At 41.8% G+C, this 72,089-nt stretch overlaps 2 protein-coding genes across 5 annotated transcripts; both read right to left on the bottom strand.

The window, feature by feature from the left end:
• Positions 1-23,419: 23,419 nt before the first annotated feature.
• On the bottom strand, positions 23,420-33,993 carry LOC133905661 (uncharacterized). The gene is made up of 19 exons (XM_062347430.1): positions 33,706-33,993; positions 32,634-32,737; positions 31,844-31,930; positions 31,681-31,756; positions 31,472-31,546; positions 31,259-31,312; positions 30,905-30,964; positions 30,708-30,824; positions 28,699-28,793; positions 28,281-28,483; positions 28,016-28,113; positions 26,192-26,295; positions 25,946-26,111; positions 25,733-25,855; positions 25,556-25,638; positions 25,323-25,464; positions 25,018-25,047; positions 24,646-24,716; positions 23,420-24,558 (listed from the first exon to the last, which is right to left on the bottom strand). The coding sequence occupies exons 1-19, from the start codon at positions 33,742-33,744 to the stop codon at positions 23,907-23,909; spliced, it is 2,379 nt and encodes a 792-aa protein (XP_062203414.1). The 5' UTR covers positions 33,745-33,993; the 3' UTR covers positions 23,420-23,906.
• A 7,823-nt stretch (positions 33,994-41,816) lies between these two features.
• LOC133905607 (protein ALTERED PHOSPHATE STARVATION RESPONSE 1-like) lies at positions 41,817-47,103 on the bottom strand. Of its 4 annotated transcripts, none has more exons than XM_062347421.1 (6): positions 46,647-47,103; positions 45,205-46,544; positions 44,168-44,349; positions 43,663-43,886; positions 42,865-43,195; positions 41,817-42,560 (listed from the first exon to the last, which is right to left on the bottom strand). In XM_062347421.1, exons 2-6 carry the CDS (start codon positions 46,145-46,147, stop codon positions 42,174-42,176), a joined length of 2,067 nt encoding a protein of 688 aa, XP_062203405.1. In that variant the 5' UTR covers positions 46,148-46,544; positions 46,647-47,103; the 3' UTR covers positions 41,817-42,173. The 4 variants fall into 4 exon arrangements, with proteins under 4 accessions (XP_062203405.1, XP_062203402.1, XP_062203403.1 ...); XM_062347418.1 differs by having other exon boundaries at positions 44,168-44,355; positions 46,647-47,102; XM_062347419.1 differs by having other exon boundaries at positions 44,168-44,355; positions 45,205-46,539; positions 46,647-47,102.
• Between the last annotated feature and the right edge of the window lie 24,986 nt (positions 47,104-72,089).

Here is a 72,089-nt window from a genome sequence, read left to right as displayed (position 1 = left end):
TGGATTATAAAAAACTTTTAGATGGTAGATTCTAAAAGATTTTGATAGACAGTTTAGTAAAATGGACTTTCACAATCTATCAAAAGCTGAGAAAAACTAGCTTCTCATATTCCCACAATCCAACAAACAGATTTTAAAAAGTTATAACAAAAAATTATCTATTTATTTTAATTTTAAATTGTAAAACCTAAGAGTCACGATCCAAAACTGAAACAAAGACCTCAAACACGTCCATCCGATTAGGCTTCGGCGTCCTTGCGCAGTCGGCCTGCCTCCACCTGGCCGACGCAATTTGACTGCAGAACCAACTGAGCACACCCACCGGCCCAACAGGCTAACGTGTCACATGGGCCAAACCATCGAGCCTGCCCAAGGGCCGTACACAAGCACGTGCACACAGCATGCAAAGTTTTAAATGCACACGCATTTTTTAATGATACCAACATCAAGTGCATGCATGCAAATGATTTGATCTTTTTTTTTTTACTCATTTATTCCATAGCACACAACTTGCGGCTCTACGGATTCATTCTTTCGCGTCATATGTCACGTGACGCTGCGCATCACAGATCATACAACTTCTATATAAGTCTTTTGGTGTAATCCATTTTTACCATATAATAGCTTGTATAACTCTTGTTTAAGTCTTATGGTGTGATTATATTCATGTATACAGTTTTTCTAGCTTGAACATCCTCATGACCTCCTCATCGCATTGACTTTAGTTTCTTCCTGAATCTAGTCTCGATCTATCATCAATCACACCCACACTCAGGACAACACATGCATATGAATAAAATCAACAACCAATTCTAAACACAAATTCTCATAAGCTTGATTCAACATCAATCCGCACAACACCTTTTATATAAGTGTATTGCACGTATCAAAACTATAAATATCATTATGCTACTTGGAGCATCATCATTATATGAATATCATCTAAATGACTCTGTTAAATCACTTTGCACTTGTACCAATTTCACAATAAAATTAATTTTACCAATTTTTTAGTACACAAGATCTCACCCTTCTCTTTCCCCACCATTCTCACCCTAGGGTTGGCACTTGGCAATTGAAATTTATAAAATTCTATCACAAAATAGGGCTCCACATGTAAGTGGGCATATTCCTCCTCTTCTCTCTCTCCCCCTCCCTCCCTCCCTGTTCCAGTTCAGTCCTCTCTCTGGTACACCGCATACAAGGCAGCTAATCTTTTTCACAACTATTTTCAACAGCAAACACGACAGCAACTGTATATATACTAACAAATTTATATATATATATAAATATTCAATATTTGCAAAATTATATGGCTATTCCAAAAACTTGCAACAATAGGTTATCGTCACCTGTTTATCAGGTGAGAGCAAGATCTCATCCCATGAACGGGCGACACCTTGTGGGCCCTGCTGATTAGAAAATAAAAAATACGGTGAGGTGAGGTCTCGCACATTCAATAGGCGAGACCTTGCTCTCGCCTGCTGAATGAGCAAGACCTTCCTCGCAGCGACGCCAGACGGGTCCACCAAAAAGGTGTCACCTACTGTTCGGGCAAGACCTTTTGGGTATAAAAACCGGTCGCGCCGGCCCTGCCAACATCAGCGGTCATTTCTTCCCAACCCAGCTGAGAGAGAGGGAAGAGGGGAGGGAGGAGAAATTAAAGGCGAAGCTCTGCCGGAGGAAGTAGGTACGTTTTTTTATCTTTTTTTTACAAACCTGGAAGGATAGCCACTAGTGCTAGGTTTTGATATAGGTTAGAGGTTAGATATAAGATTTGTTTACAAACCCGATACGATAGCCACTGAAAATATGTTAGAATGTAGATCTACATTTAGAATTAGGGTTAGATATAGTTTAGTAATTAAATCCTATTTTTATGTATATTTTAGTAATTAGATGTAGTATTTAGACATATGTTAGGTATTAGATGTAGGATTTAGATATAGTGTAGACATAACCGAGGTAGTAGATGTAGAATTTAGATGTGTTTGATGTAGCGACCCGGGGATATTTTATTGCAAGATAGATTAACTGTTGGGCCATGTTTTTAATGAATGTTGTATTATTGTAGATGTAGTTTTACGTAATTTTTTATGTTCTGTCGCAATAATGTTAGGGTTTTTTGCCGATGGTTGGCAAGTATATCGGATAAGTGGTGGTTTAGGATTTTTTTTAATGGGGACAGTGAAATATTATATGGTTCGAAAGGGGTAGTACTGTTCATATTTGAGTCAATGGATAAGGGTATCTCCAAACCTATGCAGAAGAGTGTCGGACGCTTGTACGCCTGGTTGATGTGGGGTTTCAAAATAGGCCCTGAGATTCAAGAGATGACCATTAGTATTATAGGCAACCGTATGAGAGATGGTTTATACCGGGAGGTGTACCCATTCAGAAAAAATCAAGTATGGAGGATGTACCTACATGATGTAGTGGAAAGAGGTTGGCCACCTATATTGCTTGTCCAATGGAAGAATAAGGAGAAAGTTAGGGAGATGCAGGATGGGTGGTACGTGGAGGAGGAGGGTGATGAGGAAGAGTATGATGAGGAGGAGGGTAATGAGGATGGCGATCCGGATGCTGTACGTTCATCGGATGATCCGGCTGAGCCTACTGGTGAGGCAGATAAGGAGGAACGAATCCCTTCTCTAGTTGAACAGATGGAGCGGGATGATCTTGAGGATGACGAAGGTCCTGAGTGTGACATGTCCGATGATGAGGACGATGCTCTTGTTCATGTGGATTAGAACAATTGCAACTTACCTGGGAGTATACGTAGAATGAGGTAACCGAGGGTGTTAGGTATCCTACCAGTCGGTCATGAAGGATGTTGTGACTCAATCAGTGACATCGCTTTGATGACAGTTTTATATTGTCAAGTCAAGCAAGAAGAAATATGATATCAAGTGTGTGAAGGAGGGTTGCTTGTAGTGGGTGCACGACTGCAAGAGGAAGTGGGTTGAGTATTGGGAGGTGTCATTTATGGTGGACCACACTTGTATGATGGACAAATTTTAGCCCAACCACATGAACATCGCCTTAGCCTTTGTTGCCAATGTGATATACGCACAGATTATGAACAACCTGAACTACAAACCAGGGTCCAGAATCAGGGCAATTGAGGAGGAATACAAGTACACTATCAACTATAACAAGGCATGTAGGGTAAAGAAGAAGGCAATGGAGATGAGGTTCAAGACCTACAAAGCTTCATATGACAATTTTCTACACTTGTTGCAGACCATTGCTCGAAGGAACCCAGGGACGTATTACGACATTGATAAATACCCATTGTTGTCCAAACCTGGTAAGTATGTCCTGAAGTGATGCTTCTTCACATTAGGACCATGTATTAAAGCTTTCAAGCATTGTCGGCATATCCTATGCATCGAAGACACTTTCCTTACCAGTATGTACAAGGGACAGATCCTAACTGCTATTGGGGTTGATGGGAACAACCAAGTGCTACCGTTGGCCTTTGCATTTATAGAGAGTGAGAACATCAGCAGTTGGTATTGGTTTCTGTACCGTGTCAGGATGATAATTGTGGGTGGTCAGCTGAACGTGTACCGTATACATGACCAGCATGCAGGGATGCTCAAGGATATTCAGGATCTGCAAAATGGAACGAACGATGGCATGATGGGATATGTGTGGCCAGATCTGTAGAGTAGGTGGTTCATGAGGCATTTGGGTGAAAAATTCTTCCGCCAATTCAAGAACAATAACCTCATGAACATATTCAAAAGGTTGTACAGTCAGAACCAACAGTGGAAGTTTGATGCTCTTTGGATGATACTGGATGAGCTAATGAAGAAGCAAATACAGGAGCGTGCACAGAGGCCAATGAGGGGACCGGAGGATGAACTAGTATCTCTTAAGTCCCTACCAACGGACAATGAAGCTGGCATAACGCGGAGGACCGGGTCATCTACCAGGTTATTTAGCGAGTGGATTGAGAATGAGCCGAAGGAGAAGTGAGCTCTGCTCTACGACGCAAACGAGGCTAGGTACGACATTATGACTACAAATTAGCAGAGGTTTACAATGGAATGATGAAAGGTGTGAGGGGGTTACCTCTAGTGGGGACTGTAGAGTTTATACTTCAAGGTACATGCAAGTATTTCAGGGAGCGCTATGCAATAGCACACCGGGTGAAGGACATGGGAACTGTACAGCACAGATACAAAGTTCTATGCATGGACAAAAGAAGGAGGGGGGCAAGCGTTAGAGAGTTATCCAAGTGTGCACCCTCTTCGGTAACAGGTGCGTTTACAGCTGCTACAAGCCAATACAACTGCGCAAGCCATGCTCCCATGTGACTGTCGCGTGTGCTGTGACGAGGATGGGGACTCAGAGGTACGTCTCCAGCTACTTCAAGAAGGAAACTCTATTCAACACCTTGAACCATAAGGTCTATGGTTTCGGGATTTATGGTTCCTTCACAAAGGAACCTGGGTCCGATTGTGTGTTCATCCCTGATCTCGAGAATATGAAGCAGAAGAAGGGACGACACAGGACTACGAGCCTCCGTAATGACATGGACAAAGTAGAAGCTGAACGTCGTGTGAAATCGTGCAACAAGTGCAACAAAATAGGGCACATTTACAAGAAATGCATCGTTGGTGTTATAAGTGTCAACCCCGCTGAAGCAGGTCCTTCTGGCTTAGCTGCAAATGGGAGACGTCCTCGTGCTCGTCGATTGTCAGCTTCATCAGCTCGTTGAGTTTGATTAATGCTGTAATTCGTGCTATGATGGATATTCATGTGCACAACATTGTAGTTTGTTGTTGTAGTAGTGAGACTGTCACTATGTTTGATGCTGCAACGTGTTAAGTTGTGATTTGTTAACATATTTGTGTACACTTTGAACAATCTATCATCTCATATTATATGTTGCGTGCTTACTTGTTACTCTATGTTTATTTTTCTTATCAAACTGTAAATAACTTGTGAACATGCAGGTATGGCGCAACTGGAGCTGCTTGACCTTCAGCTCAATGTTAGGCACCATTCGTACTACATCACCGTGCAGGCTAAGGAGCTCCTGATACTAAGACCCTATGTGCTGGATGAGCTCATGAGGGTTGACGTGCGCTGGATCCTGAGGTTTGTACTATCTGAATATAACATTTTATATGGCTTGCTATCAGTATTGCTCGCTAACTGTATTATGTTTGGAGGATGCGTGCTATTGAGCTACTTCCGCTGTGTCAGCTAGTGCAGGTGGACACATTGGTGGGGGCCTCGAAGGTGCCCACGCAGTTCAACTATGATAGGGCCCTGCTTGTGGCCCTTGTTGACAGGTGGCGTCCCGAGACGCACACGTTCCACCTCCCGTGCGGCGAGATGGCTCCCATGCTTGAGGACATCTCCCTACTGATGGGCCTACCTTGCGCGGGTGCCGCTGTTGGAGCGAGGTACATGGGCGTGGCGCGACGTGATGAGTTGCAAGGATGCTTCTTCGTCGTTCAATGGAGGGACGGCCTAGCCATGTTCAGGGCTTTTCCAGGTTTCGAGAAGCACAGCCCGTCGAAGGCCTTTCTCATTCAGTTTGTGGTCTGTCCGTCTTGTACTGTTTTGTCATATCCTTTGCCTTACTAACCGATGAATATATTTCTAATTATTTCTTCTTTGATAGGCGGACAACATCCACCCACTGGCAAGTGACGAGGACGTCTCCCACCACTTGGAGGCGTACCTCCTGTGGTTGTTCGAGTGGATCATGTTCATCGAGACCCATGGCAACATGGTCTCAATGAGCATGATCCCCTACGCCAAAGAGGTTGCAGACATCGACCCGGTGGAGGTCCTGCAGTACAGTTGGGCTTCTGTTATGCTGGTTGTGACGTACCGTGGCCTGTGTGATGCATGTACGAAGACTAATAGCAACACGATTCTCACCGAGTGTCCCCTACTGCTTCAGATGTGGTTGTACGAGTACTTCGCCATCATCAGGCCCCTGGTCGACCATAGCGCGTGTGACATCCCAAAGTCCATAAATATGTCATTAAGCATCATGAGCATCATTAGCATCATGTTCAACAGTTTTGAGCAAGTAATCAATGCAATTAGACATTAAACAGAAATTGTTGAAATTAAATTTTAATGGTGCATTGTGAAGGAGCTCACAAAATTGCTATGAAACCTAGGGATGCAAATAATTTTAGAAATTAGCTCATGCTATTTAAAGAATATTAGTGATTTTTCCAAATTTTTGGGAATTATTGTGAAGTCATAAAAATTACAGGAATTTAGAAAAGGTTACATTTTTAATAATTTTAATTAAAATCTTGCTCAGGCTTTTTGGAAGAAACCACTTCAAATGGGTTGCACATGAATTATAGTTTCACACAAATTTTGCCCCACAATTTTTGGACACGAGGAAGACCAGTTTTTGAATTAGAAAAGGGGAGAGATATTTTTCTCATGTCGGTTATTGTCATCGGTCCCACTCGTCATCCCCTCTGCCTCACCCTCTTTGCTCTACCGAGCCACATTGCCGGTGGCCGCCGACTTTGTTGACAAAGGAGGCCGGCCGTTGAGTCATGCCACTAAGTAGCTTTCAGGAGAGATCGACCGCTGCCCTTATCACATCCTCCTCGGTCTCTCTTGCTCCCTCCCTCACTTGCTCTCTCTCTCACTCAGCTGAGCTCAGTGCAGTAGCACAGCACCACTGCTGACCTAAATTCATTGGGCCCAAGCTCAAATCAGCCGAGCCCATGCCTCAATAGGTGAAGAGGGGTGTCAATGAGGCTTCACCGAGCTTTCCCTCCTCGCTGTCGTTGTGCACCATGGCCTCGGGTCAATTTTGACCCAAGTCAAATAAGCTCGGGCCCATGGTCAGTGACTCTGGCTAACAAGCCCCCGGTGAAAAAGGTTTTGGGCCTTTAATATTCGGGTTAAATTGGAAAAGGCGAAATTGATTTATTGTTGTACTATTAAATCAACTGAAACTTGTAAAATGCATAGAAAGATGAATATTGCTCCAAAAATAGTAAAACTAATTTTGTTAGCTTTGTATGGTCACGCTCTGCATATTAAAAATACTAAGAGCCATGAGATATGTACTGAAATTCCTTTAATTATTTAAATGTGTTTAAGCTTGATAATTCACAATTAATTATTGATAAGTCCAAAATTAGTGAAACCAATTTTGTTAATCTCATTTTTATGCTCTGTTCATTAAAAATACTTACCCTCATTTTAGGCATGATTAATTTTCTAATTGCAACTCAACTATTGTCATGCATTGTGGATCATCTTTCATAGCATATCATCCATATTCATTGCGATATATCATTCTTTTATTTAGAAGCTGATGCTTTGGAGTGTCGCGTGATCCAACCTGAGAGAGAACCCACTGATTTTTGTGAGTGCTGGCGCAGGAAGCGTTAGGCAGGCACCAGGCAAGCATCTATCATATTTCTCCTATATTTTTGTGAGTTGTTGGTCAATTTGTTAGATTTTGCTATATGTTGTATATGTATGTGATAATGAGTCAATGTCGGGAATCTGGTAGATACTATTTGTTGCATCGCACCTACCTTGACAAAGTTGTTTGCCTTGATCCTTGTTGCCTGGGTATGATGTGCTAGGGTCCAACTTAAAAGTGATACGAGAATTGCTTAACCTTTGCATAGGTCATCGATGTCACTGTCGTTCGCGAGCTACAGGAGTTTCAACTACGGTTACAAAGGAATGATAGCTATGGTGATGAGTTGGAAAAATTGAGACGAGATGTGAGCGGGTGTCAGGGGCAGTTCGGGAGAGGTGACCTGGGTGCCATAGACTGCTTGCATCATTTAAGCACCGTCCCTGGTGTTTGTCAGCTTAAGCACTTTTCGTACTTCCACATGTTGATCTAATGGTAAGATAAGCCAATTATCGTATGTTTTGCTAACACTTGCCTTGCGTCCCTATGACGTGTAGAAAAAGTGCGAGGAGTTGCAAGGTGGCGGGGAGCTGGAGGTGTCCAGTATACGCTTGCGGTAACCCCGGTGCCATAGGGGCAAGTGCAAATGGGTAGTTCTGGGTATGAAAAAGGTTGTCTCGGGGGACAAGGGGATGGACCCAAGTCGTGTGGGTAAAGATGTACTCTCCTGCAGGGTGTAAGAACTATTCAAATTGTCGCGCTCTCGGTCATGGAGCATGCTTATGTTCACCGGGCAACATCGTAGAGTTCTGTTCAGTTTGGGAAATGGAAGTATGTGGGCTTCTGGGAGAAGTTTGTGCTGATACGTATTCAAGATGAGCAAGTATCTGGGGCAAAACGACCTAAAGCATTCAGTAATCGATCATTGGCTTAAGGTCCAGCCTAAACCCCTAAAATTACAAGTATCTGGAGCATAACCCAAGGGTGAATTGCTTTTAAAGCCTAAGGTGATAATGCCAGAAGTGGGGAAGGCTTGACTTCATGTCCTTGTTGCTCTGGATAGAGATTAGTGCCGATGGATCTCCTTGAAGTTGGTGTTCTTGCATTTGCCTCTTCTGTGAGGTTGTCCCACGCGTTTGGGTAAGTTCATTTTGGAATCCCGTAGAGTGCCATCTTCTCGGGTCTTCAAGACGTTCGTACTTCCCAAAAGCATCAGTAGCATAGTTCCAGCTTCCAGAGTGTAAGAAGTGGCAAGGGAAGAGACAGAAGGATATGGATGAGGAGTTTTAAAGCATATCTTTTAAGATCAAGTTTTTCTTGTTTTAAGGCCATCCAAACTATTTATGGTTGCGTTCTAGGTCGATAAGGCTCTGATACAACCTCTATCGAGACCGATCTAAGGAGACTGACCAATCTCATCTATGTGCTGAGTCCAGGATTTAATCCCAACACATAGCGACTTCATTGATGATAATCATTACGATATCCATACACTAATCAACAAATCATCTTACAAAAGACCTTCAAAGGTCAAAGTACCAAATAACTGCATCGGATCATAAGCGTAGTCTTCATCTTCACCGATAACTCCACAGGAAAATTAGATGGAGAACACCTCCCTAGAATGCATCCTTCACGAGGTCTTCGATTTCTTTCTCAACTGACTATTTGGTTATAGCGAGTGTGAGCACATGTCGTACTCAACAAGTTGTGAAGGAATAATATGCATATGAAGGCTGAGGGGGAGTGGGAGGCTAACCTTATCGGTGGTGGTTCGGGCTAAAACTGGAGCGGGCTGTGACGGTTTCAGCACGGCTCGAGGATGGCAGTGTGGAGGCAGGCGGCAATGGGGACTGGGCGGCGGACTCGGGGATGGTGACGTGGAGGCAGGAGGCGATGGGGACAAGGCGGCGGACTCGAGGACGGCAGCGTGGAGGTAGGAGGTGACGAGGATGGGGCGGCGAACTCGGTGATGGCGGCATGGAGGCAAGCAGCGATGGCGCGTTGGGAGGCGATTCAGCAGAGGGCACAGGAAAGGGAATGGAGAAGAGAAAATTTTCTAAGTGTTGGCAGGAGGCATAGGGCTTTTATAGGGGGATGGATTCACTACCGGCTCAACGAATGAACCGGCAGTGAAATGGGATTTCACTGCTAGCTCAACTAGTGAACCGGCAGTGAAATTGGGTTTCACTGCTAGTTTATTAAGTACACCAGCAGTGATAGTATTTTCACTGCCGACTAAGGGGGGAGAAAAAAAAATTTGCTGCATGAACAAGCGTCGAACACACAACCTCTATGACTGAGTCCGAACCAACAATCTGATGCGCTACACAAGTTTATTCGACTGAGTTGTACTGAACTACTTTATTAACATTCAGTTGACCTTCAATTAATCACCAAGCCCCAATTTATTTTAATTTGAACTTGCTATTAGTTCATTTCATTAAGTAAAACAAATTGAACCAATCCTTAATTAATTTAAAATCAAAAAATATGGAAAATCAATATGGTCATACCTTAATTGATATATTGGAGCCTACTAATTAATTAAAAAAATATAGTTGGTGCTTGCCATATACCTAAATTTTATGGTTAAATTTTCTAATTCATTAAAAATCAAAAAAATATGTCCATACCTATAGCTAATGTAAATCAATAATAAATTCACCTTCATTAATACATAGTAACTCAGATCCTTCATTAATATGTAAATAAAGCTACTTAATCTAGCTTAACGATTCGCCCTTCATTATGATCACGACGTACATAGGGAGGTTCGTCGGCATCTTCCATAAGACCTAGATCAACATCCTCTCCAAAAGGAGGTAGCGCGTCGAATTGATTGTAGTCTTCCTTATCGACGACATTCTCCACTCTGACAATCTTTCTTTTTCCTTGAAGAAGCACATGGTGCTCCTCCTTGTTAGCCGGTTCCGGGTCCTTTACATAGAACACTTGCATAACATCTTTCACAATTACGAATAGTTCTTCTCTGTATCCAACAAGTTTTTGGTCCATTGTAGTCATACCGTACTTGTCGATCTTCACACCCCCTAGTAGTCTGACCCATTAGCACTAGAAAAGAGGAATCTTTAACACTCCATAATCGAGCTCCCAAATCTCCTCTATGAATCCATAGTAGGTCTCCATACTGATATTGCAGTCGTAGGCATCTATATGAACACCGCTATTTTGGTTGATGCTCTTATTATCTTGTGCTCTCATACAAAATGTATAGCCATTTATGTCACATCCTCGTAATGTGAGGATTGTTGTTGACGATCCGTGAACCAATACATTCAACTGAGCACACTCTATCTGCTTATCCATCACCTATCTACGTAACCAGGAGCCAAAATGTCACATCCTAAAATGTTAATTATGAAATTAAGCATTCATAATCATCATAACATTAGGTTTATGTGTGTTCGTTTGATAATTTGAGTTTTAAATGTGTTCAAATTACTTGGAGTTGGCCTAGAGCTCTTTAGGAAGACCCTAAATACTTTGGAGAGAAGGAGAAAAGAAAGAAGAATGCAAAGAGGGGAAAGTTAGAAAAATTTCAGCAAAAGAACCCTTCTCACGGTCTGACCGGGTCTCACCGCAGTCTAACTGCCAGGGAGTAGCCACGTGGGCTTGCCACGTGGATATCCTATGGTCTGACAGACGCCCCTCGCGGTCTGATCGCCAGAGCACAGCAGAGGCACCCCTTAAGTGGTCGACCGGTCTCTCTCTCCTTCCCTCTCTCATTTCACTCTCACACTCTCTCCCTTCCTAAACCCTAGAGAGAGAAGGTGAGATCTGCTCGACGCGTTCGACGACCGGAGATCAGAGGAGGGGACTCCCACGAGATTCCCGGAGGACTTCCCCAAGTTCTTCCCCCTCTTTTCCTCGTCGAAAATCATCCCCTCGGGTGTTCTCCCACCGCGAGCTCCAACATCGCTCCGGGAGTCCAATCGGTGGATTGAAGCTTCCCCGGAGGATTCTGATCCAATACAAAGTTCCTCTACGCCGAGGTAAACATCCCCTTACCATTTTCCCATCGATTCCTAGCTCTAGCCGGCCACTATTTTGATTTGGACCGGAAAGCCCTAGGAAAGCTAGGTGTAGATCGCATTTTGGGGGTATTACGTGTTCGAGCCATGCATGTCTTCCAAACAATCATAGAATACATTCCCTTAGTCCTATGGAGTAATTTTATGCCCTTCGTCATCAAAGGTTTCACCGGAGTCCTTGCCGGTGACCCCGCAAAGGTGCTGCCAGCAGGTTCCGGTGGTCTGACCGTCGACATACCGTTGGTCTAACCGCCAGAGGCCAAAACCTTCTACAAGCCGACGGTCTGACCACCACTTCAACACTGGTCTGACCGCTAGCCACTTAAAGCTATATGCACTTAGGTAGTCTTATTCGGGGTTTCAAACTTCGATGCCCTCATCTTTTGGCGGTCTTTTGTGAGTGTTTTCAAAATATGGCACTCCATGAATATTCATGCATGCATCATATGCAAACTTTTCCATCGTTCGATTATTTATGCAATGCATTCTTGTTTCGTTTAGAGAGCGTTACGCCGAAGGGCCAAGCGAATGAAGGTGATGCCGAGCTCCCTGAGTTCTGTGAGTGTTGTGCGGGCAGTATCAGGCAACCGCTAGAGCAGCAAGGCAAGCATTTAAGCATATTGCACCCTTTAGTTGAATTGAAGGGAGTCTAAATTGATAAGTGGTCGCTTATGTATGTTTGCATGTTTAGTGATGTCGATGTCGGGTTATTTGGGTAGAACCTATATTGATTTGCATTACCTCTACCTTGAGATGATGATTATCCATATCCTTGTAGCCTTGATAACTTTGTTGATGTCTAACTTAAGAGTTATTCGAAATGCTTAGCAATGCATAGGTCCTCGGTAGAAGACGAGCAATGGTTCAAATGTTGTTCGCGAGCTTAGGGCTTACTTATTGTTTACAAGCACAATGACAGTGTTGTCGGTTGTATGAGATGTGAGGATGAGACGAGATGTGAAGTGCTAGGGGTATCTTCTTCACAGAGGAGTTCCTCAGTGTAGTTCGGGAGATGAACCCGGATGCCAGAGACCACTTGCATTGTTTAAGCACCATTCATCAGTGTCGTTGGCTTTTGCACTTTCTGTACTTACTATTTGTCGCATATGGGAACGATAAGCTGAATACCTTTGTAGCTGTGGCCTTTTGGCATGCGAGTCAATTGTGTCGTGGGCATAATATGCTTGTAGAGGTATCCAATTTGCTCCGAGAGTAGTTCTGGATGACCCCTGTACCTATCGGCGTATGATCAAATGGTTGGGGCTTATTAGGAAAGGTTGACATGAGTACCCCTCATGTGGGCCTGTGTGGACACGTGAGCCAAATGGTTCTCAAGTCGTGTAGGTAAAGGAGTACCCCCTACAGGGTGTAAAAATAATTTGAATTGCCGTGCTCTCGGTTATGAGCATGCTTTTGTCCATATGCATCGGTCGTAAAGTTTTTGAATTTGGAGATGTATGATATGGTATGGTATGGTATGCTGGGATGATTTTTTATGGTTTTTGGTTACATGAGATTGTTCCAGTTACATTTATGTTTTAAGATGTTGGTTACAAGGTAGAAATGTACTTTTGGTTAAGTATATATGCTCACACATAGGTGTCTAGGTTGCTTACGCATATGAATTTACTTAACCTTGTGGCATACTCCTTGTTAATGACTTAACTGCATAATCCATGGAGTTGGATTATTATATGTACCCATTATAGATTAAGTCTTCTGAGTACCTTCGTACTCACACTGCTCTTTCAGGTTCTACCGTTGAGGAGGAACTCGTGTTTGGCTACTTCACGCCCGCCGATGTAGGTGGCGAGAATGAGTACTCATGTGGCGAGGCTTTTGGGTGGATCCTAAGGGCATATGGCTTCATCTAGCTTTTGTTGGTTCATAGATGTTAATCTTTCACTATGTAGTTTCTAGTTTTGGGTAGGAGATGAACTATTCTTTACCCTCCTAGATTCCTTTTGTTGTAAATTGTTATAAATGGTTAAATGCTTAAGAACTTGTAATATAATTTAATTACTCATTCTTTCTTAAGCTTCGTTGTAATGTTATATGTTGGAAAGGTATGTGTTCTGATTCTGTGCACAAAACACGTGCCGAGACTACTGGGATGGTATTCCGGTTAATCATCATGAACGTGATTCAGCAAATGATCATCCTGATGATTAATTGGAATGCTATTTGGACAGTTCCTTCCATAAATTGATCTTGGTGCTCTCACGCGATCCAAATATCGGACTTCCCTGGGTTTTTGGTGCGTAGCATCTTCTGGGGTTCTTCGATATATGGGTCCACTACAACTGATTGTTGCAGAATTGTGAAATGTGCTTGCATGAATGAAACGGGACCGTTAGTGTAGAATGAGTTTGTACCTATCGTCCCTTTCCTCTGTAGCCTCCCCTCATGGCGAGATACAGGCACACCAATCGATTTGAGGTTCATGTAGTTGACGCAGAAATCAATAACCTCCTCGATTCCCCAGCCCGCGGCCATGCAACCTTCCAATAGATTTTGGTTATGAACATATTTCTTCAGAACTCCCATGAACCTCTTGAAAGGGTACATCAAATGCAGAAACACAAGGCCAAGAATCTATATCTCTTTCATAATGTGAACAATGAGATGCACCATGATATCAAAAAATGATGGAGGAAAATATGCCTCAAGCTAGGATAGAGTCTTGACCACATCTTCATGTAGCTTATCTAGATTGGTCAGATCGATGGTCTTCTGTGATATCACGTTGAAGAATGAACACAGCTTTATGATTGGGTTTCGGACCTTCAGTGGCAGAATACCTTTAATTACAATTGGAAGCATCTGTGTCATCATCACATGATAATCATGAGACTTCATGCTAGTTAATTTAAAAAATTTCATATTTACTAGTATCTTTATGTTGGCAGAGTAATCGTATGAACTTTGATTCCATGCAATCACTTGCACATTGCAATTTTCTCTGCCTTGCTCAGATTGTAGCTAGCGGGACCAAAATATTTGTCGCCTTCTTCCATATCTTCGAGATGTAGATCATGTCAGAGTTTCAAACATTTCAGATCCTTCCGTGCTTGGAGTGTATCTTTTGTTTTATCAGGTATGTCTAGTAACATACCAATCAAGCTATCACACACATTCTTCTCGATGTTCATGACTTCGATTGCGTGATGAACCACCAAATCTGACCAATAAGCTAAGTCATAAAAAACAAATTTCTTTTTGAACATAGGAGCTCTAAGATTATATTTCGGAACCGGTGTACTCTCATGTCCCTTTCCAAGTATAACCCTAAGTCCCTTTACCATCTCATATATTTATCTCCCAGTGCGATGCTTAGGAGGTGACTAAGTCTCAACTTTCCCATCAAAAGCTCTCATGTTGTTGTAGTATGGGTGATCCTTGTGAAGAAATTTATGATGACGTAGCTACACCATTTTTCGGCTGTTCTTCAGCCACAAGATCTCTATTTCATCAAAGAATTGCACGCATGCAAAGTAGCCTTTGACAGTCTACCCCAATAGGTTGTCAAGGGCTGGCCAATCTTGGATTGTTACGGACAGTATTGCGCATAGGGTGAAGTTCTCTCTTTTGTATTCATCCCATACCGCACACCATCATTCCACAGTGTTACAAGATCTGAAAGTACTTGATGTCGACTAGAGGGGGAGTGAATAGTCATTTCTGAAAAATAAAACTTTGCAGTGGATCAGACAGTGTCCGGAAACTCCAGCTCAATCTGGATACTCCGGGTTATGGAGTATCCGAGTTCACCCGGATTATCCGGACTATACAGGAACTCGAAATCAAATTGAATCTAAGCAAGTCTAATTTGGTCTACAAGTTACCACAGGCTCTATAAGATGTATATGGTCCTTTTCAACAACAACCTGCACTCAAATACTCACAAGCAACAATATTGGGGCAAATCCCCAAATATCAATTTGAACTAGTAAAGTGCAAGAAAGTAAATGAAGACAAGATTTGTTCCCGAAGTTCGGCCACCTCACAAAGAAGTGCCTGCGTCTCCGATGAGGAGATCACAAAGAGCTAGGCCTTTTTCAACACTATCCTCACCCAAGCGACCACAAAGATCGAGCTAGAGTTCTTACTCAAATCACGGGTGATACAAACTTCTCGTGGCACTCCATAAAGATTAGGTGCTCTACGGGTGACTTCTTGTTGTCTAGAAGCACGAAGCTTCAAGAGTAAAGAATGCAAATCACAGCTTGGCAAAGAACTCAAATGCTCAAAGATTGGATTTTTGCTCTCTTGCTCTAGATTTCACTCCCCAAACGTGAACTCTCAAATCTTGCAAAGATCAAAGCACTAGAGGGGTTTGGGAGGGCTATTGAATGCTTTTTAAGGAGGTTTGTTCGCAGGTAGCTCAGCAGCATTGAATGGAGGGGGTGAAGAGGTATTTATACCCTTCCCCCAAAAACTAGCTATTACAGTGCTTTTTGAACAGACCCGGAGTATCCGGGTTTACCCGGAGACTCCGGGTAGCACTGAAACACACACACCAACCCTGTCAGAAACTAGCCGTTACAGGACTTTACACTGACCTGAAGTATCCGGGTTCACCCGGAGACTCTAGGTAACACTTGTGAAATGGCCAAGAACTCAGTCTGGAGGATGTCCGAAGGGTCTGGAAGTATCAGGACCCGGAGACTCCAAACCAACTCGGAGACTCCGGCTTTAGCACCTTCGACAGATAGAGACTCTTTCTCAGAGTCTCACTTGGAGACTCCAGGATACTGGCAGTATCCGGAGTATCCGAGCTAACCCGGAAACTCCAGGCTCACGCTTTTATCCCAGACAGAGACTCTCTCTCGGAGACTCCGGGACACCACCAGAATTCGGAGTATCCGAGCTAAGCCGAAGACTCTGGGCTTAGACTTTAAGCCAGACAGAGACCTTCTCTCGGAGTCTTACTCGGAGATTCCGGGACACTAACAGAATCCAGAGTATCCGGGCTAACTCGGAGACTCTGGGCTCAGACAACTCTGCCTTTTTTTCCGGTATCCGTGAGTTATTGTGTCTCTCAATTTTTTGTTCTAAAAAGATACTTTGAGCACTGAGACATCAGCAAGACTATCAAAATGCATCCCTCTTAATAGTACAACATTCCTAAACTCAAGTTCAAAAGTAAAATTAATTAAACCCTATTGAGTTTCTTCATGCCGCTTCTCTTTTCTTTTTGAGGGACGCCAACTTCTTTTAACCTTTTCAATGGGACTAAAACCTGTTCATAATCTCGATAAACTCATTAGTCCCTTAATTGTTTGTCTATGTATTTTCAATGGGACTAATTTTCTATGCATTTTAAAAAGGTTCAGCCTATTTAATAGTTGAACAATAAACTGATTTCGCAATTTCTGATTTAACCAAATTTAAAAAACTAAAAGCACTAAAATTCTTTGTGCAGCCGGGGCTACCTAGCCACAGTCATGCTCGTGGGACTGGCTTGTTGACTTGAGTCAACAAGACCAGATCCACGGCCGGCCATGCTAGTGTGCTCATGCGCGCAGCGACACGACATCATCGCTAGCGAACGGCAGCATGGATCGGTCCGACAAGGGCACCCAGGGCATCAGCGCACCGCATGGGACTCATCTAGGGAGCTTTTAGCCGGCAGGCCCGGTCAGACAGTGGTTGACGGTGACGCACAGGGCAGTGACGGTGGGTGGCTCATGCAGAGACCCACGCCGACTTCAAGCCGAGGCTAAAACAGCGCGCGCACAAGACTTAGTAGGGTATGGGGGAGCTCACCATGCGGTCGGTCAACCCGAAGAGGCAACGGTGAGGCAGCTCAACGAAGAGGGGCGAAAAAAGTTGGTTGTGCTCTGCTCTCTCCGTGCTTCCATTCGACTAAGAAGAAGCAATTGTTTTGTACTGTAAACATCACTGCCGGCTCATACCACCAGTCAACAGTGATGTCCATATATCAGTGTCGGTCGGTGGCTTTAGCCAGCAATGATAATAGAGTTGGGCATCACTACCGGCTCAATCCATCGTTCGGCAATGATGACCCTTATCACTACCGATTCATAAGCCATGATGTTTGATTCTTTCTGCGTGGCTTATGAACCGAATGTGATGCCCCATCACTATTGGCCTATTAGGAACCGGCAATGATGGACTGGCATATAAGCCCAGTTCTATAGTAGTGTAACTCTCTAACCCTTAATGGACTGCCTTCGTACGTGCTGAAGCTCAAGATTATATGCCCTATCATGTTGCTCAGAAACATGGACCCCCCAACAGACTTTGCAACGAGACAAGGCTTGTGGTCTGTGGGCTCCAAAAAATGCTATTGATGGAGAGATCATGCTGAGGCAGCATGCTAGGAAGAGGATTTTCCTGCCTCGGATGCCCTATGACCCTATGATGATGAGATGTTCCCTTTCTGATTTAAGAGGAAGCGGTTTCCTGTCAGCCTCAACTTCGCATGAAAATCAATAAGGCACAGGGATAGACCATCCCGAACGTCGGTGTGTACTTGCCGATCTAGTATTCTCTCACGGTCAACTCTACATTGTGCTGTCTAGAGCCACCACTAGAGGGAACATCAAGATCCTCGCCACCCCGGATGTTGATAAGAAAAAGATGCGTTCAAAGCAAAATGGGACGTGCACTAGGAACATCATCTATAGAGGGGTCCTCATGCTATAAGTGAGGTATTGGTTTCTTATTTGTCAATTACTATCTACTAACTATGATTTGCTTATCTCTGATGTTATCCATATAATTATTATTATGCAGGCTTGTACTTTGTTCAGCTATTGGGCCTGCCGGTTAATTATTCTAAATGTTCAAACATTTCCTATGTGAACAAAATTAGTTATTTTCATCACATTTTCTGCAGTCATGTTAACTATTTCATCATCAAAAAATCTAGAGTGAGATTATGCCGGCAGATTTTATCTGTTTTTCATATTGGTTGCAGCATATTAATGAACGTGGGCATTAACATGGGGTCTAGCTAGGTGTGTTGCTTGCTTTTCTTACTTTTCCTTTTCAGTAATATGTGGCAATGCTTTCCCTACTCCCTTGGACTTATGGATGGAATTAGTTTCCCTGATTTGGCAAAGGGAAACCTAACTTTGATGCCATGCATGGAACAAGCCTGCTTACGGTACTACACCTTATGAAGCTGCAAATACAGAACACTTGCCTGATAGTAACATAATCCTTGGGTTCCTCTTCCCAATATATATGAATAATGCAATATCATGTAGGAGACATCAATTTTGCTTTGGTTTTAAAATCTTCCGGTTCATGTTTACTTTTGTTTTAAAATCTTTTGGTTCATATCTTACGCGTGTTTCTCATGCATAATTCCAGCTCCCGTTGCAACACACGGGTATTTAACTAGTATTAGATGGAATGAGAGTATGAGAAAGAGGTGAAGCAGGAACCAACTCATGTTTTATATAATAGAGGTTGGATGTTTTCTAAAAAAAAGTGTACAAAAATGTCCTCTTGTAATATCATGCGCAAAAACGAAAATGGGACTACCAAAGTGGATGGTAATAAGATGAGCCCATAGGGACATCTTGGTCAAATCTATTTCACGATCAGGAAATTACAGATAATTTTGCAACCTGAAACATATGCTCAATTGATGTATTTGTGCTAATAGGGTTCTGATCTTCCTTGATGCAGATGGTGGTCGCCATTGGCAAGGAGATCCATGACGACATATCGGACCATTGGTACGCACATTACTACAGGACCCAAGGCTACAAGATCTCTTATGTAAGACCTCGTTCAGGGATCTTCTATGCCTCCTGTATTAGTCCCTGGATCAAGTAGTTGATACGCATATTACAATATTTGTGGAATCACAGTCATACATCGTATATAATGAGATTAAGGTTACATGAGTACAAAAGGTCTTTAAACCATATGGTGCATTACAAATCTGGCCAACTGGCCAACAAAAACACAGCAGAATAACAACCCAAAACCACACGTAGCTCGGGTGGGAACATGACCGCTAAATCTACTCCTCATCCGCGCCTTCGTCTCCCGCGAAGTTGGCATCCATCTCCTCATCTGAATAACAGCAAGAATGAGTACGGAAGGTACTCAGCAAGTCCTATACTACTTCAAAGGGTTGATAGATGCATAAAGGATATCTTAAGGATAATGCTTTACCGTTTAGTTTTAAGCGTTTTTGCAGATATCCAATTATATTCTCCACTGTTAGCTTTGAAATAGTTTAAACAAGGTAACAATATATATCTAGGGTTTTCAGTCCTGGGAGGGGCTATACCTCACTCTGCAGTCCCTATCAATGTGTCTGGTGTACCTTTAGTATCACTCAGCTCGTAGCAGATCAAGTCAGCAACCTTATCATACGAACATCTAGTCCACACACTCACTGATCAATGACAAACATGCCCGAGTCTAGCCAAGTGAGGTCATTGCTTTGCATGTACATGACCGTGAACACGGTTATATACACTATACCCACATGATATGCATGCTCGACCTCCAACCATTGCAAGCGGAGAAGCGAATCATACCGAGACGCTTCAATCACCCTTCTTTGCCGGACTATACTACGAGATACCCCAAGTGCTCTAGGCCTACGAAAGGGATGTCAGGGTACCACCTTGACCTTCGTAAAGAGTCTGGTTCAATAAACACCCCCGCGGAGCACCTGACAGATGCTTGGGTTCTCATTGCTCCCTGGCCTCCTAGTAAGATGTGTAGCCTGATCGGGAGATAGAAAAGTCAAGTCCTGCCCATACAGGACGCATGATCGCACTAGGGTGGCTTAGCATGACGACACAATGATTCGGTCATTTATATAGCCGGGGCAGGCATCTTCAACATTGGCAATGAGTACCACGCAAGTAACTCAAGCCCACAAGAGCATCCTCACCGGAGGACTACTCTACCTGCCCCCCCCCCCAACAGTTTTCACCCTTTTTACACACCACCCTCCATATCCCACATGTTATCAAGGATTCCACAACTATCAAAGATTCATGGCATATGAGATGAATTGGTATTCAATGGAGCGACATCTTCAAAGAGATGTATTCCATAGGCGACATCTTCGAAGAAATGTATTCAATCCTAAGCATACTAGATATCAAGGTGTCTTCCGACGTTAATATAGATAACTATATGTAATCCTAGGGTGACATGGATTTAGGATAGTGACATTTAAGACATGGCAATTGTTTGATAGGATTTAACTACTGTAAACAGTTAAAATAGTACAATATATAGCACATACGATAATAAGTCAAGTTTTAAGTTGATCAATTAGATTATTGAAACTTGGGTTCAAAATGATTAAGGAGATGGGACTTGCCTTCTCCGAAATATTCCTCTGGTCCTTGGTCGAAGTTAGGATTCTCCGGTTCCTCGGCGAAATCCTCCGGTTTCTGCAGAGCGCGATTATGATTAACGACGGCCTATGCTATTAACACTAAATAGAAAACCAAATGAGTCCTAATAGATATCACATTATGATAGAAAGATAGATCTCAAATTTAGATGAATTTAGACGAAAGAATCGCCAGAACCGAAGTCAGAACGGATAAGTTATGACTCCCGAAAGATTAATCTAAAATTAAATCGAGAAATTACAAAATGTTACTATTCCTAGGTGGTTCCACTGAACAGTGTCATGTGGGTCCAACTGAATAGTGATATGTGGGTCCTATTGGTTCGGGCTGGGCTATACAGGGTTTGGGCCTGGGCTGGTTCTAGGCTTAGGCTGGAGTGCACAGTGGTGGCCCACTAAAAAGAGCCTTCAGGCCTTGGCTCGGTTTTTGGATTAGGCCAATGGAGGAAAGATGGGCCAGCCTATCAGTGGCTCGGCCTAGCTGACACGTTCGGGTGGCCCAAGTGGTGTGCGCACATGGTTACCGGACGGAGCAGACCAGAGAAGGGACCGGAGATGAGGGTTCACGACGGTTCCTCATCAAAATCGGCTTAGAAGCGGTGGGTCTAGTCGAGACTAGGTGGCCAGGGGTCTACAAAGGGTCGCGATCCCGTTTTGGTGGTTAACGATGGCAGCCGACCATCGTAGAGGTCCCAGACCGGTGTCGGAGATAGGGACGGCGGCGGAAGAAAATTGGGCAGCACCTCCCTTGGATTAGGCATGATCCTCTTGCAAGAAAAAGGAGCCTAACGCTCCTAGGGCTCCTCGGCACGAAGGCCGGCTCACACAGAGAGAGGGAGGAGCAGTTGGCAGTGACAAATTCACCGGTGCGGCAACTCAAAGCTCCCTAGCGCAAAACAAGACACGGGGCACGCTACTGCTACCGCTAACGTGACAACAAGGTCGAAGGGAGGTTTGGCGCTCACCGGCATTGTCGGGATAGAAGGGGCGCGGTCGGTGACGGGGAAGATGCGGCTCGGTGGAGTCGGGATTTAGGTAGCGGCAGGCTCGGCTTCACGTCCTCGTGCTCCTCATGACTCCAGACGTCACCCACGGCTCCTTCGCGCTCCCAGTGACGAGCTCTACGGTGGTGGCTAGCAGATCGAAAGCGGCGACGCGACTTGAGACGGCGGCTCGCGGTGGTGGCGGATTTAGGGAACAACGGAAAAGGGGGCAACGCTTCCCATTTTATAGAGAGGGGGAGAGAGAGAGGCGACGGTGAGATGGTGCGGCTCGGCCTCTCGATGAACATGGCGGCGGTCCTACGTTGGATTGCGGCGCTACCCGGGAAAGGCGCAGCGCATGGCAGCGCGGTCGCCAGCCATCCGCGTACGGCGTGCCGTGAAGTCACGCGTTGTCAGACCTTTCGGTGCGCGCGTGCTGAGAGCAGAGAGAGCAAGAGATGGCTGGAGAGAGAGGGCACGAAAGTCGCCATGCTTTGAATGCATCGGAAAGCGGCTCGACTAGGAGTAGTGCAGGCGGAGCTGGAGGTGGGAGGAGGGTTTGGGTCTGTGGGTCCCACGCATTGGTGGGAGAGGAGAGGGGCAGCGCGGCTGCTGGTGCTCGTGCGCATGTGTCGCGGCCCATGTGCGGAGGCGGGATACCGGGCCGCCTGCTGGGCCAGCGCATAGGGGAAGGAGGGGGTCGGCTAGGCTGCTGAGGTTGGGCCGACGCAGAGGGAAGGAGGCTGGGCCCAGGGGAGAAAGAGAGAGGGTGAGCTCGGTTGGGCCAGGAAGAAAAGGAAATTTGGTCCACGAAAAAAGAAAAATGATTTGATCAAAGAATGGGTTTGGTATTAATTCAAATAGAATTATTTGGATTTGGACTTGGACTAGAAGCCCTGATTTTTTAGAGGGATTTGAGCTCAAAGTATTTGAATTGATTTGGATTTTAGCTGAATTTGAATCTAAGGATTAGATTTGAATTTAAGAGACATTCAAATTCAAATCTCTACTCAAAGAACCATAAAAACAAATAAACCAAGAATGCAAAGATCAACTTATTTCAAGGATTAAATTTAGAAATTATTTCGGTGCACTTTAAAATACTTAGCCACAATAATATATTTGAATATATACGTATACATATATATTCAAATATACACTTCATCGATTTTATGTTGGTTTAAATAATTAAAAAAAATTAAAAAGAGTGGATTTTGCTATAATTTAAATGTTAAAAACTCAAAATGTTACGCATTACCCGGTGTGCAAGGAGCGCAAGAACGAGAACACGACGAGCTGCATGGCGAAGACGACGAACACGGTCCTGAAGCACCTCTCCAAGCTCAAGCCCGCGCCAAGCGTGGAGTTCAAGGACCCAACCGGCGGGAGCATTGACGCCAAGGAGCTCTTCTACAACTCCCCTCCGGGAGAAGACGACGACCCCATGGAGAGCCTGCAGCGGCGGTGCGGCAAGAGGGACGAACACCGCTTCTTCAGAGAGTTGGGGAAGCGACAGCGTATCTGAAGACATGGGTGTGGTCCTGTGGTCGTCAGCTGAATGATTTTGTAACTTCTGTCAAATGCCAGTGTCAAAGAAGGTATAAACGATTGTTGTGATCAAGATGAATTATAGGAATTGAATACAAAACAGGGATCTTTATCAAATGAACATGTTCAAGTTGAACTGACGCATGTCGAGTCCACAAAAAAATTACAATTGCTAAACTAGAAATACTATCGCATCTCATATTACAGTTCCAAAGTTAACCTAAAGAAAGAGAAGACTGCATAGCCAAAACCAGTTGCCACCCAAAGAATGCTCTCAGGTATCATATACCATTCCATGAAGAATTGAAGACTGCCACCAAAGCACATGAACTGGGGTGTAAATCTCAAAGAAAATTGACAGTTTCAGACGAGAGCGTGCGTAAGGCCAATGGTGCTCATTTGTACAGTGATAGGCCACAGTGGATGGCAGAATAATACACTTGCTTATTGCACAGCAGTTTGCTTCAGAGTGTTCCGTGGCTGCTGACCACATGAAGCAAGATGATTGCTTGTCTACAGTGGGATCTGACAAATAATTGCTCTGGTCAGCTCAGTCCATCAGACATGTTACTACTTCACTCGTTTGCTTTAACTGCATCAGTTTTCGTTGCATCAACATCCTCAGCAGGAACTTCCTTTAATGGTTGCTGGGCATCAGTGTCAAGGGTGACTTGCTCAGAAGACACTTCCGAGTTAGTGGGCGTACTGCCATTAACACCAGGGTCTGGCGAGGCTTCAGAGACCGAGTTGTCCAAATCAGATGAGGCTGTCGGTTCCTCTATTGTTCTCTCTGCCTCTGTCTCAACTGATGGGACTGAAGACTCTGCTGCTGCGAAGGCAGCGCTCTCTGCCTCTGTCTCAACTGATGGGGCTGAAGATTCTGCTGCTGCAAAGGCAGCTTCATCTGTACCTACTTCAGTATCACCACTCAAAACATCTGGACGCCGTTCCAACCCCTCTGTATCTTCTGATTGCTCATCCTCAGTACTACAATTTGTCTGTTCAGTACATTCCGCTACATCTTTTGCCTCCTCAATAGGGCCATTTCCAAGACACACTGTTTCCATTTGATCCTCAGCGCCAATGGTTTTACCATCATCAGTTTCCTCAGTTTCTAGAGAAGTCTCCTCAGAATTAGGTGATGATGAAGGAACAGAGGCAGCTAAACGGTCATTGATGCTTCTCTCTCCATCAAATGTGAACCAATTTGAATTTGTAAAGAGGGATCTGCTTATAACCACATAGATACATAATTTATCAGCCATCACATAAAGAAAAGAAGGGTTATAGAGTCGTTTTAAGATAACAAATTACCCTTCCTGGTCATCTCCCAGACGTAGGGAAGATATTACCACCTCAGCTGACTCGTCATCGAAATACACATCCTGAAAGGGGATAATGAAGAAAAAAACAGTCCACTAAGATGGCAGAAACTCAGCCTTTCTCTCCCTGGTGAAAATCAATATGCGTGTCTATTTTCTCATTTATTGTGTACTATAGACTCAAAAATGTCAAATTTCCAAAAATACATATATTATTTGCCTCTTCTTTCTACATAAAGTTGATTGCATTGAACAAATTTATGTTTGGAAAACTGCAGCAAACATCTAATCACATGCATGCTACAACCAACTGATAATAATAGAAAAGAAATAAATGAGATTAAATACCGCCCTTAAGTATTACCTCATCGTCCCGTTCAAGTGATCCTTGTGCCTGCATTAGCAAAACAAACATGTAAAAGCAATATGTAAAGTACCCTAGAATGTCTACATATACAAGAAAATTCAAAAGCAAAACATGAAATGGTTAAATCACCATACAGCCAATCAGCCATGCTAATGTAGCAGAGACAATACAAGATGCAAAGAAACTGATATTTCCCACTTGGTGATAATGAGACTCTCACATGTTAAAAACAACAGCACTGGGATATAAATATGTTGACAGTGACAAACTATCAGATCTAAGAACTTAGCACATTCACACACCTCTTCAATGTCATCATTGCTGTATATCCCATATCGGAATGCCTGGCTCAAGTTATTAGCAAGAGCTGCCACATCGTAATCCCTGTCTCTGAAGTCGTCGTCGTCACTATCCCTACCACGGTCATGCAGTGATGTTGGGCGCCTGTCAGAAACAAAGCACATGCAGCAATATTTAGATAAAATGAAAGCAATCCATACTCCATAGAATTCAAAACAAAGAAAAAGGAACGTACCCACAAGCCCAATGGTAAACATTCTCCACCTCATTGCGCTTGACCAGCACATTCGATTGCCATTCAACCCACTCGCTATTTTCCTAATAAAAAAATAACACAAGATGGTGAGTAGAACACCATTGATATCTTGATTCTTGCAAACCAAAGATTGTTGGGTACAAAAGGAAAAATAACCTGCAAGTGAGTCTGGATTGTGTTGTTACTGTTTCCTAGCTGAATAAGCTTATTAGCTATTCTTGTCATGTGACCAACATTGCCAATTCTTGGAGGAGTTTTTTCTTCCGAGGGCACAGTAGGCTGAGCATAGAAGACACGGAAAAAAATGAAAAAGGGAATACTATCTCTTGTATCATGTAAAAAAAAGGTCACAATCTATTAATAGCTTACCCCATTAGACTCTGTTGACAAAGAAGAAGCTCTTTCCGCAGCAAGAATCTTACCAACAATGTCACATTCATTAAGAACATGCTCAATTAGTTCAATTCTTTTACCCTCCAGGCAAGAAACAATGATATTCTCAACATGATGATGCAAAAAATTGTTATATGGGTACCTGTATTTCACCAATTTATCGGAAAGGGCATTCAACCAGAGAAACAAAACAAATTAAAACAAAAGATCTCCCGCACTTACTTGAAGAACAAATCAATGGAGCATTTTATTGCTGATTGCCTTACTAGCTCTTTTTCAGAAGTTTCACTACCAATTGTCAACAACACAGAAATGAACTCTACAATCTGGAAAGTAAAAGGTACATCCAACTTAGCACAAAAATTAGCGAGAAAAATGGCTAAGACACAAAAATATTGCCAAACTATAAACAAATAAAATGTCATCAGGCGAAAAGCAGACTGTATGTGATGCAATCAGGACTCAATATTTATGGGCCTGTTTGGTTGGTGTCCTGGCACCAATCTCACCGGTCGGGACACTGCTGGGATTTGTGCCGGAGGTATGTTTGGTTGGCGGTCTGGAGACGCCGATGCTAGCCTAACCTGGATCTTCCCAGCAGCATTATTAGCCTGAGCCAAGCGACCAAAATTGTCCACCTGAGCTCCAGGCAGCACCACACCAGTAATCTTGCTTACCGCATTAATACATTGCCTGCCAACGCAATCTGCTGTCCAGTGCAGTCCAGAGTATCTGTTGCATGGAGCAACACCAGCAATGGCTGTCACTGGACAAAGCTACGCCACCCCACAGAGATTACTTCGCCTCCATGAGGTTGCTTCTGTGGCACGCTTGCTGCTGCCCATGGCAGTAAAGCTGCTGGGAAGATCCAGGTACCCCGATACAGATACGGATATGGATACACGATACAACGACATGCCATTTTTACAAAAACACTGATACGGGGGATGCGTGTATATATATATAATAAAAATAAAATAAAACAGAAATAAACATTTCTTAAAAGGTTATAGGACTACCTAATTAGCTGTCCATTGGCATAAAAAGGAAGGGAGAGAGGCAACTGGCGATTCCAGGGGCAACGGCGATGGCTGGCGACAGTGGTGTAGGGCAATGCCAGCTAGCACTTGCAAGAAGGCGCTACGCCTCTATTCTGTGAGGAAGGATAGGAGCGGCATGGAGGGGTTTTATGCGAAGAGAGTGGGGTTTTCTTAGCATAACGAGAGGTTAGGGTTTGGAGGTGTTAGGAAAGAATTGGAGAGGTATCAACAAAGTATCAGAATCATTTTATTTATTTAAAAATCATGAAAATTACAGATACTTGTCCGACAAGTATCGAAGGAGTATCGGTGTCCGACAAGTATCAGAGTATCGGTATCCGATATGTGAGTGTTCGTAAGTATCCACGCATCATAGGTGCCTCTTGCTCGATAATTTCTAGTTTCTACAGATTGGGGGATCCTGTTCCTCCTTTCTTCCTTTGTATGTTCAACTATTCAAGGCTCAGGAAAGAGGCGTAATAGAGGAGAAAAGGATGGATTGGATGGTAGTATGGATAGGGACGGATAGCTCTGTAATTTGATAAAATATTTAAAGAAGTTAGTATCATTAATTCTTTTGTTTTGTGAGAAGTACTGTTCTTGAACATACCCATAAAAGAGTAGTTAAAAAGCGTAAAGAACTATCCATCAAAGAGTAATTTATATTTAAGCTTCCTCAGGCACAGGGCAGCAACCAGAGAAGTTGGTCTTAGGCATGCCTGGTCAGGTAGAAATCATCAAAATCTCTGTTAGCTCTCAAGCACACTTTATTCTTAGGCATGCTTCTCAGGTCACCAACCAAACATACCAAACACTCACCCACAGTAATCTCTAGACAACCATAGCAAAAGTATGGTAACTAAGCCTAGATAAGTCTATCATAACCAAGAACATTTAATAAATAAATCCATCCATACAAGAATTGAAGAGCTCAAGCAACAAAAAGTAGTCACCAAGAAGTACAGATGGTTAATTGTAAAAGGCATTGCATTGCATCATCCTGTACCTTCAGACGATGTTTTCCAAGAGGTGGGCGTAAACATCCATAAGTTGTAGGCAAAACGTTTTCAGCAGCAGAAATGTCCAATAACTTCAGCAAGTTGCCTAAAAAATTATGTCAGTCATACCAATAAATCACCAAAAGTTGAAAACATAAAAATATAGAGAAGTAATGTCTAGCATATGATTTACTAAAGGCCTCGAATTAATAAACTAAGCAGGATTTTCCAAACCAAAAAAAAAAAGGTGTGCATTAAATATCCAGCACTCACCTAGACTTTCAAGCATACCATCAACTGTCTCTGGACTGGCAGTGACCAAGGCCCCGTGACTTAAGTTGCTTCTGAATGCTTGATAGGAAGCCGATGCGAGTCTTTTTGGATCCAACAAAGATATGCAAACTGACAATGAATGAACCAGAACAGATTTGGGTCTTGATTCTTCAAGAGCGTGTCGGAACAACCTCCCAACAAAACTGAAATTTCATAGAGCGTAACAAAGAAAGGTTAAAGTGGTGATAAGAAAAGAAGAATAGAAAAAAGGCCAACTTTTATGGGGTGAGGCTTCTCTAGTATATGGTTACACTGCAGTTTAGACCTCTTTATAATTCATGGAGCATCCTTCTCAATAAGGCAAAGTTTCCATTAAATTGTAACCATAGGACAAATGACGAAGTTAGAAGATGGAGACCTTGGGCTGCATATCTTGGCAGCAAGAGACGGAGGTGCACATCGAGTCACAGCACAGAGAATTTCCGCAGCATTGGCATGCACCTCAGGAGAATCCTGCTTGGGCATAAAATACAACATAAACGTTTCTGCTAGGAAACACATATATCAAAGGTTCCATATTGCCGCCCTCAAGTATCACAAGTCTAATTTTCACCCCCAACTATGAGAACGCCGTATTTGATCTCCCAAACATTCAAGTCCAGTACAAATAACCCCCTAACATTACCACCTGGTCTTACTGCTAATGTGACGTCCTATTAGCAAATAGGCTGAATAAGTGTGATATTTCATTTTGTTGATCTAGAAAATAAGACAAGAGAAAAACGCTCTTCTACTGTTCCACCTCTCCTACCTCCCAGCCACCAGCTAAATCAAGCCCATAGCTGCTGACTGCTGCCCACTACTAACCTTAGAAGCTACCAAGATATGCAAACAGCTTTTGTCCTCTACACACCCCAGCTCCTTTGAGCCGGCATCAGCGACCACAGTCAAGGTGTACTCAATGTGACGGCAGAAAAGAATGGTATGGTGCTACCCAGAGTCAACGGCATGGCTTGCTATACATGCTTCAAGGTTCGCCTCTGCCTCATCCTATTGCATTAGCAACTGAATGAGGCGAGCGGTGAGCTGGTCGAGTTAAACTCATGGAAGGACTTGTGTGCAGTTTGAGATGAGAGGCGAATGGGAGGGGAGGATGTCGATTTGAGAAATGGTAGTGGTTATGGTTGATGGTCTGCAAGGTGTGTGAGAGGGAAAGAGAGGAACAGAGCAGATTGGGAAGAGAGAGGGCTGTAGATGCAGTGATTTTAAAATATTTATTTACTGACTTATCATTAGAAATGTCCAAGCCCAGTGTATTCCAAGATTGCAAAACAACCTACAAACTGGTTCAAAAGTCAGTAGACCGCCTAGGGATCACCCCCCCCCCCTCCCATCCGGCTCTTGATCCCCGCAGCTCACCTAATCAACAATTAGACGCTACTGTGCCCTAGAACCCAGTACTTTTAAAAACACTGCCTATAAAACTATCTTAAGAATGAAGGTTGTGTAAATTTTAGATGTTTTGGGGTGGGGGTGGTGGTTAGGGCCTGTTTAGTTTGTTACACATGTCAACCTTACCAGAAATTGGTAATGCCAAAACGAGGGTACAAGAATGATGTTTGGATTGCAACCATACCAATTCGTGGACATTGCAAAACATGGGAAGAAAAAATATTTTTTGGATTGCAACCATGCCAAATCTTACCAAAACCATGAGTATGACATGTGGGGCCTAGTGGGGCCTACATGTCATTAATTTAATTTTTCATAGATATATAGTCAAGTGGGATCTTGTTTTGTAGATTTAATTGCAACGAATACAATTATGCAAACTGATTATAAATCGGATACACAGTTTAGAAAATAAAATCGCTTAAAGCTTGTTAATCCAAAGTACTCGAAACATGTGCATCCAATGGGCTATTGCCAGCTCAGGGGGCGTACGCTTGCCCAGCCAGCTAAAATGGTGGCAAGCTTTTTGCTCACCCACGTGTTGGTGTGAGCTGTAGCTGGGCGTTGCCAATTTTTTCTGGGCAAGCCAAACTTTGGAAGCAAAGCAAACACCGGCCAAAATATGAGGGCACACCAAACTTTGGCAGGGTATTCGTTGGAACCGATCCAAACCGCCCCTTAAACACCCTGCTCTTCATTGTTGAACGGTTGGAGGATTTAGAAAATGGATGTGACCACAAGCCACAATCCTCATCGTCACAGTGGATATTAATTTCCCACTTTGCCTTGTTTGCAGTAGTATACAGGTAATTCCTCAGTTGTTTATGTTGTATAACTGAGCTTAGAAGTACATGGTACATTTAAATGTTTCTCAGCAGATCAACAAATAGCTTAGAAAATTGCAAGAAGAAAGATGCCGTGACCTAAAAATGCCATATCAACAAATAACTACATTTCCAAGTTTTGGTAACTTACCGATGAGCTAAACTTATCTGCAATCATTTCAAGGACATTTGTGTTTTCTAACCACTGCAATGTATCACCATAGTTTGAATATATGGTCTCATCAGCGCCAATCAGTCGTATCAGCACCTGAAGAATTCCAGGGACAGCATCAAGCAAATGTACCCAACAAAACATTAATTCACAAATAAGTCTTGATAACAGCTTACCTCCATTATCGATGTGATGCCAATCAGGTCAACAAGCTGGACAACTATCTTTGGATGCCCCTATAAAAAGAAAATCAACAGTGTCGCAAATAAATTGAGATGCTCAACAGGAATTACAAGCTTGGAGCATAAATGCCTTGCAAATGTAACACAAAACTTTGCTTAAGCAGCTGTCTGGCAGTAAATAGTAAAGAACAAAGCTAAACAGAGTGTAAAAGATTAGATTGCTTTGGTTAACCATACTATACAAATTTTACAAAGAAAAAAATAGGAGAAAAAGATTGACAATAGGCTTTGTATTGTTAAATGCAATTAATAAATTATCCTTTATTTATAAAGAAAAATGAGGAATACCTGAACATAACTCATAAGAGGGGCAGTCTTCCGCAGCATCAAACATATTACCACCTAGAATAGATAATTAATCGAACTAAATTCAGCCTCAGCATAAAAACTACAGAATGAAGTCTAACCTTCAAATCACGATGTCTGCAATGGACTTATTAAAACATGAATTTATGCGATTGGATGGTTCAGACATAAGCAATGCAAAACAAAATAAGTTACCTTACTGAAGTAACCAGATAATAATGTGCTATGCGGATGATCAGGTTTCACAAATGAGAAAAGCAGGTCCATTAGCTGCAACATTGAAAGGGAGAAAGGCAAACATAAGCTACAATGAATGTAATAACCTACAATGAATGTAATAACCTACAAATAAAAATATCCCAAGGGAACATTTGAAAGAACGGATATATGACGAGAATGCTAACCTCTTCATCCTCTACTAGGGTCCTCAAAATGACGTCAATTTCGCAAGTAAATATTTCGCAAGCAATAAAAGGGAACCTACAAAGAGTTGAGAAAAGTTTGAGAAGGTGGAAAGTTCAGCCTTTTACACAAAATGACAACAAACATTGAGGTCCAATGTCATACTTAAAAGAGCGCTTTTTTTCGGCATCCTCTGGAACTTCTTCCACAACATAACGAAGCAATTGTTCCACCTGGGCCTTGTCACGCAAGCTACAGATAATGTTTCAAGCATTATATGTGTGTGGGGGGGGGGGGGGGGGGGAGTACTATTGAGTAAAAGAAACACCTACATATTGTAATACTCAAGAAATAAAAACAGATATAGGCTTCCACTATACTAGGTTTGACAATATGATCAAGAAAACACGATGTGCGCCCATTAGGTTTGGCAATATGATCAAGAAAACAAGATGTGCGCCCATTAGGTTTGGCAATATGATCAAGAAAACAAGATGTGCGCCCATTAGGTTTGACAATATGAATAACCAGTATATTTTGACAAGAAGACAAAAAAGCTCTCTTCTTTGCAGTTGAATGCAAACAAAACCAGAAAACACTAAATATGAAGCAGTGCCAAAAGACCAAAACCAAACAGAAGTGCATTTTTCTGCGCATACAAGTGAGCAGCTTTGTCTTCCCTTCGAGTGGGATTTACACTAAGTAGAAACAATTAAGTGCAGAAACAGTGCAATTATCACACAAGTATACATATTGGTTGTTTTTGCTAATAGGCAATTCATTTGTCTCTGTGTCGATTGCAGTTAATGTCTCACAAGTGAAGCCATTAGGAGTGATGCAGGATTCTGATTTGCAATTCTCACATGAAATTTAAAATGAACAGTAAGCTGCATCAGTAGATTAAACATGTCACTAATGTCACTGAAACTAGCAACAGAAATCCATAAAAAATTACAAGTTTATGAGTCGCGAATTCAGTGCTTTGCACTCCTGGATAATTTCATCCTCATCAAGAAGCTCCTCCAGTGTAAAATTTTCTTTGTCCAGAATCGTATCCACCTGAAACAAAAAAAATAACATAAGTTACCCAAGTGAAGAAGAACTTTTCTTTCATAATACATCAGAAAATAACATAAAACCTCGATAGGAATTAAAAGCTATTTACAGTGAATGAACACAAAATGAGCATGAAATGGAATTACAAATGTCACATCACTTTGCTCGAAAATGCAGCCCTATATGATGAGAAGTGCAGCAATTCTCACCCATGTATCAAATAAAATCAATATAGGCGCAGACAATGAAATGAGGGCATTGCCATCAACTGAACTACAGAAAATATTTGGGGGAGTTACCATTAACAGAACTACAAAAATATTTGAGGGAGTTGCCATCAATAGAACTACAAAAAAGAAGGAAATGGGAGGGAAGAGCCTGTTACGAAACTACACAATTCAATCCCACACCATACAAATACTTTCTGCAACAGAGGCAGTGCCCTATGCATAGGAATCTTCAAGTCACACTTGACAGACGCTAACAAACATTTGTCTATTCAAAATGTTTATCAAATAGAGCCTCACACAGGACAAGGGGTTCCATTCAAATAAATCAAGGCTCCCCTGTGCGATGAAATGCAGCTCTTATCACACACTGATCCAGACCTCCCCGAACAAAAAAACCTGAACCAAAGCCTAACCAAATCCGAACCAAGACATATGCTTCCTTTCGGCAACACGCTCCAATCCACAGGAACAGCATACGCATGAACTCACCAACGCAAAATCACACACCTCGCAGCCGCAGCGCACACATACACTAACTCAGCCCCAAACATCCAGGGAAATATCCAAAACCAGCAAATATTACGACCCAACCGCATCTAAATCCACCCCCCCCCCCCCGAGCCAATCCAATCCAAACAAACAAACGGCTCCACGGCGAAGGCCGCAGCAGCACACACGCAGACAAGCAAGCACCAACCCGAGAGTGGAGAGGAGGAGGCACGAGCGGGAGGGGAAACTCACGGGCGAGGCCGCGGAGAGGCCGGTCATGCGCCAGAACATGGCGGCGGCGTGGGAGGTGACTGCGTCGGCGGATCTAGAGTTTGTGGCGCCGGGGAGCGCGAATCCGCGGACGGGTCCACGCGAGTCCGGGCGGCGGCGGCCGAATTGGGCGGCCGGGTGGGCGGGTCGGATCGGGGGGCAGGCGAGCAGATCGAATTGGGATCGCGAGGTTGGGGAGGGAGGGGGCGCACGCGCACACACGAGAGGATGAAAAAAGAGCACGCTTTTCTTTCTATTTGGCTCCCTTCGTTCCTTTGGGTAACTTTGATTTATTTTTTATTTTATTTTTTTAGACGGTGATAACTGAATGATTTGGCCGGTTTTTCTTTCTTAAAAAAAACTGATTTTGAAGCATATCTGGCCAAATGGACCGCCTAGCATGGCATAGCCTAGTTTTTAGGCACAGTTCCATTTAGGCTCGTTAGCCAAATGAATCGTGCCAACTTACATGTCGAGCATTCAGTCCAGACGTGGCTCACTTAAGGTCAGCCCATATCGTGTCGGCACGTGGCACGTAGGGCAGGGTGGCGTCGTGGTGGGGCGAGATGGGGCAGGGCATGACGGCGGGGCGACCGGTGAGGTGGCATAGCCGGGCTGAGCCAGGCTGGCACGACATGTCGTGCCTGGTGCCATGCCTACAATAACGGGCCTCGTGCCGGCCCGGTTGGCCAACTTTATTTTGAAGTACCAATTGTTTGCCTTTATGTCTCTCTCGTGACATAGTACTTTTGTATCTACTAATTTGAATAACGGGATATTGCGTCTAAAAGAGAGAAGAACTTTGTAAACATCAAATGACATAGGTGTAAGCAACAAAAAGACTTTTGCCAATGTCGGTATGGGATGAAAAGAGTACATATGCTCTATATATTTAGGGTATGTTTGGTTCTCATAATTGGATAAATTGAATTGAGTTGTCTCAAATCCAAAACCATGCGGAAACGGAAATGGGACACCAATTCAATGTTGTTGTTTGGCTAGCAAGTGAATCTATGAGTTGGAAATCGGCCTAGACGGCAGCCATGGGAAGCGACTCTAAGGGGTCACCAAAGATCTTGGGGAGCGACTCAAGGGGGTCACTTGAGATCTTGGGGAGCAGCAAGGGAAGGGATGGGGACTTGGGGAAGAAGGGCTTCGATGCGTTGACGGCCATGGCCAGATCTCACGACACCGGTGAGGAGGAAGAAGCTTGCGGCGGCGATGATGAGGATGAAGCTCGTGGCGGAATTTTTTGGCCGAAATAGAGGAAGGGAGCGGTAGGATCTCATGGCGATGGCGCTGGCACTGCCAAGGACAGGCGGAAGGGTGAGGACGATGACACAGGGGAGAAGGAAGGAGATTAAGACAACGGTGAGGAGGGTGCCAGTTTTTTGCTTCTCATCTCATGATTCGTCATGGGAGTCGGCTGAAATCAGAGGATCAGGCCTCTGAATCGATGAGCACTAAAGACAGTTGTTTCCTGATTTCGTGGAAATGGGCCTTCAATTCCAATCCTGATTCTGAAGACATTCAAACAGCTGAATTGATAAAACCCAATTCCAATTTCAAAATTCTGGCCCCAATTCTGGCATCCAAACGGAGTCTTAGGGTTTTGTAATGGTACATGATTGACCGAGTATCTTATAACATTTTCTGGACCTAGTGTAACCGCATCTAGCATTGGTATCTCTCTACATGTTTTGCCTACACAAAAAGGAAATAGTGTTCTTGTATATATGCTCTCGTCTCTTAATAAAAGTTGTGCAGTGGGGGTTTCCTCACTGTTTCCCATTAAAAAAAAAGGAAATAATGTGTATGTTGCATGATGTTACAATACCGACCCACTAGTTTCATGTCTAGCATAGTTAGACCATGTATGAGAAACTGTCCAGATAATATTATAATTAATCACCAGGAGGATTATTATACATAATCATAACCTCGATGATTAACCAGAATATCAGCCCGATAGTCCCGACATGTGTTTTATGCCCAAGATCGAAACGCGTGCCTTTACAACATATAGCATCATAACACAGCTTAAAAAAGAGTAAGTAATTAAAGTTATATTACAAGTTCTTAAGCACGCAGCACGTTATTACAATTTACAGCAAAAGAGAGCTAGGAGGAGACTAAAACATGCTCAATACCTAACCAGCAAAAAAAACTAAGCAGCAGAAGACTAAAAGCTATACAACAAAAGAAGGATGTCGCCATATGCCCTTAGGCTGCATCACAAAAGCACGCCAACTGAGCAGGATGAACTACTCTTGCCCGCCACCCCTGAACGGCAGGCACGAAGTAGCCAACCACCAACTCTTCCTCACCGATAGCACCTGAAAACGCAAGCATGAGTACAAAGGTACTCGCAAGACTTAAACCATATAAAACACATATACATAGCTCGACTCCAAGGATTATGCATTGAGTCATTAGCAAGGAAAAGCTATATAGTTAAGTTAAACATAAGCGGTAAGTAATCTAGACACATAGATGTGAGCAACTAACTTAACCAACAACAACATAATTCTACCCGGCCATAACCAACTGAACATAAATAACTAGAACCATTGAACATATATGTAACAAATACCAACTCAACTTTCTCACACATATCCAACCATCAACCACAAGCAAAAACTCTACGACCGATGCAAATGGACAAAAGTATGTTCATGATCGAGAGCGCGGTATTTCGAAATGTTTTTCCACCCTACAGGGAATACTCCTGGACCTACAGGACTTGAGGATCATACGGCTTGTATGACCACACAAGTTCATACAAGGGGTACTCATGTCAATCTTTTCCAATAAGTCCCAACTATTTAGATCATGCATCGCTCGGTACGGAGGTACTAGAACTACACCCGGAGCAAACTAGCACCTCTTACAAGCCCGCCCGCTCACACAGTCGATGTTCACGCCCAAATGATCACAGCTACAGAGGTATTCGGCTCGCCTTACCATTAGATCGGCATGTGGTGAGTAAGGTAAGTGCTAAAGCCGACTACACCGACGATCAGTGCTTAAACGACATAAGAGGTCTATGGTGTCTGGGTTTCTCTACTGGCTTAGGGCTTTCCTCCAGAGCAGATAACACCTCTAGCACCGCTCACATCTCGTCTCATACTCATCACTCATACAACCATCATCAACCCATATCCAACATTGTGATCATTATGAAAGTAAATATCACCTATACTCGCGAACGATGAAACAATTCACCGCTCAACTTCTACCGAATGACCTATGCATTGCTCAGTATTTCGATTTGACTTGTAATCTAGATATCAACAACATACTCAAGGCGACAAGGAAATGATGAACAACAAATCAAGATAGAAGTAATGCATTCAACATAACATATACTCATCTGTACATGATCTCGACTCGACACATGCAAACATACATAAGCATAGTTCATCAATTTTAGACTTCATTCAACTGAACAAAGGTGCAATATGCTTAGTTCATTGCCTTGCTGCTCAGGTGACCGCCTGATACTCCCCACACAACACTCATAGAACTCTGGGAGGTTGGCGTCGCCTTCAACCACGACCGGGTCACACGCTGGTTCTTCGCTCACTAAACAAGAACGCATGCAATGATAAGTACGAATGAAGTGCACCAATATATGCTACAATATGCATAACAACAAGCTAAATGAATAAGACATAAGGAAGAACACAAAATTCACGAACTAACAATGCCGAAGAAATATAGAAGGCTAGAGACTCCATAGATTTCTCCGGACACTCCGGACCTTGCGCAGAAAGAAATTTCAAGGGAAGACTTTGGTTGATTCGATTCCAAATCGAAGAGCAAGATTTTGCAATGGCTCATAGGGGTCTAGAACTCAACTCACTAATCTATCAACTCGATTCCTAACTCAATTTCATCCATAATCCTCTAATTTGCTCCAAAACTTAAGAACTCATAAACTTCACAACCCTAACTCCAAATTCGAAATCTATTCAAACAAAACACAGAATCTTACCATGGATGCATAGGGGACTCACCCAAGATGATTTGCCGAGTTTGGGGACTACCGGTTGAAGGAAGAAAGTTTGGGAAGAGGAAGAACACCGATGCTTCTTGTGCTTCAACCGTGAACATCAAAAGATATCAAAACTGGCTCGAATCCTTTGAGAAAATGAAAATGAATTGGAGGGATAGATAGCTTACGAGCTAGTGACACGTAGACACCACATACGCACCTCGATTCCTTCTCTTGAGGTGGGATTTTGAGGGAGAAGGAGAGAGTGCTTGAGAGAAGAGGAGAGGGGAGCTGCCCCTTTGCTTTTTTGGCCGGTTGAGCACGATGGGAGCAGGTGAGCTGAGGGAGAGAGAGGGGAGAAGGTGGGTGCTGCCCCTTTGGATGGTTAGGATGGTGGGGCCGGCCAGGAGGGCCCACGTGGAAGAGAAATGGGTCCATTTTAACTGTGAATTTTATTCTTTTCACTCTCGAATTTCTTTGTCTCATCTAAATGACTCGGAACAAAGTGCTCTAATGTACCTAAATAATTTAACTCGAAACTAATTATGATGCTAATGATGCATGATTAAGCTTAATCATGTGATTACGGAATTTAGGACGTGACACCATGCCCAACAGATTCTCTTCGCGACCCAGAATCCATTCGCGAAGGGATTTTCATTCTCTTCAGCGCTCTAACGGTTTCCCTTCACGATTACCTTCGTGAAAATATTCCCAAGATCATTCCCTTTAGGACGGGATTATAACTCCTTTTCTTTCATGAATCCTTTCGAAGGGAAGTTGTTGAAGATGGGAGAAAATAAAGGGAATGATAACGGGAAAGGAAATCAGAAAGAGAATAAAATAAAGAAAAAATAGTTAGAAATAATCTTAAATAATGATGTTGCTTCATCTCCTTGCTCACCACTTCCTTCTCCCTCATTCGCATGGCATCAACGTTAGCATGGTGCAAGTATTAAAATTAAATAGATTGGATGGAAAAACACAAGCGACATGAAACACATGCTTTGAGGATAAGCTGGTCATTAGGGATATGATATTCACCCTATTTTAAATTCACCAGTTAAATTATAGACCCAATTAAGCATCAAATAATATGAAAAGGTTGAAAAATAGAAATATCTAAGGTTGCGCTTGCCTATTGCCCTAAACTTACTAACCGTCAAACCCTTGTAAGTTCTAAACATCCTTATACACTCGAGCTGTTGAAGCTAAGAAATAAATTAATGAATTGTTAATGAATGGAATTCACCGCATATGTATCAAAAATATCAGACTCAAGAATTTATTAATAGTATGCATGTTTTAAGTTTTGAATTCAAAATAGAATATCTGCATGTCGTTTAACTTAATTGTTAATCCTTTGTAGTCACAAATAAATATTGTTTTTACGTGCAGTCAGCCGTTTAAATTTTTGGTTACAAATTACTTTTTATGTATTGATTTTGGATATTTAAAAATGATACGGGTAGATATATCTCAAAAAATACTTTCATAATAATATATTTTTGCTATATCTTATTATTATATTACAACAAAAAGTAGTAATTAAAGTTGTATTTTGGAAGCATGTCAATGTCCAAAATGCCATTTATTTGTGACATGAGGGAATATATTAAAATTATTGCCAAATGATGACCATCCGTAGAAATTCCTTGACAGAATATAGAAAATGAGAGAATGAATCATAGTAGTTGGACTTTTTGAAATAATCAGGTCCCAATCATAACTATATTTTTGGTGTATATTGCTTAATGTTTTTTTCTTATAACATCTATACACCGTACTTTTGCATGTCACAACTATAGCTATCAACTAATGACCTTAATTGATTAATCAAATCATTTACAATAATTAAACGAGTTATTTAACCGAATGGTCACTAAAAATAACCACATAAATGTTCAAGGTAGTTTGCCAATCATCCACCATCGATAGGCCATAAAAGCATTTCCACTTCTTTTTCCTAAAACCAACATTGGTCACATCACTGCTTTGATCCATAAAGCATGTCATTTTAACTTGTATAATTCCGTATGAGAAATAAATTCTCATATAGGGATGGTAATTGAACTTGTGGGTTTGAGTACTCGCGGGTTTTACGCTCGACGGGTCCAGGTTCAAGTTCTATTTTTTGCCCACAGGTCTGTTGGGTCGAGTATCCAAAATGTTTCAGATCAGGCTCAGGTTTTAGTTTTTACTCGCAAGTGCCCATCGGGTCACCCGATACAGTGCATTGTACATTCATCCAAAAAGCCCACGCACATATTCGAAGGCCCATTCATCCACGAAGCACATGCCCTAAAGATCTAAGACTGTCAGTATGAACCCTAGCCAGCTAGCCCCATTCAGCCATCCCTCCACGCGCACACGCGTCACCACCGCCGCCGCCGCTGTTGCTGCACTTTGGCATTCGGTTTGGCCGCGGTTGCCACGCTGTCTGTCGCCACTCCCATTCGTCGTGCCGGGCCGGCCTGTCGTCGCTGCTACCACACAAGCCAACTACGCAAGACGCCCCTTCGGCCTCGCGGTTCACGCTACCCCCCTCCGGCCTCCCAGGCCGTCAGTGCCACCCCCTGTCACCCTACCACATCCTCTTCTGTTTCGATTTGGCGCCGGTCATCCACGCCACCCCACGGGATCTGCTTCAATATGTTGTAAGACTTGACGGGTCCCCGTCGGGTTCAAGTGCAGGGGCACATTTTAACCCGATTAGTAATTCAGGTACAGATCGGGTTTTTAATTTTGGGTCTCATGACGAGTGAGTTTTAGCTAAACCCGCATTCAATTCGACCCGTTGCCATCCCTATTCCCATACTATGCAAAAGTGGTGATACCTTGAGCAACGGGTGCAAATGCGCCATATTTTTTTTAAAGGTAAATACTGCTACAACCAATGCTGCATATATAATGTAGGTGGTCCATTCAAACTTTTTACGGTTCTGCACTCTCAGATCCAGTCCCATACTTGCCAATGTTCCCACTCACATGGTACTAAGCTAAAACTCAAAGAAGACACACTGTCATCGAATTGGCAGTTCCTGCAACGGATTCTGTCAAACAAGCTTTCCTACGTTACATTTCTTGTGCGAAATTCCTTCCTAGAAGTCTCGCTTCTAAAGCATAATGTTTCATTGAGTGACTTGCTATTTTTTTCTTAATTAATTTGTGGTTTTCAAAAAATATTGATTATTTTACTATGATAGCTTTAATATGAATTGTTTGTAGTGCGAGTTATTTGGTTTATGCTATTGCGTAATTTGGACTTTTCTAATGGACTATATAGATAAAGTCCGTACCTTATCTAGAAACTCTGGTGCCTGCCACTAGTATCAATTGCAGCGTCTGCAACACTGTACTCAGTATTGTGCTGTCTTTTTGCCAATCTTAGCTCCCGTACTGGTCTCTAACAGATACCGTATCATCTGCTACAGGGATACGATTGGAAGAGAGCGTGCTCCAAATTTACGAACTACTGTAGTAATTCTTAACATTGTTCATAGAGTATGACTGTAGGACTAAAAATAAAATAAGAGTAATAGAAGATAAGAAATAGAGTAATTGTTAGAGATGAAAATATAGTGAATATTATAATAGTGTTATAAGGGATAATTTTTTAAGTATTTGTTGAAGCTAGACTTAGTGTTTAACTTTATACCTACTGTGTTGGATGCCTTTATCTTATGTAAGGAATGACTTTGGCAGGTAATAATTTCTCAAATTAATATATTACTGAAAATCACAAACATTACATTTCATTAATTTCATTAAACTACATTTCATGATTTATTCGGCAAGACCCATTTCATATGACCAATAATTTAGAGGCCTAGATGCTTTTAATATGTCGCCATCAGAACAAAAAATATTTTACAACAGAGATTTAAGGACAACTTGCAGTTGCAATCACAGGAAGTGATTAAGAGTATGTAAGTAGAATCAGGCAAATTCTAATCTAAATAAAAGTGCACTGGTGTGGTAAATTGTAAAGGATTATATACAAAGTAGTGCTTCACATGCGTTAAATCACAACCAAGCATTAAAATGAAGAGTTATTTGTCAGGTGTGATCCTGGACAGCCTCTGGACTGTTGTACTGGAGATAAATTGAGATGTATAGGATCATCATATCGTGAGAACATGCTGTTAAAGACTACATGAATCCTTTCCAGCCACATATTTGAATTATGATACTTCATATTTCTACCACTAACCTCATAGGTATCCACCTCTTCTCAAACTGGGACTTCGTGATCTATTTAAGACTAATATGCCTGTACTGACTTAAAATCATCCCCCAAAACTATTTAAACAACTTCTAGAAATTTGAAGGGAGGTGTATTCACGTGGAACCAGTTTATACTTTTCCTACTTACAATAAATAATCACAGCCATCGAAGCAAGGGTCACGAGCAAATGGCAGGCGAAACTGCTCCCGAGTGGCTAATAACAACTTAACTGCATGTGCTGATACCTTCAAATGCCTGGACGCACACTCCTGAGAACCCCATCAGAGCATGAAACACATTCGGAAGGCTCGTCTGCAGATTGTTCAGCGTCATGGTTCGGCTGGTTCTCACAGAGTTTAGATATCTGGCCTTCTCCTCCTCAACTTGTTTTCTAAATGCGTCCAGTTTAGTTTCATTTTTTGACACTGAATAGTGATTCTTATGTGGAGGCTGGGCTGAGTTTTGCATTGCATTTTCACTGTGTTTCTCTAACTGGGTCTGGAATTTTCTTTCCATGTTCTCTGACTTTTTCTTCAGCTGGCGCTCTTCACTCTGTTGTAGAATTATAGAGTGTATGACTGAAATAAAAGTCTTTATTGCTTCTGCTGCTACCTGTTTACATAAATAAGAATAGCTAAATGGTTAATTATGATGAAGTTTAACTTATGAAAAATGAGTATACCAGTCCTTCGGTTGATACATGAAGAATGTAAACTTCTTTACAACAACAACAAAGCTTTTGTCCCAAGCAAGTTGGCGTAGGCTAGAGATGAAACCCTCAAGATCCAACTAAAAAGAATGTAAGCTTCTTTATTCAAAGAAAAATGATATACTCCAAACCAAATGTTCCTGAAAGCTGGATTTCATAGTGACAAACAAGGTACTTAAAGAAAAGAGTAAGTTGGTTTTACTATACCTTCTCGGGTAACCTCTCAAGCACACGCTGGAGCTCCTCAGAGAAGCTACAGATTCCAGATGAACTTCTCATGAAGCCATCATTATCAGGAAGGCAGTCAGTGAGTTTAATCCATTGGTTAAGGATGCTTACATACTCACGCTGCAATGTGATGAGATTACAGAAGGAACTGTGCCATCCAGAGACTTCAACTTCCAGCTGAGATGTTGCGTGGTAATGAGAGTCACTTGTCGGCTCACTCCCAGGTCTGTTGCCTAGGAGACTAGCTTGATGGGCAATATGGTTCTGAACCTGATGGCACTCGTACATGTTTCTCCACATATGCACAAGCCTAAGTCAAAAGGAGAGGAAGTTCAGAATGAATAATGAGAATGAAATAGTATTTTGATAAGGACTGAAACTGCATCATCAACAATACAAAAATGTAGGCATTGACACCAAGCTGCAATGTAACATGCTTCCTGCATTCGTTGATTATTAATCGAAGGGGCACATCCCACAACAAAAGCTACATGATGTATGAGGTAACTACTAACTAATTATTTCTCACCTATCATGGACCACAATAAAGCTCCAGTATGACTAAACACATGTGACTTAAAGCAATACTTGGGTGTTCCTAATAAAAAATATCAGGTATATGTTAATACAGGTAGCATGTGAATGGATAAATGAGACTTCCTGAAATTAATTATTGCATATTAAGTGTTGAAAACAGATACAATGCACCTAAATACTGTTTTTACAAACAGTTTTGGACAGTTCAAATATTTTAGCTAGCTAACTTTTGGAGCCTACCCTGCAGATAATTCAATAATCTGAGGATATAACTCCTCATCTCTGAGCTCTGATATGGACAAATATGTCAAATTCACAGCTTCCACCAACGAGATTATCCGAGTTTGCAATTCCTCAATAGTATCCCGAACTCTCTCTGCATGCAGCTTATCATGCTCCCCTGATTCTAGCTTTTGTAGCAATGAAGCATACTTTTTATACTGGAGCCTTGCAAATTCTTCGTCCTGCAAGAGAAAAGATACTAACAATCAACAGTGTGCTGACTTTTGGTAAAGCAACACATGGTAATACGTAAACATTTTGTCATCATGCATTGTGTTCTCTTGTTAATACAACAACAAATTTTGCTGCTCAAGAAACGATTTTCCAGATAAATTATGGCATCTAAAAATCTACCTAACAGTCTTCCAATCTAATCCTTGACTGCACCGTGTAATGCATTCCATACTTTCAGTGAAACAAATACCAACCACAAATAATGCTAGCTAGGCCTCCGATAGCTCACCTTGACTAACTTGTAGAGTTTTTGCTCCTCGTCATAAATCTTCTCTAGCGTTTTGCCATGGTAACCATATCCAGAGGCATCACTAGAATTCAGAATTGAGGATTCACTGTTAGCCTGCTGTGATTTGAATGACCAGCTCCAAGAAAGCGTGGAGAAAACCTTTGCAGATTTGGAATTTTTTCCTGCACCTAAACAATAAATAATAGTGTTTAGGAAGTGACTGCACGCCAAGAAAGGCAGTGTTTCTTATTTCTTTCTTTTTTACCCAATTGCAACAAAGTAATGTATTGATTATTGAATGTGCAGTTGATCTTGAAATGTCTTCTAATACCTGTCACTTTCCATGAATGCTGCTATATATTTACACGTAACACTTTAGAGAACCAAACAGTATATAGACAAGAAAGTCCATAGGGTACAGTGTATACAAATAATGGGGTGCATTTGAATATTCCTCTTTAAAAAAATGGTTTACAAATATTTAAGTAGTCACTATTAGGTTGCTGCAAATCTGTACCAAGTACCAACCTAAAAAATTAAAGTCAAATTAAAGATTAGAAATAAGAATAAATATTGCACCCAATCAAGCTTAAAACTAGATCAAAACAAGACAGGTTCTGTATAAAAATCTCTCCTTTGTTGGATACTTGGATTTTTCATTTGCTTTATGCATGCATGGAAGACAGGGTGATGAGGAGCCTTCGTTCTTCGATGATTTCAGCCGAGGCTTTCCTGCTTCCGAGCCCGGGTTCTTAGTAAACAGCAGGGCAGTGATATGAGTATTGTCACACGAAGCAACCATGACATAAGTCAATTTAATTTCTATATTAGTAGATGTGCTATGTATATATTATTGTCAATTTCATTTCAGGTTGGTTCAGATTAACATCCACGTAATATCAACTACTTTGTTTAACATTCATATACTTTTTCAAAAGAAGAGTATTGGCATCCCACAGAACAAAGATCCTGGAGTGAAATTGCTGACTGACATCTCAAAGAAATATATACAATGATAGTATATGGAGACATTATACCTTTCTTTGCCTCTAAATCCAAGGGATCTGGCCGGCCACCAGAAGAGTCCAAAAGAATGACAACATCGTTCCCACTTGCTGCTGCTTTCAAGAAGTACTCATCAATCTCCTTAGCAATCACTGCAAGTGACTTCTTACTCCTCCAAGCCACCACCGAGGAATCTGAATCCTTTGTCACCCAGCTCACCATTGACGAGTTCTCATCACCAAGAGCCCTACTCTTTGCTGGATTCAACTCCACCCTGCTCACGATGCTATCATCGTTGCCAAGCACCCTTTCATCCTCCTCTCCATCAAATTCTGTGTTGGTCTCCACCCAATTATCATCGTCCATGGTAACATGTGAGGCCATTTCTTTATCGTTCCTATCAGCAAATGGAGATGGGAAATTCAAGGGGCGCACATTGAAAGGATCCAGGTACTCCAATGGTACACCGGGTGGCGGGGGTGGTGGTAGAGGAGTTGAGCAGCTGTCAGTGTCATCATCATCCTCATCCATAGAATCATCCCCATGGAGCTCATCATTCCTCTTCTCCATCTTTCTTATCGTTATTATTGGACTAAAAGACAGAAGTGGTAGGGGGAGCTCATCATCCCTCTTCTCCATCTTTCTTGTGGTTATTGGACTAAATGGCAGAGGTGGCGGGGGGCGTGGCGAGGGTGGCATTGAGGATGTCACCGATGGTTCAGGAGGAGGTGGCGGTGGTGGTGGAGGAGGCGACGGGGGCACCGCAAGGCCTACAGGAGGCTGCTGTGACACTGCAGACTCCACCTCAGCAAACTGCCTGAGAGTAGCTCCTGTGTTGCGGAGGGCATGCAGGTATGCAATGTGCGCAGCTGCAAGCTCAGGACGTCGGCGCACTAGCTGCTTCATGAGCTGCCTCCTATCCTTGCACCTCCTCACGGGCTCCTCATTCTCCACTTTAGAGTGCGAGCAACCCATCTGCCACCAACGCGAACGAATTCCCCACTGATGACCTTGGAAGAATGCACACTGCAGCCCAACTGAAAATTCCAAATTGGTAATTTCTGGTCCCGATTAAAGTTGACTGAAACTGGTAACAATTTGCACTAAACTTCCAGAGAGTAGACACTATCCTGCTACAGATCCTAATCATGGAACATGCACATGACAAATCCTCCGAAGGGGTTTTATTGGTTCCTACCAAATTGGCTGAAATTGCCCCCAATTTGGCTAAAAGGGAGGGATACACCCCCAAGAAATTGCGCCTTCTGCTCTCCAACAACCAGTCACAAAATTAGAACCTACCGATCCCCCTTTCTTTTGCATCAAAATCCGATGGAACTGGCACTGGAATCAGGCAGACAAATGAGCTGATCTAAAAAACGAAGAATCAGCATCAACAAGGGAGGAAAACAAGATGAAGGGACAAAAAAAAGAAGATTCTTGAATACAGGTGAGTTGTGGTTGCTTGCCTTACCAGAGAGGCTTCGATTGAAGAAATGCTCCCCGGTCAGCAATCTTGGAGTTGTTGGTCAGCTTGGAAGCCAAGCAGGACTGAAGAACGAAGGATCTAGACAACCGGAGGAGAAGAATATGCCAACAAAAAGAAAAGAGAGAGATGGTGGTAATGGCATCATGTGGTTCTCACTCCCAACTCCCAAGAACCCATCTCTCTTTCTCCATTGTCTCTCTCTGGGGGCAAGTACGAAGACTGCAGGAGGCAATTGGGGCTTGGGACGAAGAGAGAGAAAGAGGGATCGGCGACAGGCAGGAGGAGGGAGAGAGAAAGGAAGGGGAAAGAGAAGGTGTGGGATTTGGTTTTTTGCAATAAAGTAGGGGAAGAAATTGTGCAGGCAGCAGGGGTGGGATGGTGGTGTAGGAATGTGGTCAGAGCTGCCACTTTCCACCACTGTCACCGAAACTCCCTCCACCGAAACTCTCTCCTTTTCTTTCGCTGCCCTGCTCTTCCTCTCGCCTCTTTGTTATTTTTAGGTCCACACCATCCACCATCACGGACATGGATTAAAAACTGCTTAATGATTCTAGTTAGTACTAGTGTACAATGAAAATGGAGTGCTTTCTCTCTTGGATGGCTATTGTAATGTTTTATCTTGAGGAAATGAGGGTATTGTAATGTATCAATTGTTGACGAATGAAATTTCAGAATAATTGAGTCTAACTTTATGGTATACCAATTCATCATGCTAGATTTATCTTTTAAAAAGCAATTTTGTGATGTACCTTAGCTTCTTTGTTAATGTACCAGCTATTTGTGATTGCCTAGGTTGTTTAGCCATACAATTTTTTTAGTACATATAAAGCAAAGAGTAAAGAATAATATAGCTGCACTGAGCAACTAAAAGCACTAGAGCATTGTTAGTGTCAGATATGATGGCCCGTGGTCATGAGAGAAATAGAAGCCCTTCGTTTTCGGCACACCCAATTTAACTCCATGCATGCCATCCGAATGTGATTCTAGAATCAGGTGAGAGACAGGTTTAGGTTAGCTTTTGGGTGGGACTAGCAGCTCTCCGGCCGAGACCCACTCGAGAGCAGAGAAGAAAAGCATGGGGAGCACAGCATGTGGTTGTACATTCTAGTTGCAGCAGACCACGGACTTCGAGATAAACACGACATCATCACCGATGGCACTATCACCTTACCTGCTCTTGCCAAAACTCGTAACTGCCGCCCGTCCTTCGCCTTGGCCACGGCTGTGTTTGGCCTGTCTCGCTCAACCGATGTTACCATCTCAACGGAACATGTCACAATCTGAGGACGCATCAATTGACACAGAACAGAGGTGCATTTGACCAATCCGACTACAGTATTTCTGGGCTGTGGAACCAATGAACGACGAGTGATAGGCCTTTTTTTTTCCCGATAAGCAAAACTTTATTAACCCATTTTGTTATAACAAGATGATTATAACTAATATAAGCCGCTCCGGCCTAGTGACAGGCCTTGTTTACATGCAGCAAACTCTGCTTCTTCTGCTGAGGGACAATAGAACAAATACCTCCACCAAGAGAGGAGCACCTGTCCCGTACGATCCCGGATGACCATACCTGCTGAAGCTTGGCCCGTGGCCTTAACAAAGCTACCATCTACATCGGTTTTATCCAACCGTACTGGAGGATGCCACATAAGTTTTGGCATTAGTTGGTTCAATGCCATTTGCCGCTTCTGCGAAAACATTCATGGAGCAGGTGCACATGGCCTAAACCCTATTAATTTGGGCATCAACTCAACACGAAAAATTCTGAAAGCCCCCGGAACAGGTGCGCATGGCTTGTGAGATCTTTGCGCTGTGCACCTCCTGTATACGGCCTGCATTGGGCTGGTCGCTGGAGTGTATTTCGGGCCAACTCGTTCTAGAATGATGGCCGAAAATGATGATTTTTAATATATTTTTATTTTTTAATATTTACAAATATACATGTTTATTTTTAAAAATTATATATCCAACTTATCATCGCCCGTTGGACGCCCATCCAACGGATATCACATCGTGAGGCCCATGGGTAACAGTTAAGAATTAAATATATAAATCGATGTGCAACACCTTCTTCTGTATAAAGCATGTGACCGGCACTTGTATGCAGACACTTGCATGTGAGGGCTTGCCATCTGCGCCCCCATGCCACCCATTAAAGTGTCGTCCGTTAAACGGATAATATCTATTGTGCCACATCAAAGGGATATCATGCTGGTCTACCACATCAAGGTGTTGCAAGTTGGATATGTTACATCTAGGTGTCACCTTTCTAAAATACGATGGTAGGTTAGATTTGTAATAAAATAAACATATATTTTTACAAATATTGAAAAATAAAATATATAAATAAAAAAATTCCAAAAATGATGGCGGTGTATTTGGGGATGACTGCTGAGAGGGCCAGAGGGGGTTTGCTGTTGCTGACACGCCTTCTACAAGCACGAAGCCATGGAGCATGTGATCGTCGCTTTTTCTTAAAAGAAGGGGCCCTAGATTTAGGAGAAAGGAGAAGCACAGGGTTGCAATCTAACAGCAGCAGCAGCAGGGTTAAATTCATTGCTCAGAAGAATGAAACTTGTTTTACATATACTCCTCATAAACAGTTAAACACAGTCAGAACATAACCGTGACAGTTACCTAAAAAAACATAACCGTGACAGTAATTTATTCGGTTCTATGCATCTAATCTAAATTCAGAAAGATAAAATTTATGAAGGTTGAATGAATGCGTCCTAAATATCAATATTTGTGATGGCCAATGACGCAGGGCAATCCACTACCACGTGGAAATGACGAAGTGTCTAGGTGAGACAATAGCGGGGAGCGGCGCACTATAATGGGGTGACACAATCCGGGCAGCATGGAGGGGCGACCAGTGAAGAGTAGGCCGAGGTGGGGCGCGTAGAGCGACGGTCAAGGCTCGTGACGGAGAGGCGATCGGAGAGCAGTCCAAGGCAGTTGGAGACCGGCGATGGCTGGATCTCGGCGAGGTATTCAGATGGATCTCGTCTACTTGGACATCAACGAGCGCGGGATTAGATTAGGAAGATCGACAGTGGTCAAATCAGCCCAGGGGTAGGCAAATCAGCCTGGCGATGGCACTATGAGAGCAGTGGGCTCATGAGAAGCAAATCAAACCGATGGATTCGCACGGGAATCGGTGACAATGAAGGAGAGAGAGCAGCCGATAGGGTGGGCGAGAGGGAAGCCAACAAGGAGAGAGCAAGTGGCGGGTTCTAGATCGGGATGAATAGAAATTTGTATTCAATGGTAGCTCCATAGAGCAATATATAGTGTATATGAGGAAACATTAGGACTAAGAGATTACCATACTACTCTTGACTATTATATCTTTGAGATGATCGGTGACGTCGTAAGAGGAGAGGTGAATAGGACACTTAGAATCTATTCGGCTCCAAAAACAACACAAGATAAATATATATCAAATTCTATCTAAATGTGCTATATGTTTATCTAGTGTGTCTACTCTACCGATTAAAATGCTTGCAACCTATCTAAGAAGGTAAATTGCAAGTAAGTAAATGCTGAAACGTAAATAAGATAGAGAGAGCAAACTCGGTACAATGATTTTTCTCGTGGTACCAATGGCATAAATGTCACCCCTAGTCTACGTTGGAGCTCCACCAAGGATATGCTTCCGTTCAGCACCCAGCCACAGCTATTGATCCACCAAGTCATAAAAATAAGACCTCAACCCGGATGAACCGTCAAGCCACCGAGGCAAGCCTCTCTTTCAGTCTCTTGCCATCGTGATCAATTCAGAGCTTGAGCGACCAAGGTAAGGGTTTCCGCGTCCCCGTACACGTGTCTTGCCGCCGCTCCACACCAAGTCAGAAGGTCAACAAGTTGCCAGTGAATCACAAAGACTCCAAGGCATCGGTGTACCTATCGATATACGGTTGGATCACTCTTTGATCCACTCTCTAGGTTGAAGCACCTAACAACACTTCTCTCTAGGCCTAATAACACTAATCACTCTCTAATGGTGTGCTAAATTACCTTGGATGAACACTTTAAGCACCTTGGTGGCTTGGATGTCTTCTCAAGTGTATGTGGGATTTTCTAGACTCCAGCATATTCCACCACTTCAAATGACTGAGTGAAGGGGGTATTTATAGCCTCAAACTCGCGGACTAGCTGTTGCTCCAACGGCTCAACTTTACTATGAACACCGCATGATCCGGTGACAATAATAGTACAAGCACCGGACCATCCGGTCTGTACATCAGTGGATACTAGCCGTTGAAACTCCACTCAAACTTCTTCTGAACACCGGATTCTTCGGTGTATATTCAAATCCATCGTCGGACCTTCCGGTGAGTTATCTTGAGTCATATGAGCCTTTGCATCTTCTATGTTTAAATTGCTCCGATGAAGCCTCCGGTGTGCATCTCTTCATCACCGGACCATCCGGTGAGTTATCCTGAGCCAAACTGTGCCTTTGTAGCCTCACTGTGTAAAATGCTCTGATGAGATCATCCGCTGATAACCGGACCATCCGATGGGTTGTTCCATTTTACCTTCTAAGCAAAAACACTCCAGTGAGTATACAGGTCTTAACACCGGACTATCTGGTGCCTTCTTTCTCCTCTGCTGAGAATACTCCGGTGATTATAGCCTTCAGTACATCGGACCATCCGGTGAGAACAAATATCCTAGAACTTCTCCAATTCAACCAAATTTTGTCCTGATTGCGGTGGCTTCTTCATTTATTGCATCCATAAGACCTACTAACATATATTCTTGACAAACATGTCAGTCCTATTGACCATATTTTCATTAATCACCAAAATCAGAATCATGGCCTAATAGGGTTATTTTTGCTAAAATCTCTCCTTTTGGTGATTGATGACAACACAACCAAAGCAAGTGAAAAACGATAAATGATACCAATTGATAAGGTCATAAAAGAGTATAAAGTCTTACTATATTACTTGGATACATGTTCTTAACACATAGTCCCCCTTTGTTCTGGCTCTTCCTTTCTCTAATGCTATTATCTCCCTTGATCGACCTATACAAGAGCTTCTCATTTGTCAATCTAAGTGCCTTATGCTATTTCTAGCATATTCTTCTTCTCCCCCCTTTGTCAATTTTGGCATTTCTAGATATCTTGCTTGTTGCTATAATCTCTCCCATATTGTTTATCTTATTTTGGTCATCAAAATTCTCCCCCTTCGTCAACAATCTCCTAAAAAGGCTATAAGCATATGTTGAACTTAAGGAAAAAACGTTAGAGCACCTGGGAGAGAGCTTCATAAATCATGATCTAATAAAAATGATATCAATTGTAATAATATCAATTGAAATGAAAAAAATATAGATCACAATTCATGAAACTCTCATAATATAGTCTAAACTTCCCCTATATGTGTTCGTACACATGATAAGAAAGAAACATATGCACAACTAGATAATATGTCAAGATAGAAAGTTTAAGCTATATTATACATGAAAATAGCTTGAATGAACAAAATGATTTGATAATAATACCAATTGAAGCGTTTGAGCATTGCATACCTCCGGAACCTTGTAGATTGCTCCATAAGACTACAAAAGATATAACTTGCAACACATGTTAGTCTCAAAATCACAACCTATATGATATACTTCCTCTAAATATGTGCATACAAGTGTTGAATACTTGTGAGGCATATGCGATTGTTATAGATAATAATGGGGATTTATCCTATAGATTGGATCGCATAAAAGATACTAAATGTAAAACTACTGTCATGTAAGGGACCTACAACTAATAAACCATGTATATTGCTTATGGGTTAGAGATAAACACAAGCAACCTACCATATAAAAACCTACACAAGATATTGCAATAAATTGAAATAAGCATATGCACTTCTATACAAGACAAATGAGCTAGAAGCAAACAAAATACATGAACAGGAATCTAGCTACACTTACCACTTATAGTTTTGGATGGGGATTTAGGTATGTGATGATCATGATCTTCATCAATACTCCCATCTTGTATACTTGGCTTCTTTGTTTGAATCTTTACTTCATTTTGTAAGCCAAGCCTCTAAATACCTATAGCCACTTCGAGCTTTAAGTATTCTTTGGAACCTAAACCGGTTAAGGCTTCTTCATGTTGGTGATGACTTCCTTAGACACCCAAATGAGTTGGTTCCACCTCCGATTCTTTCTCCCAACCATCTATACAACCACCTTGCCATTTTCCTTCTTTTGAGCTTTTAGTGGTTACTCTTGGTCTTGACCTTGTAGTTAGGCTTGATGTAGAGATTGGAGGTCATGTTGGGGATGTTCATGGCCTTCTTCTTCTCCTTGGTCTCCTTCTTGACTTGCTTTCATTAGAAAGACTTGTGACCTTCTTTGCCATGTCATGGTGGACTCCTCCGTAAGCTTGTTCACCATAATTGCATGGTTATCTTGAGGAGATTAGATATGATTCTTGCCCTTTAGTCTTTCTAAGTCCTTCTTGAGCTTCTCGACTTTTTACTTGAGCTCATTATTTTCTTACGCAATGAGGTTATTAGATGGTTCTACAAAAATATTCTTAATGCATATCTCATTGCAAAAGGGTGATCATGATATATCAATTAAATCATTGTAAGAAGTAGAAGTATCTACCTTAGGCTTGAAATTAAATAGTGAGCTAGATTGCTTTAAAAGAACCTTAGTTTGAGATTCAATACACTCAAATTTAGCCTTAAGCTCATCATGCTCCTTATTTAGAAAATTGAATTTGTTCAATAATTATTCATAATTAGAAACAAAGGTAGCATGAATATCATTAAATGCATTGAATTTCTTAAGCTCTTTTTATTGTTTCTTAAGGGCTCTTTGTTACTCATTGATCAAATGAAGGAGTTCATCATATGAGGGAGAATCTTCATCAAATTCATCATCACTTACATCGCTATCCATACCTTTGACCATAAAGTACTTATGAAATGGCTTGCGTGTCAACTTGTGTGATGATGATATTAAGAAAGAGCTCTTCTTGGAGGGAAGGATGATGAGGCTTTTATCACTTAAGCTTGACTCTTCATTGTCGCTCACTCATCTTCCTAAGCTTGCAAATGCCTTGGCTCTTCCTCTTGTCTCCCTCTTGTTCTTGATCTTCTTCTCGTTCTTGATATGATCAATTGTGTTGACCAAATCTTTAATGGAGATTGGATAATCAATCTTGGTATTGATCATCTTTATATTCTTCTCTATCTTTGAAAAGAGCTTGGTCATCTTGGGATCAATTTCATCATCATTTGATGCGCTTTGATCATCCTCTTTATCGCTCTCTTCCTCTTGATTACCATCATCTTCGCTTGAGCTTGACTCTTACTTTTGCCTCCTCATCTTCGTCTTCACGTGTGAGCATTGAGCTTGCTTGCTTGTGAGGGCAAGATTTTTGGCGTTGGATGAGGTAGGAGCTTCCACCTTCATGTTCATTATCATCTTATGGACGGTGATTTTGCCGAACACTTGACTTGAAGTCATCTTTTTGATGTCATTGTTGTCGTAGATGATGAAGACTATCAACTTGTACTTTGAAAGAAGAGCTTGAAATATTCTTCTCACCACTTGATCATCTTTAATTTACATCAAACCTAACCCATTAATCTTATTGATAAGAATATTCAAACGTGAATAGCACTTTCATGGGGTAATTACTTGATACTGTTAAGCTTAGTCACAAGCACATGATATTTCTCATTGTACACATCCTTTGTGCTTTCATGTATTTCAATGAGACTAGTCTAAATACATATGTATTGGTGAGAGAATAAACACGATTAAATACATCAATATTTAAAGATGATAAAAGGATACTCTTCGCCAATATATCTAATTTCCTCTCCTTGTTGGTGATGCAATGTCTCATCCCTTCCTCGGTGACCTCCAAACATCTAGACCCTTGGCTTGTAAATAACAAGACATTAGAATTTTCCAACGGAAAAAATTTGTGTCATAAAAAAATGGAGCACTATAGGTATCCATCCCAACCCTAGACATCACAACTCACTAGGTGGTGAAGCCTAACCGATCAAAATGAGACGGGATCTCAAATGCTACTTGAATGGCATGTCCTTATGAAAGGTGTGAGCCCCGGCTCTGATACCAATTGAGAGGATCGGTGACATTCTAAGAGAGGAGGGTGAATTAGGACACTTAAAATCTATTCGGCTCAAAAACAATATAAGATAAATTTATATCAATTTCTATCTAAGTGTGCTCTAGGTTTATCTAGTGTGTCTATTCTATCAATTAAAACGGTTGCAACCTATTTAAGAGGGTAAATTGCAAGTAAATAAATGTGGAAACGTAAATAAAGTAGAGAGCAAACTTGACACAAGAATTTTTCTTGTGGTATCGATGGTACGAATACCGCCATAGTCCACATTAGAGCTCCACCAAGGATATGCTCCCGGTCGGTATCCGGTCACGACTATTGAGCCACTAAGTCACAAAGACAAAGTCTCAACTCTGATGAGCCTCCAAGCCACAAAGACAAAGCCTCACCACAAGCCTCTCATTCGGTCCCTTGCCGCCGTAATCACTTCGGAGCTTGAGCCACCAAGGCAAGGGTTTCCGCGTTACTGTACACGTGTCTTGTCGCCACTCCACACCAAGTCACAAGGTCAATAAGTTGCCGGTAAGTCACAAAGGCTCTAAGACATCGGCGTACCTCTCGGTACATGGTTGGATCACTTATTGATCCACTCTCTATGTTGCAACACCTAGCAACACTTCTCTCTAGGCCTAATAGTACTAATCACTCTCTAATAGTATACTAAATTGCCTTGGATGAACATTTTAAGCACTTTGGTGGTTTGGATGTCTTCCCAAGTGTATATGGGATTCTTTGGACTCCAGCAGCATACCACCACTTCAAATGACTGAGTGGAGGCGTATTTATAGCCTCAAACTCGCATATTAGCCATTGCTCCAACGACTCAACTTTACTGTGAACACCGGATAATCTGGTGACAATAGTAGTATAAGCGCCGGATCATCTAGTATGTACATCAGTGGATACTAGCCGTTGAAACTCCACTCAAACTTCTTCTGAACACTGGATTCTTCGGTGTATACTCAAATCCATCGTCGGACCTTCCGGTGAGTTATCTTGAGTTATCTGAGTCTTTACATCTTCTATGTGTAAATTATTTTAGTGAAGCCTCTGGTGTGCATCTCTTCATCACCGAACCATCCGATGAGTTATCATGAGCCAAACTGCGCTTTTGCAGCCTCTCTGTATAAAATGCTCCGGTGAGATCATTCGTTGATCACCGGACCATCTGGTGGATTGTTCCATTTTGCCTTCTGAGCAAAAATACTCCGGTGAGTACACAGGTCTTAACACCAAACTATCTGGTGCCTTCTTTCTCCTCTGCTAAGAATACTCCGGTGATTATAGCCTTCAGTACACCGGATCATCCGGTAAGAACAAATCTCCTGGGACTTCTCTAATTCAACCAAACTTTGTCCCGGCTGCGGTGGCTTCTATTGCATTCATGAGACATACTAACATTTATCCTTGTCAAACATGTTAGTTTCATTGACTATGTTATCATTAATCACCAAATTCACTATCATAACCTAATGGTGCCATTTTTGCTACAACCTTTAACAGTAATCACAAACTGATTGTACATAACTCATAGTAGAAAACGAATATTTCTAATTAACAAAAGAAATCCATTTTTTTCACATTGATAGTACAAGTAGAAAGGATCTCAGAGCTTGTCTATTGTCTTCAGGGCGTCCAACACAATAAAAAACCTCTCCGTCAGATCTGCATATTACAAACTTATTATTTTTTATTCATATCGATAATTGCACCCAAAGGGATTTCTCCCATGTTACTTTTGCCTATTGGGCGGTGGCGAATCAAGAGATGTTGATACCGAAATGCACGACTTCGTAGAACTGATAACTTACAGTCTAACACAGAAAAAGTAATTGTCCAGTCCACCAAAACACCGGATCCTTAAAATTAAGCAAAACCTTCCCATGGCTACTCACTTGTGGATTAATATTCCTACAAACCTATACTATTAGGATTAGAGCATGCGTCCATACTATGTTTGGTTCCAACTTCTAATTGAGTTTTGTGTCAGGTTAAAGGGTTGGGTTAGGTTGGAATATATAGTCAATCCGAGCTCCAAGCACTACTATGCCTAAAATACAATTCTTGAAACATCTTACCATGCATTTTCATGATCTATGAAATAGCATACCCATGAGTAGATATGAACACTAATCTAATAATGAAAGGACACTAAAAATAAGCATCAATTATGATAACTGTTATATGCATAAGAAGTATGACGAATAAGGGCCCAAACCTTGTAACTATTGTTGGCACAAAAATATGGATCCTCGCGCCAACACACGATCACCTCTTGTGCAATCTGCAGCGGCACGCGCAGGGTGTATAGCAGCGGAGATAACTATTGCGCTTTCGCGGCAACGAGCGATCGATTTACAAGCAAACCGGCAAAGGATAACTAATTCGGCGAGCAACACCTGGAAAGTCCAGTCTGGTACTGCGATGATGGATCTTCATCAGCAAATCGCATCCAGAAGGGACCCCGTCAAGTCATGATCAGCTGGTGGCTTGTCCTTGGTCGTCGAGATCAAGAACGAGTAGCAGCAGGAGGAAGAAGAAAAAAAAAGACATGACTACAAGAGCTAGACAAAAGACGAAAGGTAAGTAGATTGATTTGATCAATTGGTTAACTTTCTCAATTGACCATGGCCCTCTATATTTAAATGGTGGCAGGTCTTAACCAAAAGAGATCAGGATTCCTAATTCAAACCGAACAAAAGCCTTACATATATGATTCAGCTACGTCTTTTGATCCCCAAACTTTCTGTAACTAACATACCTTTCCTAATCGACTACTTAAACTCCCATATATCTACCCGAATATCTTTTATTGCAACTCAACCTTCTTGGATTCGACTACATGCTTGATGTATCCATATACTTGATTCCGACAAGCTCTTCCACCTGTCCGGAGACCAACTGCTGAAACAAACCGTGGTCACTGATTGTCTCACTGGTCATGACCACTGATCGTAGTCACTGGTCGTGGTCATAAAGTACTGTTAACTAGTCAGAGTTACTGTTCATCTAACCGAGAATTGTTACCATGGTTGGAGTACTGTTCACCATGGTCAGAGCACTATTCATCCTGGACAGAGCACTGTTCATCAGTGGATGTACTGATCGCTGGCCGCTCATTAAGCCAGTCACTGCTTCAATGACCACTATAAATACCAAATCTTCTCATCAACATATGCCTCCTGTTTTTTGGTGAAGCTTGCTCACTAAAAAACATATCATCTCCCTTCCTACCTCCTTAGGGCAATGATTAAGACACCGGTCATGAATATTCCTTAAGACGACGATAATCAATACATCGACCATATTCCTTTAAGAATCTCGCTACACGCTAGTGAAGGTGATATACCCTAAAGGCAATCATAGAGATGATTGTATCACACGTTTATGTTCATGTACTTCTGAATAATATGTTATTCCAAGAATGACTATCGTTTGCTTTGATTGGTAAGTATGTGACTTGTTCACGAAACTCTTTGTTTATATTATGATGTTATTCTTAGTTGATCCCTAGTCGTATATCATTATGATGATACATAAGATCAGCACATGTATTGATTGATGATCATGTTTCATGGATCATAGGTATAGAGATATCAGATCAATAATGTGGACATTTATGTTGAAGAACATAATGTTGGATAGACCCACCTTGAGATATTGTTGGGATTGTTATTATGATGAGCCATCATTTGTTATCTTAAATGGTGTACATGCAGGATCCTTAGACCTGAGATCGTCATTGATTCCCAGAATGTGTAGTGACATACTTTAGGGCTGCCAAATGCTATTCAGTAACTGGGTAGTCATAAAGGTAATTTTCGGGTTTGTCATGAAACATGTCGTGTAGTGTGAGGGATCAAGATGGAATTTGCCCCTCCTTGATAACATGAGAGATATCTCTAGGCCCCTCGAGGTAGTTGGATTGAAAAAGTGCATGGCCATGCCAATATGATTGAAGAGTTAATCATGATGAATCCACTACTTGATCGAGTGAATGGTTAAGCTATCACAGTGGTGGCACGTATCTTGCCTTGAGCTTAACTGGTATCGTGAGGCGAAGGGATCAGTGCATATGTATATCAAGGTTCAGTCGATATGATCTTTTGTGTATACTCGGAGTCAACATATCCTGCTAGGGACCGCTATTGATTTTGGTTTGGAAAGGGTTTCCGAGTCATACTTATTTGTACATGAATGTACACACACTTAATGGGTTGAAACAAAACATGCAAATTGGATTCGTATATGAATTTGATTGGATTGTGATCCATGAGCTGTTAGAGTTCTAAAGGGCTTCCAACGTAGAAGCCCATTAGTGAGCTCTATAAAAGGAGAGGCGTGGGGGTGAGGCGTGGAGAGGTTGAGCCACTCAAAAACCCTAACAGCAGCTTTCCACACGATCTCTCAAAACCCTAGCTGCGCACGAGGTTCTAGAACATCGGCGCTCGACGTTTTTGCCCAGTACGTGTGGATACCATAGAGGTAGTTCTGCTATTGTGGCGCTAATCTTCTCGGAGAGTTGATCGCGATGTGTTCGGGACTGGTCGCCGACCGTGATGCACTGGTCGATAGACCTGCTCGTCTGGTCATGGAGCACAATGTGACCACTCGGATCTGGTCGGATAGCACAACACGACCACTCAGAACTGGTAGAGGCTGTGATAGACCTGATCGGGAGCTGGTCGAGGCACTGGTTAAGGAGCATGACCACCTTCTCGGAGTTGGTTGAGCGTGACTACCTGCGTGGGGTTGGTCGCGGATCTGATCGAGAAGCTGTTCAAGGAGTTTGACGTGCACGATGTTGGATTGACCTACTCCAACTCTTCTTCCGCTACACTACGCGTCGAGTGGTAACGATCTATGATCTCTTACTAGCATAGTTTCTTGGTTGATTGCGGTATAAATTTTTTGTTTTAGGCTAGCGTAGCCTACCCGTTCCCCAATAGCTAGGATAAAATTTCTTCCAGTATCTCCTATTAATAGCTCTAGGCAATTTTTCCCCTTGCAAATTTTCTAGCAAATAAGAATTTCCGGGAACGATACTTACAACTTCATATGGGCCTTCCCAACTCAGAGACCATTTGCCAAACTTGTCGTCCTTCGATCCTACAGGAAAAATAGTCTTCCACACAAGGTCTTCAATCTGAAATGACTTTGTTCTTACCTTCTTGTTGTAGGCTTTGGCTACTCTTAATTTATTCTTCTCGATCTCTCTCAAAACATTCAACCTTTCATCTGTCACTTCATCAATCCTATCCATCATTAAACTATAATAATCCACAGCTGATAGATTACTCTACTCAGCCAATCCAAAAGCATTAAGATTTACTTCAACAGGTAAATAGCTTCTTGACATAAACAAGTTCATACGACGTTACTTTAGTAGCACCATGTCTAGATATACGGTGTGTTTATAAAACCTCCGATAGAACTTCATGCCATCTTCTAGTATGTTCCTCTATTTTCTTGTTAATGAGCTTATCAAAATTTTATTACTAGACTCAGCCTGACCATTGGCATAAGTATAATATGAAGATGAATTGAGAAGTTTAATTTTCAATAACTCGGCAAATTCACATACATGATGTGACATGAATGAAGTATCTTGATTCGTAGTTAAAGTCTACGGAATGCCGAATCTATGAACAATATGCTCTAATATAAAATTAATTACCTCCTTATGTGTCACGTTGTTGAGAGGAACAGCTTCAATCCACTTAGTAAAATAGCTAGTAGCCACCAAAATAAAGCGATGACCTTTAGAGGATGGAGGATGTATCTAGCCGATGAAATCCAAACCCCAACCTCGGAATAGCCATGGTTTGATAATAGGATGCATCATAGCAGTAGGAACTAATTGAATATCACCAAACTTTTGACATACCTTACATCCTTTATAATACCTGAAGCAATCATTAAGCATAGTAGGCCAATAAAAACCAGCTCTTTTCAATAACCACTTCATCTTGCGTGCTAATTGATGCGTGCCACATATGCCTTCATGAATTTCTCCCATAGCAATCCTAGCTTCATATAAATCCAAACATTTGAGAAGTACATCATCCACAGTTCGATGATATAAATCATTATTCAACAATGTATATCTGAAAGCTTGCCGCTGAATCTTTCTATCAACACTCTTGCTTTAATCTTTCAAATAATCAATGAGAGACTTCCTCCAATCTTCAATTCCAGCAACTCCAGCCTTTTCTCTCAATGAAGAAGACACAACTGAACCCACAAATTTGTGTTCAGCTAGACAATGATCAACACTTTCAAGCATCAATATTTTAATCACAAAGAATTTACCTCTATTAACTTGATAACCGGATGCTTGCTGCTCTAAATCATTAGCTCTAAAATTATCATCTCTAGACACATGCCTAATAGTAAAATTATCCAAAACAGCAATAATGTCTAGACACTTATCAAGATAGCTATTTAATGATCCGTCGAAACATTGATAATTGCCAGAAATTTGCTGTACAACTAGGAACGAATCACCAAAAAGCCTCTATGTTCTTCACACCCATGGAGTTCAAAATTTCTAATCCTAATAAGAGAGTTTCATATTCGGCTTGATTATTGGTACAAAAATACTCTAAACGACAAGATATTTCAAAAACAACACCTCTATGTGACACAAAAATAAGACCAACACCTTGTCCAACTCCACAAGCCGAACCATCAAAATAAAGCTTCTATAGTTTAATAGATATAAAACCGACATCTAAATCATGCTTATCATCAACCCGTTGGTCAACAATAAAATTAGCTACAATTTGTCCTTTCATAGACTTCAAAGATTCATAAGCCAAATCATATTCTATAAGTGCATAAGCCCATTCACTAATTCTACCACTTAAAATTGGCGTTTGCAACATATATTGAACTACATCGGCTTGACATGCTACTACACAAGTACTATATAGCAAATAATGCCTTAACTTTGTGCAAGCACAATATAGTGATCAACATAATTTTTCAATAAAGGCTTACCTTGTTTTCGCTTCAAAAAGACGCAAGCTCAAGTAAGCGATTGCATGCTCTTTATCATTGATTTCATGTACTAAAATAGCACCAATCACATCATCTCCCATAGCGATATATAGCCAAAAAGGTAATTCTGCTTTAGGTGCCTGAAGCACTAGCAGAGTAGACAAATATTTTTTGATTTCATCAAATACGAATTGCTGTTTTGCCCCCCAAGTGAATTCGGACTCATCCTTCAACCGGAGTATAGGTGTAAAAGCATTAACCTTCCCGGATAAGTTTGATATGAACCTTATCAAGTAATTAATCTTGCACAATTTTTTTGCATATCTCTTTTGCATGTAGAGGTTGAACTTTTTGTATAGCTTCTATTTTATTAGGATATATCTCTATGCCCTTTTCATGTATTATAAACTCTAAAAACTTCCCAGCCGACACACCAAAAGCACATGTGAATGGATTCATTTTCAGATCATACCGACACATTCTTTCAAAGGCTAAACGTAAATAGGTTAAATGAGAATCATCACCTTCCAATTTAATAACTATGTCATCAATATATACTTCTAATATGACACCAAGTAAATCATGAAAAATTAAATTCATAGCTCTTTGATAAGTAGCACCAAGATTTTTCAAACCAAATGTCATAACCATCCACTCAAATAGACCAACAAAACCAGAACAACGAAAAACCATTTTAGACATATCTTCCTCGACCGTAAAAACTTGATTATAACCAATATTAACATCAAAAAAACTAATTATTCTATGTTTTGAAGCATCATTAATTAACATATCGGCTATAGTCATAGGATATTCGTCTTTAGGGGTAGCTTTATTCAAATCTCTAAAATCAATGCAAACTCGTAACTTATCACTACTCTTTCTCTCCACCAAGAAGATGTTAGAAATCCAATCAGCATACCTACATGACCTAATAAATCCCACTTTTAACAATCAGTCTATTTATTCTTTGATTTGATAATACATATTAGGATTTAACCTTCTAGGGGGCTATTTATAAGGCATAAATCTCATTTTAATTGACAATTGATGTTCTACTAACCCTCGGTCAAGTCCTGGCATCTCATGATATTCCTAAGCAAAACAATCAATATACCCTCTAAGCAACTCAATTACTTTAGCCTTGTAATCGGCTTTCGTATTTTTGTTTACAAACGTTGGCATTGGAATACTACCATCACCTATGTCAACTTCTTCTAATGGATCAACCGATGAAAAACTTTGACCTAACTTATCTAACTCATCTAAATATTCAATGACCTCACAAATATCGTTCTTATCTGACCGATATTACTCCATACGCTTGTGTAGCTATTCTAAATTTCTATCACTACTCATTGATACATCATACCATTGAGCCGATTATCACAAGTTAGCTTTACAACCACGGGTATAAATCTGTCCTTGGAGACACTAAGAAAATCATAATCTAAAAAATCAAGACCCGACAAGCACTCAGCATTACCGTATCTCCAATCGGTTGAAGCATCAACCAAAGCAACATAGGCTGAAGTATCTGCATGAATTGTCTCTACCTCATCATCCACCCATTGAATTAAAAATTGATGCAAGGTGGAAGGCACACAACCATTTGCATGAATCCAATCATGCCCAAGAATAACACTATAGTTACCTTGCACCTCTACGACGAGGAAGGTGGTGGATAATGTCTTGCTTCCAATAGTGAGCTTCATAGAGATAACCCATTTGGCCTCATTAGAATCACCTGCAAATCCATTTAGCACCAACTTAGTTTTCATTAATTCATTGTCATCTCTACCAAGCTTCTTGAAAATTAAGTATGACATCAAATTTACAGTAGCTCCACCATCAACAAGCATCCTAGAATTCAGGTTCCCATTAATATGAACCTTCACATATAATGGCTTCAAATGTTGATCTGTCTCCATTAGCTTCTCAAAAATAGCCTCCTTTGGCCCCAAGTCTAATTGAGCTATTTCACCTTCATCCATAGCATGAAATTCCGAAGGTAACATAAAAACCATATTTATATCCATACCTTCAATCGGTGAAGCATCATTAGTATGCACAATCATCATAATCAAACAAATCCTCATCTTACTTGTCTTCTTGCATAAGCACCGTGTTGTTGCTGACAAAGGGGTTGTTGTAGGAGCTGTCATTGCATTTACCTTTGGTCTCCACACTTGCTTCGCGAGTTGCATTGGCTTAACTTCGTTGAAAGTATCATCCCATAACTTTTCAGCTTGCTGCTCCATTTAATTGTGCAGGAGGAGGAGGCATCCACATACCGTTATAACCCCACATTGGGCAAGGAGGAAAAGACATCGAAGGAGGCATCCATGGCCATGACGCCGGCCCAAGTGGTGGGTGAGTAGCAGCAACACAATCCTCCTTTGGTTGATGATGATCATGCACTTCTTGCTTCAAAGGTGATCTTGGTGGCTTGAGATTATTTGACTGATTCACATGAGTTTGGACGGCCTTATCCTTTTCATACTTGGACAGAAGTTGCTTGAAAGTGGGTTTGAATTTCACAATCTTGTCATGTCCCTTTGCTTTATTAATCTTCCACCTGCCAACCACCAGATTTTTGGGTTTGATCATCCTAGCATTGCCATGCCCCTCGGGGCTCGAAGTGTTTACCACAATTTTAATTAATTCCTTGCCTTCGGGATTTTTCTCAAGTAGTACTTCTCTTAGAAAATTCTTGTTCTCTCCTAAAGGTTTTGGCCTATCTTCACCAACGATTATACTTTTTCCTTTAGCTGTTTCAATTTGAGTTGGCCGAATTAGAACACTCTTGTCTTAGAGATCAATAATATTAACCGGGAATGGTTGCTTGTCAACTTGCATCTCCAAGAATTTTAATCATCCTTCGTTTATGGCCGATTGAATCTGTCGACAAAAAATATTGCAATCGTTAGTTAAATGAGAATAAAAGTTATGTCATTTACAATAAGCTTGCTTCCTCAATTCTTCTAATGGTGAAATCACATGATCATGAGGAAGCTTAATCTATCCTTCTTGTAGCAAATAATAAAAAATTCTTTCACACTTTGCTATATCAAAAGTAGACTTAATTTTCTCTTGCTGATTCTTGGGAGGAATCGGCTTAAGAGCAGAGCAAATTATACTTAGAAGACTAAGCGTATTCGGCTACACACACATCAGCATCATCATCGTCCGAATTTTCAGACTCATACTTAATCATATGAACATTAGGATGATCAACTCTAAATTTATCATTTGATTTCTAAAAATTCCTAGACTTTTTAGCATGGTTTTCTAATGCTAGAGCTCTTTGCAAAACTTAGCTAACATCCTGAAATTCATAACCTTGTAGCTTTTCCTTAAGATGAGACAACGAACTCGAATAAGCTAATTCGGCTAAGTCTTTTTCAGAAAGTGTCAAGTTAAAACATCGGTTCTTTGTATCTCTAAATCTCCTGATATAACCAATGACATGTTCATTATATTTTTGCTTAACCGATGTCAAATATGAGAGTCTCAATTCGGTATCAGCACTATAAAAATATTCATGGAATTTCTCTTCTAATTGAGACCACACATGTACGTAATTAGAGCAAGAGATGTAAACCAAGTAAAAGCGGTTCTAGACAATGATAAAGAAAATAATCTAATTTTTAGCACATCATTGGAACTAGCTTCACCTAATTATGAAAGAAATTGGCCTACATGATCCCTAATTGCCCTATTATCCTCCCCGGTAAATTTCATAAAATCAGAAACTTTAAAACCACGGAGATATGAGATTGTGTCATAGTGCTCGGGATATGGCTTTTGATATGCACAACCTTTTCTCCTAACATCTAAGCCAAATTATTGTCTCAAAATAGTAGCTACTTGCTCTCGCATGATTTTGGTATAATCGGCCACATGCCGATTAGGATTAGCTACTGGTTCAAGCGGTGGTGTAGATATGTTCGGCATATAAGAAGTGATAGGAGGTGATGTGGTGAAGTTTTGTTCATGTATCGGCCAATAAGGGATGCCCGATCCTTATGGTGGTATAGGTGGAACACTATAAGCTACGGTTAGGTAATAGGGTGTTTGCATATAGGGATAACTTTCGGCTCTGTGAGCTTGAGCCGAAGATGAAACATAAGGCTTAGCATATGGTGTTTGATATGGGTTTTATGTCACATCAGTTTTAATTGCATAAGAAGGAACATGATTAGGTGCAACACTACCCGGGTTAGTTCAGCCATCATGAGGATTATTAAATGCGCATAAGAAACACTAGTTAATACATCAATAATAGTAGGTAAAATTGTAGCACTAACATTACTAGTGGTAGGTTTTTTTTTCAGATTTTGTTCCTCATGAATTTGCAAAACTAAAGGCCGATTTTTCTCAACTAATGTATCATCAACTATCTTTTTAACACTATTAGCCATGGTTGCACCAATCGATTGATCGATCATTATAGAAACCTCTTGATGAGAAGGATAGGACTGAGAACTTACATTAGCTTGTACCTTAGGGCTTTGGTCGGCAGACGGCAGAGAATCTTCTTTCTTGAATACGTCTTGCCGAGTCTTTACATAGCGCGGGAGCAACTGTTACCGATATTGCTTCAAGTCGGCTTCGATTGCCAAATGCGCCTCTTTTGGTAACTTGTCGTACGACGCCATAATGATGTTGTATTTGTCAATCTGCGAAGTAGACATGGCTAGGTCTTTAGAATTCAGCTAGGAGAAAGCCGAAAAACTCGATCCCCAGTGGAGTCGTCAAAATGTGTTGGCACAAAAATATGGATCCTTGCACCAACACATGAGCACCTCATGTGCAATCAGCAGCAGCATGTGCATGACGTATAGCAGCGGAGATAATTATTGCGTTTTCGCGGCAACAAGCAACCATTTTACAAGCAGGCAAAGGATAACTAATCCAGGGAGCAGCACCTCGGAAGCCCAGTCTGATACTACGGTAACGGATCTTCGTCAACAAATCGCACCCAGGAGGGACCCGTCAGGGCACGACCAGTCGGTGGATTGTCCTTGATCGTCGAGATCAAGAATGAGTAGCATCATGAGGAAGAAGAAAAAGAGACAGGACTATAGGAACTAGGTAAAAGTGAAAGGTAAAGTAGATTGATTTGATCGGTTGGTTAATTTTCTCAATCGGTCATGATCCTCTATATTTAAACGGCGACAGGTCTTAGCCGTAATAGATCAAGATTCTTAATTCAAACCGAACAAGACTTACAGATATGATTCAGCTATGCCTTTTAATCTACAAACTTTCTATAACTAACATACATTTCCTAATCGACCATATAAATTCTCATATATCTACCCAAGTATCTTTTATTACAGCTCGGCCTTCTTGGATTCGACTACATGCTTGACGTATCTATGTACTTGAATCTGACCAGCGCTTCCACCTGTCCGGAGACCAACTGCTAAAACAAACCTGGTCACTGATCACATCACTGGTCGTGGGCATGAAGTACTATTCACTGGTCAAAGTTACTATTCATCTAGCCGACTCCTATTTACTTGGTCAGAGTATTATTCATTGCGGTCGGGAACACTGTTTATCATAGTCGGAGCACTGTTTACTAGTGGATGTACTGATTGCTAGTCATCTATTAAACCAGTCATTGCTACAATGATCACTATAAATACCAAATCTGATCATCAATAACTATCTCTGAGTTCTTTCCATCCCACCTAAGAATACAATATTTGTATCTTTCTGTAGCAATGAAAATAAAATCTTGAGTTTCCCTCTGGAAATGAAAAGGAGAAGAGCTTAAGATTAATCGTACAGAAATACTGCATGAAGGTAAGTAGTGCCTTTCAACTAAGGAAACAGAAAGTAAACTCACACGAGGACGGAAGAGCTCAAAGTGTTGTAATTCTTCCATACGCAGGTACATCAAGCAAAAGCTGTTAAAAAAAAATCCACTAGTTGCAGAATATCATGTAGCCAATAGAATTAGAAGTTCATGTATCCAACAACTGAAGACAATGCATAATCAGTCGTATTAATAACAGCATGTAGGCTGCAATAGACAGCTTAACATATTCATTGGAGGCAAACGTCTCTGACCTGACGGCAAAGGAGGAGTAAGCAAATAAATCTTGATAAGAGTGCATTTCCTGTAAGTTGTCGCACATGCAAAATTTAGCAAAGTTATAAGGGAAACCTCCAGTTTTCAAAAGGATAGGAAGGAACAAAACGAAACACTTAGCAAAAACGTAAGCAAGCAAGGGTTTGTTAATCCATAACTTCATCAATATCTCATCTTAGCAATCACATTCTAAGCTCACCGAGGTATTACAGTATGCAACATCACTATCACAATTAAGAAGGTCGTTCAAAAGCAATACATAAATAAACGCTTGCTAATGTAAGGTTTGCCAACATCTCCCTCGAACTGAAGCCAGATGTTTCGTCCTTAATGCCTACCAGCTACCCCTTATCAAACTGACAATTGCAAACACGGAGGACATGCAGAAACACGATTGCATAACAGGATAATATTTGTATCCTAGGAGGCGGCGTTCTCCTGGACCGTGATCCCAACCCATCAAATTGCAAAATCTTTGAGCAGCATTTCCCTTTCGGATTTCCTAAAAGTTCCAAAGAAACAATTAAATACACAACCAATTTTACCACTCAGCTAGCTTCGATTAATGAGTAAATTTCGCAAAACTATATATAATTTGATAAAATTATCACAAAACTACATATTTAAACAATTATTTCACAAAACTACAGATTTAGTACCAATTTTATCGCAAAACTATAGATATTTTGGTAAAATTATCGCAAAACTAAATATTTAAGTAATAGTTTTATAAAACTACAGATTTAATGCTAATTTTATCGCAAAACTACAAATCTTTGGTAAAATTATCGTAAGACTACAAATTTAAGAAACAATACAGATTTAGTGCCAATTTTATTATAAAACTATAGATTCTAAAGTAATTGTTCCCAGCCCGTCACAACAGCTGCCAGCTCATGAACGAACCGTCTGAAAGCTCATGAAACTACATATACTTTGACAAAATTATCGCAAATCGCAAAACTATAGATTTAAGCAACAACTTCATAAAACTACAAATTTAGCGCCAATTTTATCGTAAAACTATAGATTCTATCGCATACCTATTAATCTGACAAATGGACCCCGCTTGCAGTCACATGAGCTCTTGGACGGTTTGTTTCATGAGCTGGCAGTAGCTGTGTGACTGCAAGTGGGACCTGGTCATTATGATAATGGGGTTGGGAACAACTCCTCTAGAATTTGGAGTTTTACGATAAAATCGATGCTAAATCTATATTGTTGCTTAAATATGTAGTTTTGTGATAATTTTGCAAAATATATGTAGTTTTGTGATAAAATTAGCACTAAATCTGTAGTTTTATTAAACTATTGCTTAAATCTGTAGTTTTGTGATAATTTTACCAAAGTATCTGTAGTTTTGTGATAAAATCGACACTAAATATGTAGTTTTATGAAACTATTGCTTATATATGTAGTTTTGCGATAACTTTGTTAAAATATATGTAGTTTTATGATATTTACTCATGATTAATTTAGAATACCAAAACAAGCCAAGTAAGGAGCTTGAATTGCAACCCCTCGACCAAATTCCAAAAAAAAAACCACCATATCGAAACAGCACCTGCACAAGCGCACCAATCTCAGGGTAGTACAAGCACCTTCACCCTTAAGCAATTAAGCATAGATCACGACAACCGACAATCAGGCCACTAGGGTTTTACCGAAGCAAAAACATTGAGTTCGCCACATGATCCCCGCAACCCTAGCGAACAATCCAAGTTATTGGGAAACAATGACTGCAAGGAGATGAAGAAATGCGCTTACGCAACGATAAGGTTGGGGTGGTGTGGCGCGGTGAAGCTGTCGACGCGGTAGTGGGTGATGACCGTCAACTTCTATGCCGCCAACACGTAGTTCCATACCCTCATCCCGCCGTCGTCTCTATAGGAGACACCTGCCAATGCCGGAGAAGGGAGAGGAGGCGAAGCCGATGAGAGAGCGGTGTGGGGGTGGCGGTGGAGCATCGAGCACACGGGGACCGGTGTCTGGTAGAACTCCTAATTGCTGCTGCAACATAGGGTCCTGATCCAAACCTCTAGCAAGGAGACAATGGTCCAGATCAAACTGAATGCACCTCTACTACTTTAAGCTACTTGCTGAGTAAAGGTACTGCATGAGAGCATATGCATGAGAGCATATACTAACAAACGGAAAACCCACATCTCTTCATTTGATCAATAATTAGTATTATGCAGACATTTTGCATTCACCGTGACACAAAAGAGCTTATACTAAGTAACACAAAAGAGCATAGTTCAAATTGAGAGCCATTAATGTTTTCTATTCCTAATCTCATGTACAAAAGCTTTGCATCAACAAAAAGTTGATTTTATGAGACCTTCCATCCATAATTCTACAAACAAAATCATTTGAAGCTGAAAATTTCTTTATTGAATGGAATTATAGCTGGAAAATTCACCTGTACTTACATCAAAGTTTTGCTAAAAGTGCCACCCATCTAACCCTTCAATGGAGTGAGGATTACTAACATCTTGGAACAACATTTCAACTCTAAAAAAACAGAGAGTTTATAAAGAAGATAACAACATAATCAAATTAAATTTCAACACCTTGGTTAAAAAAATCAGTTTCAACAAATGTGTCAGCATACCATAAGAAGCTTGGTATAGCTACTAAGTGATTCATATTCTTGATATCCTTCTGCAGTAGCACCCATGTTTATGTCATATGCTTGTGACTCATTCACCTGTCTTCCATTTTTTTCTTGCTGTACAGGTTTACTTAATTTGTTCTTCTTTGCTTTTTGAAATTTGTCAACCCAATTTTTCTTTCGTTTTGATCCACCTTTTTCAGTTTTTCTTTTCTTTAGACCAGCCACATGTGGCAAAGGTCATCCCAGGAGCTAATAGACCATGGGGGTAAGTTCATGAGCCAAGAACGGACAGAGCCCCTCAAGGCAACATGGAAATAATTAGCCATCACCTTCTCACTGCCACCAGCCGTTTGAACGGCCGTAGTGTATATTTGGAGGAACTCAACGGGGTCGATGGACCCGTCGTACTTCTCCGGCAACTCAGGGCGAAACTTGGAGGGCCATTTGACCCGTCGGAGCTCACTAGTGAAGGCACAACAGCCGGTGCCGTACCCTGTGGCACGGGTGGCATTCCTTGGCGGTGAACGCCGGCGAGCCGGGGAATCCTGGCGATCGTGGGCCGGCAAAGAGGAAGCCTGGTCCTCAGCCTCGGCCTCCTGCCGGGTCTCCCGCTGTCGCTCGAGAGTGACACGCGCATCTTCGTGGCCCCTCCGCTCGTTGAGACGCAAGCGGAGGTCCTGGGCTTCGGACGCGGCCAGGGGGGCGGCGCTCCGCCTAGAGGCCCCCCAGCCAGTGCGAACGTTACCCGTCGATGGCGACTTCTGTCGGAGGATTAACTCCTGTCGCAGGGATCCCGAGAGACCCCTTTTTAGAGATTCGGCCAGGGGGATGATCCTGAATAAGTTCGCCGGAGAAATAAATGGGAATGAATGCAACGACCGGTGGTGGGGGTGACAACCTAGTGCAAGAAGAAGTAAATGCACCGGAATTTAGACAGGTTCGGGCCGCACGGGGGCGTAATACCCTACTCCTGTATGGATGCTATAACTGTCCTGAGGAAGTCCCTCAAGGATGTTGCTGGTTACAAGGATGTTGGCCTAACTATGAGCTTGAGGCTCTTTGTTCTTCGGCTGGAACTGTGCTCAACCTTGCTCACAGTGTCTCTCTTGCGCTGTGTTCTTCGTGTCTACTCCCGAACTCTCGTTGTGGGTCTGGTTCGTTGTGGGGTTGGGGTTTTTTCGCCGTTGTTGGTGTGTCTCTTGTTGTTCCTCAGGATGGCCCTTCTTTTTCTGCTTCTGTGCCGCCAACTATTTTAAGTACCCGCCGGTCGAGACATGCCCCGAACGGGAAGGAGGGGGCTCGAGTTCCAAGACACCATAAATGGAAAGGGCGTCATCATTTCTTCTGGGTGAAGTGACCGGGGTGAAAAATGCGTCGCACGCCCGGTCGCCCATCACCATAAATGCCCTGGCAACGGGCGCCATGGAGAAGGCCCACCGGGCAGCCGCAGAGCAACCCAGCATGCTCGCCCTGTCTTGTTCCCCTGCCACAGCAGTGTGGCAGACGGAACGCCTTGATCCTCACGACGTTATCCCGAGACAAGCCGGATGGCGCGGGACGGGACCT

Source organism: Phragmites australis, chromosome 2 (assembly GCF_958298935.1).
Source record: "Phragmites australis chromosome 2, lpPhrAust1.1, whole genome shotgun sequence".
NCBI classification, from domain to species: Eukaryota; Viridiplantae; Streptophyta; class Magnoliopsida; order Poales; family Poaceae; genus Phragmites; species Phragmites australis.
Note: the sequence above shows the minus strand (reverse complement) of the source record. Positions and strands in the feature narration are given on the sequence as shown.

What these genes read in the sequence shown, in the direction of transcription:
- LOC133905607 (XM_062347418.1), bottom strand. Translation starts at nt 46,147, where the DNA reads ATGGGTTGCTCGCACTCTAAAGTGGAGAATGAGGAGCCCGTGAGGAGG. An exon ending in ATTATTGAATTATCTGCAGG is followed by an intron (nt 43,196 to 43,662) that starts GTAGGCTCCAAA and finishes CTTTTGACTTAG; the next exon opens with GCTTGTGCATATGTGGAGAA. An exon ending in TTGAGAGGTTACCCGAGAAG is followed by an intron (nt 42,561 to 42,864) that starts GTATAGTAAAAC and finishes TTATGTAAACAG; the next exon opens with GTAGCAGCAGAAGCAATAAA.
- LOC133905661 (XM_062347430.1), bottom strand. Translation starts at nt 33,744, where the DNA reads ATGTTCTGGCGCATGACCGGCCTCTCCGCGGCCTCGCCC. An exon ending in CCCTAGTAGAGGATGAAGAG is followed by an intron (nt 31,547 to 31,680) that starts GTTAGCATTCTC and finishes TCAATGTTGCAG; the next exon opens with CTAATGGACCTGCTTTTCTC. An exon ending in TCCATTGATTTGTTCTTCAA is followed by an intron (nt 26,112 to 26,191) that starts GTAAGTGCGGGA and finishes GGTGAAATACAG; the next exon opens with GTACCCATATAACAATTTTT.